The sequence below is a fragment of the Canis lupus genome, chromosome 10 (genome assembly GCF_011100685.1).
Source record: "Canis lupus familiaris isolate Mischka breed German Shepherd chromosome 10, alternate assembly UU_Cfam_GSD_1.0, whole genome shotgun sequence".
NCBI lineage: Eukaryota > Metazoa > Chordata > Mammalia > Carnivora > Canidae > Canis > Canis lupus.
This window is the reverse complement of record NC_049231.1, coordinates 33,838,216-33,903,217: the sequence shown is the minus strand read 5'-3', so window position 1 is coordinate 33,903,217 and position 65,002 is coordinate 33,838,216. Positions and strand designations below refer to the sequence as shown.

The 65,002-nt window shown below is 40.8% G+C and overlaps 1 long non-coding RNA gene across 4 annotated transcripts; it reads right to left on the bottom strand.

The window, feature by feature from the left end:
• Positions 1 to 17,057: 17,057 nt before the first annotated feature.
• LOC119873766 lies at positions 17,058 to 42,501 on the bottom strand. Of its 4 annotated transcripts, none has more exons than XR_005365187.1 (7): positions 42,393 to 42,501; positions 41,528 to 41,706; positions 38,812 to 39,152; positions 26,616 to 26,731; positions 20,668 to 20,817; positions 18,281 to 18,373; positions 17,058 to 17,874 (listed from the first exon to the last, which is right to left on the bottom strand). It is a non-coding gene; the product is annotated as an uncharacterized LOC119873766 (long non-coding RNA). The 4 variants fall into 4 exon arrangements; XR_005365190.1 differs by having other exon boundaries at positions 38,812 to 38,843; XR_005365189.1 differs by lacking the exon at positions 26,616 to 26,731.
• Positions 42,502 to 65,002: the final 22,501 nt, after the last annotated feature.

The window sequence follows — 65,002 nt, the reverse complement described above, 5'->3', positions numbered from 1 at the left end:
GGGTGTGGCAAATCCTGCTTGATCAGAATAGAAGATTGCCAGAATCTGTTCTTAGTTATTGCATATGCATGAGCTTCTTGGCTCAAGACTAGTTATTCTCTAACAGCTATTAGAGTGGGGAGAAGGAGGTGTGCAGCATTTTTTTAACTCAACTTTTTAAATTTTGCATAATTTTGGGTTTACAGAAAAGTTGCAGAAATAGTACAGAAAGTTCCCATATACCATCCATTACCCACTTTCTCCTAATATCATACAGTTCCATGATAATTTGTTAACACTAAGAAATTAGCATTGGCACATTACTATTAATCATACTCTAGATTTAATTTAATTTTATGTTTTTTCCAAAGGCCTCTTTTTCTATCCACATTGTACTTAAGTGGGGTGGTTTTAAAATGTGTTTGCAAATTTTTTGACACTCTTCCCATGGAAAATGAGGTCTATGTTCCCTGAAAACTGGACAGTCTTTGACAACTATTTTGGCCAGCAGAGTACAGTAGAAGTGACAATGCATGACTTTCCAAGTGTAGGACATAAGTGGTGATTCTTTTTTTTTTTAAAGATTTTATTTATTTATTCATGATAGACACAGAAAGAGAGAGAGGCAGAGACACAGGCAGAGGGAGAAGCAGGCTCCATGCAGGGAGCCTGATGCAGGATTTGATCCCGGGACTCCAGGATCACGTCCTGGGCCAAAGGCAGGCACTAAACCGCTAAGTCACCCAGGGATCCCATAAGCGGTGATTATTTTTGAAGACTTCAGTCTCCATGTAAGCAGGCCAACTGCTCTGAGCCACCATATTGAGAGGAAGCTCAAGGTAGCCCGTGCAGAGAGATAACAAGGAGGGTCCTTGAGACAACATGGGGAGAGATACCCAGTCATACTCCAGCCCGCCAACTCCAGCTTCTCCACACTGTTCCAGCTTTAACCACTGTCAGACTGCAGCTTAGTGAATGACCTTGAGTCAGAGCTTGCCACCAAGTATTCCCTGAATTCCTAACTCAGAGATATTGTAAGAGGTATTACAAACATTGCTGTTTTAAGCTACTCTATGTTGGGCTATGTTAAGCTACTTTGAATATCATTTTGTAGCACTAAGTAAATGGGCAAACGTGGCTTTACCAACAGGTCTTAAATGAGGTATGAAACTCATTCACACATAATAACCTCCCAGACATTCCGCTGTTTTATTTTTCAGACATTCACTGAGCACCTACTGTGTGACAAATACAGTACTAGGTGCTAGGAAATTAGGTGACTGAGATAGTTTCTGACCTTGAAGAAAGAAAAGCAGACAGTTAAACCAATGGCCACAGTAAGGTATGTTAGGGCACTGTCATGAGATGAGAGAAAAGGGACAAATTTCCTAGGAGATGTGCTGGAATACCCTTTGCATGGGCCAGGATTTGGAAGATGAATCAGAATTTCTGTTGGGGAAGTGGATGAAAGTGCATGGTGCATTTGGAGAACCCAGAATAGCTCTGTATAGCTGGAAACACAGGGTTTATTTGCATAAGTGTGTGTTTGGGGTTGAGGGTGGAGTCAGGCATGGACTAGGAAGTAAAAGTGGAAAAACCAAACAGGAACTCTAAGGTCAAATTTCTAGAGTGGAATTTGAGGTGGGCAGTGGAATGTCATATGTTTTAGGCTGGATCTAATTCTCCTTCTAGAACTCAAGAATACATATTTAAAGAAGACTTATTTATTTTAGAGAGAGAGAGAGAGAGAGAGAGTGCACGAGCAAGAGGAGGGGCAGAGGGAGAGAATCTTTAAGCACACTCCACACTCAGTCCAGAGCCCAATGCGGGGCTCTCAGTCCCAACCCTGAGACCATGACCTGAGCTGAAATCAGGAGTCGGCTGCTTATCCAACTGAGCCCCAAGAAGATGATATTTAAATGTTAGTCACTAGAGCCCTCAGGAATTTGGGCTCAAAATATATGTGCACTGTATGTAGTTTGACATTCTGGAAGAATAAACTTTGGAAATGACTAGAGGTTAGGTTCCAAATCTCTGAGCAAGTCTGTCAAAGTGCTGGTTTATGAGGTTTTTATGTCCATGGTTTGTGTTTTCCATGGAACCAAGTGTGTGTTTGTGTGGGGGGTGGGGATGAAACACGCACCTGTTACTTTTGAAAATGCTTTCAAAAGTAAACAGAGCTTAAGTGAAAGGAAATCAAACTCTGAAGGCAGCAACTGAGAACAGAACTGAGAAGAGTGGTAGGAGAGTGAACTCATGATGGCAAGGGAGAAGGGAGCAGTCAAGGGGGTGGAGAGAGCCTGAAGTTCTGAACTCTGACTCCTGCCTGAGCCATTGCAGTCCTTTCTTCTGTTTAATATAGTGTGAGTTTGTTTCTTACCCCTTTGAAACACAGGAGTCTTGACCAATTTTAGGCTTTTCTACACTTCCTCATTTGAATCCCCCCAAAATGTGGATTCACAATGAAATTAAATAATTTGCCTAAAATCACACTGCAGGTAAATGACAGAGCTGGATTTGAACCGACTGTCTGACTCCAACATTGGTGCCCTTTCCAGAAACTGAGGTAATGCTTCACACCCACCACCCCTATTTTACTGTCTCTCTGACAGCCACCCTCTTTCTCTTTTCCTGGCTTCTGGTGAAAACATGGTCAATGCCCTAGAAGCTTCCATGGGTTATGGTAAACTCCAAGTGATGAGAAGGAATATCACTGTAGGTCACATCACCTGCTCTCGACTCTCACTTTATTTCCTCAACTTAGAAAGAGAGAGGATATACCTCCCAGTTGCCACTCAAAGCAAGGCAAGTGTGTTAGTCGGCTCAGGCTGCCATAACAAAATATCACAGACCAGATGGCTTAAATGCCAGACATTGTCTCCCTGCAGCTTGCAGGCCAGAAGTCCCAGAGCAGTGTGCAGCTTGGCAGAGTTCTGGCAAAGGCCCGCTTCCTGGCTTGCAGACTGCAGCCTTCTTGCTGTGTCCATACCTGCCTTGTTCTCTGTGCAATCTCCCTCTTCATTTGGTTATAGGGCCACCAGTGTGATAGGATCAGAGCCCTCCCCTTACGACCTCATGTAACTTTAATTACCTCGTACCTTCCCCATCTCCAAATATATATTGAGAGTTAGGGGTTTAACGTAGGAATTTTGGGGAGGTACAATTTAGTCCCTAGTGATAAGGAAGGTAATATTGCTACAATTTCACAGATTAGGGAGCTGAGGTTCAAAGATGTCAATGGCTAGAAAGCAGCTGAAAGAGAACTTGAGACCAAGTCTCTGATTCTGAAATCCACAATCTGCAGAACTTTTGATGTATTTTTACCATTCCTGATGATAAAACAGTATAATTAGCTAATACACAATGCTTATTGTGCGACAGGAACTGTTCTAGTACTTCTTCTTACCCACTTATTTAATCTTGAAGGCAGTCCCATGCTGGACTCCGTAGGTGGTGAATACAAATATGGAAGTAACTAGAAATGAATCTTCAGATTCAGATTCAAGACCCTCCACTTTGGAATCTTACCTTGTTCTTTCTTTTGGCACCTTCGTGCATTCTGCTTGTGCTAGAGAGGGCACTTGTCTGGGCAAGAAGTTGGGATTTGGATGAGTCCAGCCGCTCAGATAAAGATCTGTGATTTGCTCTCTTGCACCTTTCTGGGATTGATGGCTTCTATGCATACCTCCCCATTTCTTAGAGTTTCTGGCTGGGGCAAGGAGGGAGGACTTTTCCATTTGGGTCTCATTTTTCCACCTTCCCTCCTGCCTCCTTCTGGCAAAGACTGATCCACCCAAAGACTGTGCACTTGGGTGACAGCTGGACACCTGCTGCCAGAAGAAATAGTCCCCATGTGTGCAGGGTGTTACAAAAGGAAAGAGGGTGGAGAGAGGAGGTAAGGGCTTCCTGCCAGCAGCCCAGTGGATAAGGGAGAGGAGTGGGAAGACCTCACTGGCCCTGGAGGGTGAGGCACTTGTTTGCAGGGAGAGAATCTGCCTGGGAAGGAGCAGGGTCCGGGGGCAGCTGGGAAATAACAAGGATGGGAGAAGCCAGGAGGCTAAGGGGAATAGGAGGCAGCTTCAACGGAAAGGGAGTGAGGGAGTGGCTGGAGGCTGAGGAAGCGTGTGGGGTGGGGAGGTACTGGTGGAGGAGGCAGGGGTGGATGGTGTCAGCAGCTCACTATTGTACAGCATTTCACTGCTTACATAGCATTTTGACCTACATTGTTATATGTGTATAGCATGTTAACCTTAGCGAGTCTCTGGATCTTCGTTTCCTTATTCGTCAAATGAGGATAGTAGCACCTTTCAGGCAGGCTTCCTGAGGCTACCCATTTTGCTGAAAAGTAAGATGAGGTTCACATCATATGTGGGTAATAATAATGCTTACTGGGTACCCACTATGTGCCATCCTGGGTGCTTTTACAACTATGAATTGAGACAATTCTTAAAGGCAGGTAGACAAAGCTGCTCTTTTAGAGACAAGGAAACAGCCTCAAGTTAATTCCTGCATTTTAGAAATACATACTAGCCAATACCAGTTTCCAGGTGGCTTACAAAGGCTGGAGGCAAAATAAGTGCAAACACATCCCTTGGGCTAGGACTGTTCCAAGGGCTTTGTTCACATGATTTCCTTACATTTTCACACCCAGGAGATAAGCATGCTATTATTATCATTCCCTTCTTATAGATGGAGAAACTGAGTCACAGATAGGCAAAGTGGTGGGGAAGTAGGTTATGAGTGAAATTTGAACTGAAGTAGTATGGTTCTAGAGTCTATGGGTTCATCTACCATGTTCTACAACAGTGAGTGAAAGAAATGTGGCTTTGTTCTGAATTTCAGGTAACTGACTCCAAATTATGTGTACTTCCTTCTAAACCAGACTGCCTTTTGGATTTCACTGAAGGGACAATATATACATCCTAAGTGTAGTGAAAGAAGATTGTCTTGCAACACATGCCAGGATGAACTGAATGGATGGCCCCCTTCCCTAACTGCCAGAGCACAACCTACCTCTAGAACCCCACACCAGGATCCTAACAAACAACTATGTCAATGAAGATGCGATGGTTTCTGGTTCCTTGCAAATCAAAGGTCTCGTGCACTTGGGTGACATTCAGCTGCAGAATAATCTCCATACACGGGGAAGTAGGATATTCAAGTGTTTTAAATGCCAGGCTCAAGTGATGGACCTGGCTTCAAATCTCCATTCTGCCATTTGCTGGCTTGGGACCTCCAGGTCATTGCTTTGCCCCCTTGAACCTTAGTTTTCTGCTGTAAAGTGGATGGAACAGAACTTGTTTTTTAGGGTCATTGTCAGGATTAAATGTGAGCATTCCTGTTAAGGGCTGTACCCTGTACTTGGTGCATGGTGAGAGGGTTAAGAGCTTAAGGCCTGTCTAAAAGCACCCAAGTGTAAGTTCAGGCTCTGATATTGGCTCTTGGCGTGGCCTCAGCAAGTCAGCAAAGGTCTATGGGTCTTGGTTCCTTTGGTAAACTGGAGATGACAGCATGTACCACACAGGATGGCTGGAAGTGTTGAGTGAGTGGCCTGAAGCAGGGGCAGCCCAACAGCCAAACGGTTTAATAGCTCTTACAAGTCCTACAAATTAGGAAGTGATAACTGGGCTGCTTCTCTCACCCTGACTTTGTCTTGCCCACTATTTCAGGGCTTTTTTCCATGCAGGCCAAAACCTTTGAGAAGTGGCCATCACTCATGCTGGCCTGGTTGCTCATGCAATTGGGAAGATTTCACAAGAGTATGGTTTTATAAGGCCTTTATCGTTGTGTGGAACATTTCTGTGCTAGGTGCTACAGGGTATGCAGAATGCTCAAGACAGGACCCTTTTGTATGGGCTTTGCATTCAGGCAAAAGGTTTCAGATTTAAGTAGGCTGTCTGCATTCCTGAATTGCCATTTCCTCTTCTGTAAAATGGAAACAATAATTTTTACCTGGCATGTATTACTGGGTGATGAAATAGAAGGGCATAGGACTTTATCCAGCACCTAACCAGCTTCAAGCAACTGATGATTGTTATTCTTGACCATAGGGGTCGAATTTTTTTAGGAGTAGGTAATAATTAATGGAAAGGTCCTGCTGTCTTTTGATAAGAAATGTCTTACAATATCACGTATATATTTTCAATAACTGATACTTTAGTCAAGGAAGAAAGGGAAGGAAGAAAGGAAAAAAGGAAGAAGGAAGGAAGGAAGGAAGGGGGGAGGGAGGGAGGAAAAAAAACTAGAGCTACCATAGGTCAGGCCACAATTTTATATCCCTTGCTCTGTACTATCTATCTGCCCTTTCTCTGCTCCCCTGACCCCTCCTTCAAAGCTATTTATACATTCCATTGGACACTTGCTTTGTGTAAAGAAGTGACTTAGTTACATAATTCCTGTACAGTGAGTAGGTTTAAGATCAAAATGTAATGATTACAAACATATAAATATAGCAACTCATATTTACAGAGAGAAAAGAGTGAGTTTCTACAGAAAAGCTAACTATAGGGTATGTTTACTTTCCCCTCCTAACCTTCTGAACTGGTTTTAACAAAGTCAACTTCTGAAGAGTTTCCATTTGTATGCTTCATCTAAGACGTCCTCTATGCATTCAGTGTCTTCCAGGATCCTGCATTCCAGGCAGAAGTCTGGAGACAGGAATGTTTGTCCTTATGTTTCAAAACCAATTGAAATTTTGTGCCTTCTTTTTTCCTACTCTGAAAGCTTACTGTCACTTCAGTTTCTTGAAATAATGTTCAGTAGTATAATTCCAAGGCTATCTCTTTCTCACTGTATTTCTTTTGTTTGCTAATATAAATCTGTACTAAGAAGTCAATGAACTTCTAGAAGGTTATGGCAGCTACAAAAGATATTAACCCGGACTTTATCTGGATTCTCTTCATCATTCATCCTCCTTTATCTGTATTGTCTTCTGAACCGCATTAACATCCATTAGTAGTGTCCACCCTAAATTATATTATAAAGCTATAGTAATCAAAATAGTATAGTACTGGCATGAAAACAGACACATAGATCAATAGAACAGAACAGAAAGTTCAGAAATAAACCCACTCATATATGGTCAACTAATTTTCAACAAAAGTGCCCAGAATATACAATGAGGAAAGGATTGCTTCTTCAATACATAATGCTGGGAAAATTATACATCCATATGTAAAAAAAATTAAATTGGATCCTTAGCTTACACCATATATAAAAATCAACTCAAAATAGACTCAAGACTTAAATGTAAGACCTGAAAACATAACACACCTACAAGAAAGCATGGAGAGAAGCTCCTTGGCATTGGTCTTTTTTTTGGAATGGCCACTGAAAACACAGGCAAAAAAAGTGAAAATAAAGAAGTGAGATGACATAAAACTAAAATATTTCTGCATAGCAAAGGAAACCATTATTAAAATGAAAGGACAACTTCCAGAATGGGAGAAAATATTTGCAAATTTTATGTCTGCTAAGAGGTTAATATCTAAAATATATAAGGAACTCATACAACTCAATAATAGCAAAAAAAAAATAATCAAATTTAAAAATGGGCAAAAGAGCTGAATAGACACTTTCTCAAAGAAGACATACAGATGGTTACAAGTGTATGAAAAGATGCTCAACATCACTGATCATCAGGGAAATGAAAAATCAAAACCACAGTGACATGGATATCACCTCACATCTGTTAGAATGGCTATTATTTCAAGTCAAAAGATAGCATGTGTTGGCAAAGACATGGAGAAAAAGAGAATTCCTGTCCACTGTTGGTGGGAATATAAATTGGTACAGCCATTATAGAAAACAGAATAAATATGGAGTTTCCTTTAAAAATTAAAAATAGAATTACTATGTGTCCAGCAATCCCACTTCTAGGTATATATCCAAAGGAAATAAAAATAACTATCTTGAAGAGATATCCACTCTCATGTTCATTGCAGCCTTACTTGATAGCCAATGCATGGAAACAACCTAATTTTCCATTGACAGATGAATAAATATAGAAAATGTGGTGTACATATATTCAATCAAAGAGAATATTATTCAGTCTTAAAAAGGAAGGAATTCCTGCCACTTGCAACAATGTGAATGAACCTGAAAAACCTAAGCTAAATGAAGTAATAAGCCAGAGATAGAAAAAAATACCACATGATTTCACTTAGATATGTGGGATCTAAGAAACTTAATAAAGACAAAAAGTTGAGCTCATAATAACAGAATAGAATGGTGGTTACCAGATAAGGGTCTTGCAGGAAAAGGAAAATACTGATCAAAGAACACAAACTTTCAGTTATAAGATGAATAAGCTCTGAAGATCTAATGGGCAGCTCAATGACTATCCTTAATAATAATCTATTCTTTCCTTGAAATTTGCTAAGAGAGTAGATGTCAAGTGTTCTTGTCCCCCACTCCCACACACAAGGTAGCTATGTGAGCTGATGGATATGTCTTTAAAAATTGCCCAGTAATTGCTCCTTATCAACTCCTGATGGTCCTCAGTAGTGCTTTTTTGCTGACACTATAATTAGGGAGTCAGTAAGTATAAATAGAAAATTTATAAAAGAAGAAGTTAATAGAGGAAAACTGCAATAAATTAACACATAAATGATGAATGCAAAAGAAGTAAAAAGGGGGAAATAAAGGAATTTTTTGTGTGGAGTACAATCGAGTGACTTAGGAATCACATTATATGTAAATAGACTATTCCAATGAAAATATAAAGATTGCCTGCGTGCAAGAAACAGAAAAATTGAAAATAAGGTATATATACCATCTAAACACTAACTAAAATAGACTTGAAGACAAACACTAACCTAAAATAGACTTGAAGACAAAAACATTACTAGAGATAAAAATGTACATTTCATAGTTACAAAAGGTTCATTTCACCTGAAATATGTAATAATTCTAACTTTGAGTGTATTTCATAAGAGTATCAAAAATGAAGCAAAAATCGTCAGAAATAGAAAATAAAAGAGATTAATTCACAATCATAGTTAAGATATTTTAACATATTTTTCATAATAATTGATGGAAGACCAAAGGAGAAATCTGTAAGATACAGAAGATATGAACACAATTAACAAACATATGCAGATTACTGTACTGTACTGTATATTTTATAGATATAATTCTATATCTATTAAAAATAGTAAAACCTTAACCTAAAAACTCAAAGAACATACTTCCTGTTCAGATGCACATGGAACATTTGCCATTTGCTGAACTATAAAGCACAGCTCACTAAATTTGAAACATTCTCTGTTTTCTGACCACAATAGAAGTAAGCTTGAAATTTAAAGTCACCCAGAAAAGCATCTCTATGTATACTTCTAAACAACCCATGGGTCAATTTTTTAAAAATGTTTGGAATTAGAGGATGTTTTGAATTTAATAATAATAATATGGGATGTCTACTTGCCCCTCATTTGTTCACTGGATATTTCCCCTAATAATTTACAAACTTGTAAACCTAAGAAAAGACTAGGCTAGCTGGATCCAGAAAACAGATCTGCAAGAAGCTCTTCTTCTCAGAAGGTGGGAAAGGGAACAGAGAGGATTGATTGGAACTCTGCAGGAGGGCCTCAGAGACCCTGTGACCTTAGGAAGCGGGGCACTGAGAATATTCTTACCATGGAAAGCACTCTTCCTTACCTTCTCTCTAAGGGGAAAAAAAAGTGGGATTTTGCTAAAGCAGAGGAGAAAACTAGAGCCTTCAATACATGTATCAGAAAAGAAGAAAGGCCAAAAATCAATAGTTAAATATCTGTCATGAAAGTTGGTGAAAGAACAGCAAATTAAATCCAAAGAAAGTAGAAGGAAGGAAATAATAAAGATAAGGGGGGAAATTGATGAAATAGAAAATAAATGCCCAAAAGAAAATAATCAACAAAACCGAAATTTGTTTTCTTGCAAAAACTAATAAAATTGATAACCCCTTGGAAAAAAATAATTAAAAGAAAAAGAAAAGTACAGAAAACCAGTATAAACAAGGGGAAAGACATTTAAAAAATGATTATAGGCTACTATAAAAATTTTTTTAAATAAAACTTGTCAACTGAGATAAAATGGATAAACACAAGATACAAACTTTTAAATAATTCTATATCTATTAAAAATAGTAAAACCTTAATTTAAATCTTCTTATGAATAAAAATCCAGGCCCAGATGATTTCACTGATGAATTCTTCCAAACATTTAAAGAAGAAAGATAGGAAAGAAAGGTAAGGTCTAAATAAAGAGAGAAATATAGTACATGGTTTCTCTCCAAATTGATCTATAGATTTAAGGCAATCTTAATCAAGATCTGGTAGCATTTTTTTGAACTTATCAAGTGGATGTCTAAAATTCATAAATAAATGGGAAAGTCTCCCAATATCAGAGGCAATTTCGAGAAGGAAGAACAAGTTTGGATGCATATATTACTGGATATTAAGAGTTATATAGCAATGGTATTTAAAACAGCAGGATATCATTGGCATAAGTATATACAAATAAAACAATGGAGCAAAATAAGTCTAGATAGAAACTCAAATATATATACACACTTGATTTATGACAAAGGGAACATAGTAAAACAGTGAAGTGAGGATGGTTTTGCCAATAAAATATTCTGGTAAAGTGAAAAAATGGTATTGATCCCGTCTTACACTATACTCAAAAAATTAATTTCAGATGGACTGTAGATTTTAATGTGAAAAAAAAATAAAGTTTCTGGGACATAGTACAGAGAATATCTTCATGATTTGAGGGTAAACAAAGATTTTTGAAACAGAATATAAAACTAGTAAATGTAATGAAATTTTTGATTGATCAACTAGAATATATTAAAATTAACAATTTATGTTCCTCAAAGGGCACCATTCAGGAAGTGAAAATGTAAATCACAGAGTGGGAGATGTTTTAAATATATTACCAACAAAGAATTCATATTCAATCTTACAAATCAATTTTTAAAGACAGATAAGCCAATTTAAAGATGGGCAAAACATTTAAGCATTTCATATCTAAATGGTGAATAAACATATGAAAAGATGCTCAAAATCATCAGGGGAAAGGAAAATAAAACCACAGTCCAATATCATTACAAAGGTACTAGAAAGACAATTTTAAATGTTGACAAAAATGTCAAGACATTGGAACTCATATACTGTTGGTCGGGGTATGAACGGGTGCAACCACTCAAGAAAGCTGGACATTTGTATACTCTAGGACTCAGCAATCCCACTCTTAAGTATGTACCCAACATAAGTGCTTTCACCTGTTCACCAAAAATACCTGCAGAAGATGCAATGTCATATGAAGTTCATAGCATCACAGTGAAGTCTGCCCAAAATATTTAACTGAATCTATTCAAGCTTTTAAGTTTAATTTCCAATTTATAGTCAATGCAGAGTAAAGGGAAACCACATTATCATGAGGCAACATTCAGATAAATCCAGAATATTAAGTACTGTTCAAAATAATCTGAAGTCTTTAGTAAGTCTCTATTAAAGAGAAAAAAAATAGCAAAACAAAACAAAGGTAAGACAAAAAAATAAAATTCCAAATGCAATACCTGGACTAAGACTGGATATTGGTTGATTAAAAACCAATCCATACACGGCGAGCTTGTGACAACTGGGGAAATTTGAAGGCCGGATATTAGATGTTATTGTGAATTTACCATTATTTTTCATTGTGTGAGATGATACAGAGGCATGTTATCATCAAGAGGTACATGCTATGTATGTAGGGGGAGGTATTATGCCATCTGCAACTTATTTCCAAATATTTAGCAAAAATAAGTATAGTTAGAAGATAGATGAGTGGTTGTAGTCGTAGATCTATACACATTGTGTGAAATAAGGCAGATATGGTCATAGATGAACAAGTTGTTTAATTTAGGCCATGGATATTTTGGTGTTATTATGCCACACTTTCAAGTCATCTGTTTATTTAAAATTTCAATAACAAATTCCTAGAGTATAGTGTTTCAATAGAATTTTGTGCCTAGACTTCTTTGGAAGGGCAATTAAGTTCTGCTCTACTTGGGGATCCCTGGGTGGCGCAGTGGTTTAGAGCCTGCCTTTGGCCCAGGGCGCGATCCTGGAGACCCGGGATCGAATCCCACATTGGGCTCCCGGTGCATGGAGCCTGCTTCTCCCTCTGCCTATGTCTCTGCCTCTCTCTCTCTCTCTGTGACTATCATAAATAAATAAAAATTAAAAAAAAAAAGTTCTGCTCTACTTTAAGAGAACAGACACTAGAAATCCTAATATATATATATAAAATGGATGTAGTTTATGTTAGAGATAATGTTGGAACTCCAATCAGAGAACTTAAGGTCAAAGAAAATGCCTTGGCTCTACATCAAAAGTTTGGTTCATGAATGTACATTGTTATGTTTTAGGTTAAAAGAAAATGCTTAATGTATGTATACATCACCTTTTAATGATTCCCAGCTTTAGCCATGCTTTTCCCAATAAGCCCACTAACCACAAGTGCCAAGTATGCCAGGTAAGAGGGCATCTCCTGTGATACTTCAGAAAGGAAAAAATGCAGCACCAAGCTCATAGCTGGTTTAGTGATTACGATTGGGATAACCATCTCTTAGTGCTGTTGGGACTTTCCAGAGAAAATAAGATGATCGAAGATGGTCCTGGTGTTCTAGGACCATCTGTAACACAATACTTCAAAAGCCGGACTCCTTGCCATTACTTTGCACACACTGCATGCATTAAATATACACATAGATCAAATCAGCAACTCATTGCTCTCTGACTCTTACACAGGAATAGAGATGTAGGACTGATTTCCGGGTTTCCCTGCATACCCCTTGGACAACAAGTTACCCTTTCCTCTCTTCTTTTTCCATTTGCCACTGCCCATAAGGCCATTATTACTTGGTTTTTCTGCAGGGAGTTGCTGTGGCCAGAAAAAGGTGGGGCTCTGGTCCTCTTGCTGCCTGAGTCATCCAGGCCAGTGAGCTAGCTTTATGCACATCAATTGTACTGTAACTTGGCTGCACTTTAGAATGACCTGAGGCTCAGCCCCTATCCTAAACAAATTAAATCAGAATCACGGGAATTGAGATCCAGATATTGGTATTTTTCAAAAGCTCCCCAAGTGATTCTGCTATGTTGTAAAGTTGAGAACCATTGGCAAACAGTGATATGGATAGTTCTAAAACTTTCAGTGTTTACTGCAAGAGGCAGAAAGGGATTAATGGCACAGTACCATTAAGGATATTAAAATTTAACACACACAACAAAGCTACATGTTTTTCAAAGACACAAAAATCTAGGACATATATCAAAACTCAAAAAGGGGGATAAGGGAGGTGAGTAGGAGTGGAATGGAGAATAAATGGGAATGGGAATAAATCAAAAGATAGACCTTGCACAGAACTTAAAGCTATACAGTAAGGGAGTATGGCTCCTTGTTTAAAATTAATATAAATAGAGCATTTACATGTATCATAAACAGTGGTAATTGCTTTACATGATTCATTTTTATTCATCCTCATAGCAATTATAAGGCCAATATTATTATTTAGAGTCATTTTACAGATGAGAAAACTGAGGCTGAATTTAAAGAATATTAACTAAGGTCATTCAATGAGTATTTGGCAGGGAATAAGCCCTATCTTATAGGGAATAAGCCCTATCTGTCTGACCAAAGTTAAGGTTCTCTTTACTCTATTCATGACCTGCCTTGGGTCTTCTTGAGCGTCTGCTGGAAGAAAAGCTTCCTTCTTCCAGGACCCTCCCCACTTCATCCCACCCCTTGCCAAGGATGGCACTTAGAATGGCTATTCAAAGCTCTGTACCTACATGCAATCTTCCTGACCTGGAAACATCCAGGATCAGTCTCCATTTCCTCATAAGGCCCTGCCGTGGTTGTTGGGTTCAAGGAACATAGAAAGAAGCTTCATATAGTAGAATAGAGGAGAAGGAATGGTGGGGGCTGCTATGATGGAGAGAGGAGCTCAGATCTCATTCAACATTTTTTATTTAATATATTTGACAACAGTAAGTATTTCCTTTTCCTTATGCAGACTCAGGTTGTGGAGTCTTGTGCAACTTCATATCCACTGTTCACAACACTGACCTCTGAGGACATCAATCTCAGAACCCTTAGAGATGAATTATATTAATAATCATAATGTATTTATCGAGGCAGACACAAATGTTAGTCCTCATTTTCTTCATAGAAAACTGAGGCACAGAGGGACGACTTGAACAAGATGTCCCAGCTAGAAAGTGATGACCGGGCAGAGACAGGAGGGGCACTTATTGTCTGGGTTGGTACTCCCTAGGGGGGGAGTTGAGTCTCTGATTGCCCTCCTCCCCTCCCAACTGGATGTCCAGGTCCTCTTAATCCCAGAAGCCAGCCCTCACCCCGCAGTCTGTGCTCTACCCCTGGGGCACCCTCGAGGAGCTGGAAAAGAGAAGGCCCACCTTTTGTTTGGGTGGCGTGTGCAGCTATTTCTGTGGGAAAAATCAGGGGGCACTGGAAACTCTTCTCCCGCTTATTTTTCATATCGCCACAGTAACAAAAGTCATCCCATTGGTTTATGGAATTAAAAGTTTTTGTTAAAATATTATCTGAAGGGTGTGCAAAAATAAGGGAAGTCGCTCAAATTTTACTGTAGTGCCTAAAACCCAACCTGAAAATTGACAATGCAGATGCTGGGTCCCGGTAGCAAAGATTGGATTCAGCAGCTACAGAGCAGGGCCTGCAAATCTGGTTTCCCTAACGCCGTCCCGCGGCCTGGCCAAGGCGCCCCCGAAGCTCGCTTGGACAAGCACCGAGCTGACACGCACTCTTACTTACCCTTTCACTGGTCACGGCGATTCTTGGGGGGCGTCTTCTCCGAGGAGGGCGAGGCGGGCCCTCCTGTCCCAGGTGCCCCGGCTCGGCGCAGGGCAGGCCCTTGGGCGCGGTGCCTCCCCGGGCCTGGCGCCCTAGTTCTCCGCCTCGTGCTCCGGCGAAGCCGTAGAGGTGGACAGAGGGGAGCGATGCTGCGAATCGTGGCGACCGTGTCACGGGAGGGCGCCCCCGCCGGGCCCCGGGAAAGGAGGCGCGTGTAGGGGGAAGAGTTCACCTTTCCCTTGGCCTCGAACCCCCTTAGCTCCTTACACGGAGCTTTCGAGTGTGTGTTCGTGCCCCCTGGTGCCCCGAGCACACGTGTGTGTGTGTGTGTGTGTGTGTGTTGCACACACGCAGGGGGTGGGGACTATGAGGAGTAGAAACTGACGGGGGACCTAAGGGAAAGCGATGTACAAGAATGAGCTTGAAGATGTGACGTCCTTTTGTGATTTGAGAGACAGTGTTCTGCACCTGCCGGGAAATGCCCCTTCCCTTTCTCCCCATGATGGGGAGAGATGCCAGATCCCACACAGAGCCCTTGAGAAGGAGGCAGCCCCGGGAAAAACGTGCCAGAAGAAAATGCACACCGAGGGAGGCCTGTCGGTACAGGTGCATCTCCTGGGATCTGCTTTCCCGGGACCGTGTCATCCCCCAGCCTGGCCATCAGCCCTCACAGGCTGACCGGGGGGCAGTGGGAGCTCCATCCGCAGCTGCCCATGGGAGGCTCATGCCCCAGAAAAAGGAGCTCTGGTTACACTGCAGTTACAAAAACAACAACGATCAAAGGCAGCAAAAGGCTTGAAAGGGCTTCATTTTCTCAATTTAATTACAGGACTGGAGGATCCATTTAGATCTGGAAGGAGCCTGATTTCAACTTGTTATAAAACAGTTGAATAAAGTACTGGATTATTTTTATTTCCTACTTTCCCAGCTTTTCCTCCCTTCACCTTCCCTCCCCCTTTCAATGTAAGTTCTTAATGGCCTCTTGGGTCCTTTTTAGTTCTTCCCCATAGACCCATGATAAGGAACATAAATGAAAAACCACATTTGCTCCCCTTTCACCTGGGAAAGTCTACTCCAGAGGCTGAAGCCAATTAGAACCTGCAGTGAAGGCCCTTGGACTATCCTGGGACACTGAAAGGAATGACAGCAGGTGAGTGATGAGGGGACCTCCCCCTCTGGGCAAATGCAGTGGTCTCATTGTGAAGGTATTTGGTTATCTGAAAAAAAAAGGGGCCCGTGGCTGCTGGATCAGATGACAGTGCTCCAAATGCTTTTGTGGTTACAAGTTGTTTTACTGGGCAGTGGAAGATGTGGATCAAAGCTTTGTTTCAGGTACACAGGACGGGCTCCCCCCTGGCCCTGCTCCCTTGAACACAAGCATGCACACATACACACATACTTGTACACATGCATGCATACAGACCCTCCTGCCCCAAAGCTGGGCCTTAAGATTTTTTTAAGAGGCTAGCTGAAAAAATAGATCAGGGGATGGGTTGTCATCTTAGAGGTTGGCTGGTTTTTATACTTAGGGAGTGACAAAGTATAATGAAGTTGTTGCCTCTTGAGAATAAGGCCACCATGTTTGAGGAACAATGATGAGAAAATCCATTCTGGGTCATTCATTGTACGTAAAGAACTCTGTAACCACCATGGAGAGGGCAAAATCATCAAAGCTTGGATTGGCAGCACAGAGGCAGGTAGGGGCTGAAAGTCTGGGGTGCAGCTTTTCCACCAGTTCTGGCACTTCTTACCTATGACTTGAGTTTGGGAAGGGCACCCCTCTGGGTTCTCTGAGCACCCCCAGGCCTCTCTCTGAGGCTCTATTATCTGTGTGCAGCATTTGTAGGAGACTTCTGCTCTTTTCATGTTCCTATTGACAATCTACATAGGACAAAGATCTCTAGGCGAGATCTAACTTGGTTTTTCCTCATTCAAAATTTGAGTGAGAGAAAAAATAAATAAATAAAATAAAATTTGAGTGAGCTCTTCCTTACAAAATGGATTCTCCTTTTTTAAAAAAAAAATAGTGAGACTAAGATGAAAAGCAGTAGGGACATAATCTGAAAGCACAATTTCATTGATATCTCCTCTTAACCAAAAGTGACAGGTGTCTTTACAAATTATACATGTACAGACGCCATATGGAAGCAAACTCCATGTGATTTCACACTGAGGTTGAAATGTACATACTCCAAGCTAGTAAGAAGCCACACATAAGAGTAATTTATACCTTATATTTTATGATAGATTTGGCAGCATAAATAATCACATCTGAAGGCTTGCGATTAGCATTGGCAAATAAGAGCCCAGACTATTTATGTGTAGGCAAGAGACGATGGAAATAATTTTCACCTTGGAATTCCCATTATTGACTATTTAAGGATTTTACCTTGAAGCTGGATTAACAAGGGGTTTTTTTTGGGGGGGGGGGAATGGTGGTGACATTTAATATTTACGCATTTTTCCAAGAAAGGTACAAAAAGTAGAAGACAAGTCTTAATTTTCTAATATTCAGATTCACTCTTGATTTAATTCAATGGTACTTTCAATGGGCATTAGAATCACTGGAGAACTTGTTTACAATGTTGATTCTCAGACCACACTCCTCAGGGTGTTTGATTCTATAGGTTGAGTTGGATGCAAAAAATATGTATTTTAGCAAGATTCCTCAGTGATTTATACGCTTCTAATCCAAGGAGATTGTGCTTTCAGACACACTGGTCTTGTATATATTGAATTTTGTCCAGTTAGAATTTTTCATTTTTATTTTAAGTACATACTCAAAGGCTTAACAGTATCATTAATATTGTATTTGAACTTATTTGGTAACATTTTACTTATTTGGTAACATTTTATAGATCACAAGAAATGCTAGGTAGATGCCATATCTTATCCATCTTTCTTGTTCCAGAACTTAGTACATGGCCTGTAAGACAGGAGACTCTCAAAATGTGTGGAGCATTTCACTCAACCAAAGGTTCCGCTGCTTTAACATAGCTGCTGCCTTCTCAGACCTTCAGCACATAGCCTCAAGCTCTGGAAGGCAAGATGGAAACATTATCTGACCTCCAAGAGGCCAGATCTTTGTATCTTTGTACTAACACACACCCTCCCTTAGATGTTTTATTATCATTTAAGCAGGATCAGTAACAAGCTTGCTTATCTTGTTTCCTAGCCTACAGGAAATAAATGGGAATTAGGAGAGGCACCTCAACAGCCAGTTCCTTCACTTGGTGTCACCCAGTCCCATGTTCTCCTGTCAGGGATGCTTTCTCTGACTCTGTTACTGTCGGAGATCTGCTGGTCCCACAAGACTTAGCTCAAGCCTCATTGGATGCCCACTCTAATTATTCTCACTTTCCCATCAGCTCTTCCGTGGCCTTTTGGGGTCCAGCTGCCCCTCTGAACGAGTCGTGACATTGGCCAAGCAAATCTTTATTACCTTGGTTGGCTGCTCTGCTCAGCTCTTGCAGATGCTGAGGGAGCTGAAATCCTAATTTCTGCTCCTCATCTTTTCTTCCCACAGTCTTGAGATCTGCAGTGGAAAAGATAAATGGTTTCTAATCCCACAGTGCAGGTGTTGAAAATCTTTACTTTGTATTGCTGAATACAACTCGAACATTTCCTGCCTAGAGTCTTGTCTGTCTTTTCATATAGATTGGATGTACTGCAAATCCTGTCACTTTCAACTCCTAAAAAGTCTCACAAATCTACGACCTTCTCCATCTCCACCACTGCTTCTCTAGCTAGTGCAAGTTAACATCTTCTTTCACTTTGGCTTTTGTCCTCATTTTCTGCTCAGTGTTCCCACAGCCCATGTGTCCTCCTCACTGATCTCAGAATGTAAAATAATCTTATCTCTCTCTGGCTTAAATGCCACAGTTTCCCATTGCTTTTAAGAGAGATAAAACTTTTTAATGGGAATTACAAAGCCCTGCTTGGTGTGGACCCTGACCACATCTCTAGCCTCATCTTCCAACAAGCTCACCTTGTTTTTGCTGCTCCAGCCACTGTAGCCTCCTTTCAGTTTTCTGTATTTTCTAGACTGCTTTCTGCCACAGGGCCTTTGCACACACTATTCCCCCTGCTTGATCTTCTCTCACCTCTTCATCTAAGTAACTGCATAACTCAGCTCAGATTTTTCCCTGATTTCCTTGACTAGGTCAAACCTCATCCTCATAATACCATAGATCTTGCTTCAGAATGGTTAGTGCAGCTTTAACTTTATAGATATTATGTTTGTTTGATATCTGTTTCTGCCATTGACTGCAATCTTCATGAGGACGGGGGTCATATATGGTTCTGTTCAATGTTGTGTAACAAATATTTAGTCCAATGCTTATCAAATGGCAGGTACTTTATAACTATTTGTTGGGTGATGAATGTTTGATATGTTTATTCAATAATGCTAAATGTGTTGTTCACTGTGGAGTGATATACATTAGATATTATCCTTTATATTCATAATCTCATCCTCTATTGAAGAAAACAGACTTGAAAGCTTTTAATTTCAAGAGAATAATAGAGGAATGACCACAGAGCTTGGGATCTAAAAGAGAGAGTATATTAATCTACCCAAAGGAATCTATAGAGACTTCACAGAGAATGAAAATTGGTCTGTGTCTTGAAAGATAAATATGAGTTAACCAAATAGAGAAACATCCCAAACAGAAGGAAACCATGTGCAAGTGCCTAGAGGTACACAATGGCTGGGTGGCAGGTATATAGAGTTCTGGAGTGGTGTTGGGTTGGGGTGATGGGCTTGGATGAGGAGTGGGTGTAGGTGGAGGTAAAAGGTCTTGCTGAGGACACTGAACTATAAGAGACAGAGTAAATGGGAGTATAGATAAAATAAACTTAAGGATGCTTGCATGTTGGGAAGGTCACTCAGACTGGAGTTTGGGATCCTGGAAGGGAAAGACAGAAAAGTTAGGGAGAATACAGAAGGAGCAACTTCAGTAGCTCATATGGGAAAAAAAAAAACTAGGCCAACGCAAGACAGTGATAGAAGAGAAGGTGAGAGGTAACTCTGAGAGCTGTTTCAGAAGAAAAATCAATGACCAACTAGATGTGGGGTTTGAGGGAGAGGGGAAAGCATAAGGTAGTTCAATTAGGTAGACTAGCAAGATGGTGGAATTGTTAGTTTGCATGAATAATGCTCCAGGAGGAATGGGTTTGGAAATGAGGGAGGAGATAAATTGCTCATTTTGAACCAGGCTGGGTTTTTAGGTGCCTGTGGAGTATCTGGGTGGAGATGTTCCGGAGAGGGTTGGACAATCCCAGTGGGGTTCCTATGACCACCTGTTACTTAGTTTTGTTTCTCACATTGGTGATGACCTATAAAAATACATCAGTACTGTGTGCCTTTAAAAAGACAATAGGCAGGATCTGTTGGGTGCCTGGAGCCAGGTACATCATCACCAGGGCAATGTATCACTTAAACAATAGCGTAATTGAGGATGGTCATCATATGCTGTCTGAATAATTGAAGAGGCACCTGTAGTATCCAAATGGAGCTTTGGTTTGGAATTAGCCATCAACAGATGGATGCCAGCTAAGCTGAGTGTATGGCTTGGAACTCTTTTAAGATTTAATATCTCCATGGTAGGGCACAAAACATACCAACAAAGGAGCACTATTTTCAGTTGTATCATCTTCATCTACAGAAGCCACATTGTGCCCTTTGGTTTGGCTTGGGGGAGGGTAGCCATCTCTCTTGGGCTCCCTTTTACTCTAAATCCTCATTTACTTCTTCATCCATGTCATGGTTTAGGTATCTGGGTTCAAAATAGTTTGGCAAAAGTTGAAGATATCAATTTTGATACTTACTCTTGAGCTAAATGTGTGGGATCCAGAAATGGAGAGCTTTGAACTCAAATTTTATCCCTTCACTTATTGACTGCATGATTATTTTTGTTTTCTGCCATGGGGCCTTTGCACACAAGGTGTGCAATATTTTCTGTGCCTCGGTTTTACTTTCTGTGAAAGAAAAATATTAGCAGTGGTTATTTTAGGAATGTTGTGATGATTAAGTGACTCAGTATAGGTGAACTTCTCAAAGGAGTGCCTGGCATGTAGGAAGTGCCCAATAAATGTTAGTCTTATTATTGGAGCTGAAAGTTCCAGGACTACAATGTGGGGTATTTTGTTTGATAATCAGTAGCTTAAAAAATAAATGCAAATTCATTTAAAGGAGCAGTTACTATCCAGTTCTTTGGACTCCACTAATCCCCATAGCTGTTCATCCCATTCACACGTTTTTGTTCACCTCCTGACCCCTGTATGTTTTGAATCTAGACACTCCAACATAGCCCAAAGTAAAAAAGCACTTTGAATTATGGTCTAATGATGGGAAAGAGGACAATTTTGCCTACTCTTACAAATAAGAACAGTTTGTCTTGTATGAGAGCAGAATAAGCATTTGTTACCTGGTGTGATTACAAAAGGCTAAGAAAATCTCATTGATTCTGAAATCCCAAAAATATTTCCTGTGGAGGAAATAGCATAGGGTTGGGGATACCCCTGAGAAACAGGAGCTGGTAAGGTCAGTTTCAGGTATGAGTGACACTTTGAAGCCTAGAGATAAAGTCCATGTGATTTTTTCCCCCAGATTAAAAAATTGCATTGATATTTGAGCCTGGTGGGAAATGAATCTTGATTATAATTAAGTGTGGTCCCCCAGTGGGCTCTTGGTTGGCTGGAGCTCTTTACTGGGAATCAGGCAGGGTACGTGGTGCTGTATCATAAGGACCTTTCTCTTTTTAAGCTATCTTGTGTTTGTCATGGTTGGTTTTGGAAAGCATCAGACTTGAGGGTAGACAGAAGTGACAAGGAAGGTGCTTATTCCTGCCTTTTCCCTTCTCCCCCATCATTTGCACATAGCTGAAGCTGGTTAATTTCCAGAAAGCAAGAAACAGAAAAAAATAAATTCATAAAAAAGGCTAATTACATTCAATGGCAAAGCTAACACCAAGCTGCTTTTAAGTCACTTAGGTCACACTACTGATTTCAGCAGCAAGAGCACAGGGAGTTCTCTGAAAGCCACTCACAGCTGTTACAGTTCATTCCAACCCCTCCCAGAAAATTCCAAACAGAGGACATATTCCCTGGATACTGCTGGACTCATATGGCCCTCATGTTCATCTCTGGAGAAAAAAACTTGATTGCATTCAATGACGAAACTGTCAACAAACTGCTTTAAATGGAACTTTCCTTGTTAAGAAACAGAGAATATCTGTTGTCCATGGCTTTTGAACTTGGACAAATTTATGTGGCCCATTAAAGATCAACCTCGTTCATCTTTTGTTTATTTGTTGCTTTGCCTTGTTTTGCTTTTGTTTCCTTAGATAGAGAGATAACCTGGAGCAAAATTGGGAGGAAGAGGAAGTGTACCTTTACCGTCCTTTTCTTTTTTCCTCCTCTTTTAATGGATCAACATCTAACAGACCAGATTCTTGATTAGTAATGGTTGAGCCACTAACTGACTGAGCTGGAGAATTCTAGAAAGTTACTTGTCCTCATGGGCCCATAGTTGTGTCATTGATAAAAAGGAGAGTTCTACTGTTGATCTAGCACCAATTTATATGCCATTAATCTCTCTGCTGAAGCCCTTGCCCTAGAACAGGGTATGCTAATGCATGGACCTTATTTATGTCCCCTTTCCTTATCTATGCCCAAGGCAGACATCACTAATCAATCACAATCCTCCTTCTCACTGAGCCCAGATTCAGCCACCTGGCTCCTTTACAAACATCACCTAAGCAGAAGGGCAGTGGGAGATACAGGCTTCCAAGTTATGGAAAGAATAAGTCACAGGGATGAAAGATACAGCATAAGGAATATAGTCAATAGTATTGCAAAGCATTATATGGTGACAGATGATAGCTACACTTGTGGTGAGCTTCTCAGAACATATAGAGATGTTGAATCACTATGTAATACACCTGAAACCAATGTAGCATTGTGTGTCAACTACATTTCAATAAAAACATTTTTTAAAATTAAAAAAAAATTTCCAAGAGTTAAGAATTCTAATCAATTTAATTAAGACTGCCGGAAGTAATAAGGGAAATGACTCCATGCAAGGAAAGTAAGATGTGTTTATGGTAAGAAAAAGCATAAGGAAAGCATTTTTGTTGTGGGGGGAGAATAAATTTGTCCTAAAGCGAGGCTGGTTATTTACAGAGGAAAAACTTAGGACAAAATCTGGACATAAAGAAAAAAAGCTGTGGAAGGCTTATGGAAAAGACAACTCTGGAAAGGAATTTCATATGTGGTCAGTACTGGCTAAGATTAGGATAAATGTAAGAAAATGAGTTTTAATGTCAAAAGTACACTGGTGCAAAATTAAAGTTTTGTTTTCTCCTTGTTAAACTAAAAAAATTTTTGAGCCATTTATTTGCTTGTAATAAGGCATTATAAACAAAAGCTTTCTTTTAAAGTTATCTGTCTAGGAAATGAAGACTCTGTGTTACCAAATCACTTCCTATGTTTAATCAGATATTTGATTACTTATGAAAATGGAGTCTTACTATTCAGAGAACTAAATTTTGCTCACTCACACACAAAAATCACCTAAGCAGCCAGTGTATTGGAATTGTACTCAAATAGAACACCATCCCTACTTTGTAACTGTTCTACTCCTCTTTCCCATGAAAGCATAATTGTTTGTGTTAAAGTGGCCATTTTTCCCCCTTATCTTTAAGATAGTGAGTGGGGAGCACTAATGTGCAATGCTTGTTTGAGCTTAGGCAGTCTGTGTACCTATCATTCTAAAGCTGACTTAAGGTAGTCTTATTGGAATAAGAATATTAATACTAAAGTTGACACACAATGTGATGCCTCCTACATATGTCATCCTCTTTGTCAGTTCTTCAATGTCTCAGAACATCTCTGTGCGCTGTCACTTCTTGGGCTAGGTGGGCCATACTGAACTAGCAGAGTCAAGATTTGGTTACTCAGAGTGGGAAAAATCAGGTAAGTTAACATATATTTGTCTGAATGAAACTTATTTCCATTTGTTGCTATAGGTACATAATGAGCTAATCAGAAAAATTATATTGGGAAAAGGATTTGGAGGAAAGCAGGAGGGAGGCATTGCATAGCATAAGAATTAAACAACCCTTAAGTTCAGTTTGTGATGTAAGCAAAGTAGTAATTATAAAGAGTGTTTTGAGACTATTGTCTGAGTAAGATAGTAAGACAGCAAGAGAAAAAAAAAAAAGAAATGTAATGAGTCTCCAAAGTCATTCATGTCAAAATGTGCTTTTAAATATAGACAGTAAGTAGGGTGACAACATAATTCATTGTCTAAACCGGAACATGTTTGAGAGTGAGAGGGGCTCTATTAATAATTACAGTGGGACAAAAGGTGAAAGCTAGCACATAAGATCACTGCAGCCACCATCCTATCCACTGCACAAACTTCTGAATGTGTGTCAATCAGAAGAGAGTAAATGAGCAAAATATATTTGACAGAGGAACAAAGTCTATGAGCACCGTTTTCCTTCCCACTGAAGGACATAAGGCATGATAAAGACAAAGTTCTGATAGAGACACAGGGAAGAATATTAAAAACATGTGGTTTTCCTATCAATATGTTGCTCATAATGTATTTTTATTTCAAAGTAAGGGTATATTAGAAGATTCCTTCCTAGGAAAACACATTCCTAGAAGAGAATGCCATTCTTAGAGAATAAGAAACCTCAATTGTATAGTCTTGGAGCCAGCCATGTAGCTTTAACAACCAGAAGATTCCATGCAGCCCACAGAGAAATCACATTTCTGTGACACATTTCAGACACTGCCAGGTCCTTGTCACAAGGATCACTTGACTGCATCAACTCAAATTTCCTAGCTGAAAAGACTAACATTTACCATATTATTTAGTCTCACAAAAATTCAGAGTATTTTACATATTTTCTATTTCTTTAAAAAGGGTTTTATTAGAGAGAGAGAGAGAGAAAGCACAAATAGGGGACGGGGCAGAGGGAGAGGGAGAAGCAGATTCCCTACTGATCAGGGAGCCTGACTTGGGGCTCCATCCCAGGGCCCTGGGATCATGACCTGAGCCAAAGGCAGCTGCTTCACTGACTGAGCCACCCAGACATCCCCAGATTTTCTATTTTATAAATGTAGAAACTGCCCTCAGAGGTGACTTGACCAAGGTTATCACTAAAGACAGATTGAGATTCAAATTCAACCAGGTCTAATTTTTCCCACATTCTTAAGGTAAGAGCATCAAACAGAAATAGCAGGGCATACAACTCATTCATTAGTTCGTCAAATATTTATTGAGTGCCTTCTTCCTGCTAGACAGTGTTCTGTGTGCTAGGAGCATAGAGATGAACGCAGGGCAGTGCCCTTATGATGCTTATGCTCTCGCAGAGAAGGCAGGTAGAGAATTCATGGCAGGGAGAACAGCACATGTAAATGTACTGAAAAGAAGCTTTCTGGACCTTGTTAAAGGTACGTCAAAGACAACAATCTGGCTGTAAAAGATTGAGTTAGAGGAGATTGGAGAGGGAAGCAGGGGACAATGTGTGTGGGGTCCTGTAGCCCTCATGTGAGCACTTCGGATTCCACAGAAGATGGGCATTCAGAGAAATAACATGATCTTCTTTACAGCTGGGTGAAAGGGTAAAAGAGGGAGCAGCAAGACAAGAGGAGGAACTATGGTGGTCTTCCAGGCTGGAGGTGAGGGTAGGTTAGACAGGGCAGCAGCAGCTGAAGAGATGAAAAGTAGAGTGAGGGTATGCTCTGAAGGCCATGTGGCAGACTTTGCTGATGGATTAGGAGCTGATCTTGGGAGCAAAAGAAGCAACTGTTAATGGAACTAGAAATATAAGGTTGGAAGCAAATATAGATTAGGCTGGGAAAGTGAGCAGGACTTCATTTCTTTTCAAATGGAAGAATTTGTGATGTTTACTGGAGCTTTAGGTCACAAAGGATCTCCTAGGGGATCCCTTAAGGATTTTTAAGCAAAGGAGAGAAATTATTCCACTTTCCTTTTGGAAAGATGCTCTGATAGCAGTGTTTGGAGTGGATTAGGGACCATGGAGAGAAGGAACAGGGAACATAATTGGAAAGTTAATTGCTGAGTTAGGTTAGGGATTGTGAAGCCTTGGATCATAACAAAGACCTAGGGGATAAAGAGGGGAGGCTACATATGGGAAAAATTTAGGGGTAAGGGAGTTGATAAAAAATATAGTCACTTATTAGATGTAAAGGAGGAGCATATTAGAATAGTTCCTCTTTTCTAGGTATTCTGAAGTCTGGGAGAGACTACCAGTTGCCTACTCACACTCAAGCTCTTCCTTACTGATAGACCCTTACATTATTGAGATAATGATGTCTATAATTCCCAGTCTTCCTTGGCTTGGGTGTGACCACGTGACTCAGCCAATGATCCAAAATGAAAATGTTGGGAAAGACTTCCAGAGGGCTTAAAAAAAAAAAAAAAAAAAAAAAGACTTATTTTTTTTTGAGAGAGACAGAGAGAGACAGAGAGGAGAGAGAGAGAGAGAGAGAGAGAGAGAACAGGAGGGAGGAGCAGAAGGAGAGACAGAGAATCTCAAGCAGACTCATACTGAGCACTGAGCCCAGTCTCACAACCCCTGAGATCATGGCCTGAGCCAAAATCAAGAGTCTGATGCTTAGCCAACTGAGGCACCCAGAGCCCCCCACCCCCACCCCACCGCCTGAGGGCTTCTTAAAAGGTGAACAAACATTTGAGGAAAGTCTTTTACCCCATTCCTGGTGCTTGACATGGAGATTACCTTGAAGACATCATCTCTTTCTAAGATGACAGAGCTAAAGATAGGCTCCTCACTCCCTGTGATGACGTGGTACCTGAGTTATCAGCTATAGTCTGCTCTCTCCCAACATCTTGGACCTGTGAAAATGAATCCCTGGCAGTTAAGGTGTTCTTATTTTGGATTTTCTGCTACAGGCAGTTAAAACTGATGAGTGTAGATTTTTAACGGAGACTATTTTAATTAACCTTCATAATGTCCCCATGAGTTAGATATTAGAGACCCCACTTTACAGACGAGGAAATTGAGGTAGCAGAATTGGCTTTGAACCTGTGGACTGTCTGGCTCCAGATTCTGCTAAAATTACAAAGCTAATCCTCTGTTTCATGCTTTTCACCAACTTGGGAGTTAGTGGATTTTATACTTTTCTAGACACTTCTTTAGATAATTTTTTTCTTCTTTTACACATTTTTTTATGTGATCAAAATTTATAGTTGGACAAGAAACCAGTAAGACCTTGTCCCCAAAGATTTCAGACCAGAGAAAAAGCCCTAATGTTATTCCTCTCCTGTTATCTGTACAGCAGGAGTTTTGCTTCAGAGAAATGCCAACCCTTCCTTTGTCCCCTTTCATTCTCAGGATGCCTCTGAGAGGAGGCAGGAGTGCTGATGTTTCCATTAGTTAATGAATACTAAGACTGAGGCTCTCAAGATTAGCTCAGCATGGGGCCATTCGGAGGCTACTGACCCCTCTTCATTCTGTACTCAGAATTTGATATTCCTGGGTCACTCTTTTCTGCCTGGGAAGTTTGAGGGACCAGTGCAATAAATAATACACCCTGGGAGGATTTCAGAGTCCTTGAAGGGGGAACCTATAATAGCACTCAATATATTTCTTTTAATTCAATTCTAATTTTCAAATGTACCTAAGTTTTACACGAAGAATTCTAAACACTCTCAAAAACAAAACAAAACAAAACAAAACAAAACAAAACCCAAAAACAAACCAGAAAGAAAATCACAGGTATTTGTGCCTCTGCTTTCCTGAGATGTAAAAGAGTCATCATGCAAACATGCTTTATCTGCCACATGTTATGTATTCATAAAAAGATAATTCAATTTTAATAAATATCTCTTGGATTCCTCTATAAATATTAAGCTTCACCATGTCCTTGCCTTTCATCTTAATGAAACTCATTCTAACCCTTAAGAGGATCATGTCATTTTGCACATCAGTGAATAAGCCTCACGGCTCCCATTTCAACCCACAGCAAACGCCCTTGAGGTTAGAGCTTGATGGTTAAACACAAAAGGTCCCAATGCCCTAAAATTCCACAGATGCCTGTTGAATTACCAGGATGCCCACAGACTGCAAATACTTAACAAAAGAGGTTTCTCCTCCTGACATCCCCCACACTCCCACCCTCACCACAACTAAAAGAGAAAAAAAAAACCCCAAAACTTCAAACAGTGCACCTGGCTGTAATCTTTTCTACTTGAACTAATTGCTATTTGCAGTGGCATAAGGTTGGGGTCTGGAAGGGGGGAGGTGGAGACTCCTTTGGCTAATAATGAAGTATCAAACCACAAAATGATTTCATACGGTCGGTTGTTCCATTCCAGGGCAGCCAACATCTTACATTAATTTTCAGTTGCAGGAAATATAGTTCTCATACAAAGAAATACATTCCTAACAAGGTACAGGAATTAATTTTCAAAATGCCCTTAATGCAAATGCAGGCAAAGTTTCAAGTTGCTGCAGAGTTTCAGAGTAGTGACTTTTAGAATTGTCTGAAAATTATGCAACTTCTGGACTTTTTAAAAGCATTAATGTTCTTAAAAGAGGAAAACCCCAGTGTTTATAATTACCCACATTCTTAATTATCCATTCGTGTTTATGATGATTTATTTATCATGTTTCTCACCCATTAGATTGTAGATGTTATGTGGACAGGACAGGGACTCTGTCTATTTTTGGTCACCACTGTACCTTCAGTATTCAGAAGAGTGCCTGGCGCGTGGCAGGTGTTCAATAAATCATTGGTGATCAAGTGAATGAATGAAATCCCAAGGCTACAGACAATTCTTTACATGTTTGCAATAGTAGCCTGTCGCCAAATGGTTTAAAGGGTGGAGATAGAAGGAAGGGGATTTATAAAACTCTATACATTTTATTGTTTAGAGTGCCTTATCTTAGTGGGAATATTTTCACATATAGCAATATGATGACAACCAGTATTGTTAGTAGTAGGATGACTAGTGGTGAGGTGGTGGTAGTGGCCTTCAGTGGCTATGATGTGTCAGGTGTTTGGCTTAGCTCTTTGCATAAATCATCTTTTTTATTTTCACAGCTTCTCTAAGGGATAGCTATTATGATTCTCTCCACTTCACAGATGAGCAAACTGAGACATAAATACATTAAATAGCTTTTCCCAAAGTCCCAGTATTCCCAGAGCTGGAAGTGACTGAGCTGGGAATGAACTTCAGCCCATCTGTGCCATCCTCCTCTCCTCTCCTCTCCTCTCCTCTCCTCTCCTCTCCTCTCCTCTCCTCTCCTCTCCTCTCCTCTCCTCTCCTCTCCTCTCCTCTCCTCTTCTTAGAACAGCTGCTTTAGAGGCAAACTGGGGAAGCTGACTTTTGGTAATGAAACAAAACTAACCTCTTCACTTGTGTTGAGGTTGAACTTTGCAGGGTGAGGATATGGAAATCCCAAATCAAATGGAATGCACTAGATTGTGAAATTAGGTATAAATATTTATATATGCCATTGTCTCTCCAGATAATCATAGACCATGAGTGTTGCTAATAAAAAAGGGTAAATCAGTATTTTGCAAACTGTAATCAGATTAATAGAAGAAACTCAGAGACATGAAGGAAACCTGATATTCCCACAAATAGATGACATACATTTGAAAGGACTCAGCATCATTGTTCAAAACATCCAGTAGATTTTGTAATCGGACATCAAGAATCCACAGGGACCATCATCAGTCACTTAAGGTAAGAAGGATATATATGTTCCAGCCCAAGTACCATTCCTTTCACTGTTTTATTCTATCTTTAAGAACGATCTGGAGAGCTTCTTAACACCTGCCTAAATACAAAGCCGAGAATAAGGAGTTTCTCATTTCTCACATTTTTATCCTTGCTGGTAGCTCTCTACTGGTACGTGTTGGCCTTTGTCACTTTGAAGTAGTGTCCTCTATTTGGATAAGAAGTTCTTAGTCTTTGATAGAGAGAGATTAGGTGTATTCACTGGAACTATTGGGTGAGTTAACCTGGTGACTTATTTCCCCAAATCCTTCAGCTCAGTTTATTCATTTGTTAATTTGTTCTACATGATGGTAGACACTTCAAAGCTGTATTTCTTTAAGTGCTTTTTTGTTGGCAGTTAGAAATGACTTGCTGGTTACCAAGGAAAAGTCTGATCAAAATTTACTCATATTTTTTCAACAACTTGAACTGTAAAAATAATTGTGGTTTTCACAGAGATTCTATTATATTTTTTAAGGTTGTTTTGGCTACCGTTCACTTAACTTGACTAGTTTGTTTTCACTTCATTAGTGTTTACATTTGCTTAAATCTCATTTTCCATCATCACTATGTTGTTCAATATCTACAATTCTTATAAATAGATCAGTGGCTCAAAAGTGATTTGCTGAGTGCAAAATTAGTGATAAAAATAGGTGTACATGAATCACTGAATTCTACCCCTGAAACTAACAATAAAAAATAAAAATAAAATATAGAGAACAGAAAAAAATAGGTGTACAATTACTACAGCTCAAAATAATGTTATAAACAAGGAATAGGACTTGGGTGTAAATGTAAATATGTATATATTGAGACAAATGGCTATGTGTGCTAATGTGATATATTTCCTATCTCCCAAATGTGTGCACAGGAAGAATCAAAATAAATATCTGAGAGTATATCCTACTATAAGCAAATTATACCTAAAGAATCTTGACTTTCAAAATGAATGAATGAATGAGTACATATTTGAATGTTAGATTGCATTACTCTCTAACACCCAGGGTAGTATTTATTTTGAAAATTTGTACAGTAGGAACATAAAGTCAACAACATATTCACTTAATTTTCAATAGTGGTATCACTATTAAATACTTGAGTTTCTCCAGAATAAGGACAAAATAATGCTTTCCAATACAAAATTGGTGAATTAAGTTAAGACAGTGAAGAGACCAAAGATCTTGAAGTATCATCCAAATTCAAACTCCTCGAAGCAAAACAACTTAGTCATACTGTGGCCAAGACTGTTACAAATCTGGCCTCAAGTTAAATAAAAAATATTATGCCCTGGAAGAACTTGGGATGAGGCTTTGGCAAGATTCTCTCATCCAGTGACACTTTTGGACTTTTTATTTGTGGTAGTGCACAATGGAGAGAAGTTGCTATCACTTTATTATAGAATGAATTATTTAGATGCAGAATATGGATCAATTCTTAGCTTTTATGCAGGGTGTATATTAGGGTAAAGTTCAAGACAATGTCTTGTTCCATTTACTGGCTCTAAGCCCCTGCAACAGGAGAAGACATTTTTCATGCAGTTAGCTGTTATTTTGCGATTCCTGTGCAGGCTGCATAAGGTCACTAGAATCAGGGTAATGGCCTTTCCATGTAAATAAAAGGCCTTGCCCCCAATACCTGTTCACACACTGCTTGAGTCAAAGAGATTCGACAGAAACAACTCCAAGAAACGGTATGGACACTGCTTGAGGAAGACAATGGCAGTATTAACCCCCCAAATTATGCAACGAGGTGTCCCTGATGCTCTGCCCCTTACTCCTGAGTCAGAGTTGGAAGAAATGGGGAGCATTCCAAGTCCCAGCAAACCACTCTAATGAGCGAATGTCTTTTCTAGTCTTTGTTATTAACTGAGCAAGCAAGTAGAACATTTGCTTTTTGGCCCTGGAGTATGCTGGTTCTTGAGGGAGAATGTGCTCTTACGATTTTTTTTCCAGTGAAAGATGAGAAAAATTTTTTTCCATGACACTGAAATACTCTTTTTAAATATCATTTCAAGTGGCTTGCTCAAGTGGACCATCTCAACAGTATACAGTCTGTGTTGGTTCCAAAATGCCGTGACTTTCAATGTCAAGCACTAGATGATATATTAGGGGCTACTTAAGAAAGTCAAACTGGTACAAACCCTTTCATTGCTGGGAGTTTAACTCCTTTCCAGTGCTTAATGATTTTCTTTACTTGTTGAGGATAATTACTAATGATATGTTACCAGGCATATTTTAAAACCACATCCAAAGGCTCCAATTCACTAAGAAGAAATACTTTTGAGAGCAGAAGGCAACAAAATGGGTGCATTAGGAATTCACTGACCAATAAATATCCGCCAAGTTGAAAAAAGGTAATTTTCAGCATTAGATAAGATACCCTTACCTACTAGATATCCAAAACCATTAAACGCTTGCTGCCAGTTCCAGTCACTTTCCTCTATGCTAAACTAACGTGTAAACTGATATACGAATAAGCAAACATATGTTCTTTTCTTTTTCATTCTTTTTATTAACAAAAGGGCAATATTTTACTCTACGTGTTACTCTGCAACTTGCTTTTTATTACCAAAAAATATGTCATAGGTAACTCTCCAAGTCAGCAGGCACAAAAAATTTATTTAAAATATTCTAATTTTGTAAGTTAAGTAATAAAAAGAAATTAACTGAATGTGGAACTTAGATGAACAATTGCAAATGAATCCCGCATAAAGATGAGAAAACTCTATTATTAATTTTGAAATTTCATGTAACAGTTGACCATTAAAAAACACACTTTAATAGTTATTGACATGTAATTGACATACAATAATTCCCAAATATTTGAAGTGTAAAGCTTGATATTTGGACATATGAATATATCTGTGAAACCATCACCACAGTCAAAACAATATCTCTCACCCTCAAAAGTTTTCTCATGCACCTGTGTCATCTCTTCCTCTAGCCCCACCTGGCTCCAAGCTGCAGGAAAGTTTCAAGTCTGCTGCAGATGTCATATCTGGGACCAGCAGCCATATGAGTTATATTCCTATCCTGGTGATGGTAGAAGAACATATAAAACTTGTTTTATGGCCGCTAACATTCCCATGTCCAAAATGAGTCACATGGTAAAGCCTTACATCGAAGTGGTGAGAAAATGTACTCTACTCATTCTAGTGTGATATCCTGTATCATTACCTGGCAAAAATATCGATGGATTCATCTTTAACTGAGCGGAAGTAAAGGACTGAAAAGAATAAGAATAGCTCAGTTACAATAAATAAGCAGCTGAAAATACAGAATTAATATTGAAAGGCTGGGAATTGAGATTTGGTCATTGAAGCCATTGATGTGTTTGACAGCATACAGAAGGGAGGGTGTTGAACAATAAGGCTAATGCTGGAACTTCAGTCTATGCCACATTTAGAGAGTAAATACAGATAAAGAGAACCAGAAGAGCAATTGGGAGGTTGGAGGAGCCTCAGAAGTACAAAGGGAAATGTTGTTAGGAGTCATTTTTCAAGCATTCAAAGGTCCTACAAATGTTTTAATGGCTCTAACCATAGGCATTTTATGATTTATTCCCTCTGCTCTCGAACTTTTACTCTCCTTCTTAGCCAGATAAGGGAACTGAAAGATTTGTTGGAGTCTCTGATCCCGCTTTTTTTAATTGTTAGATTCCTATGATAACCAAAACAAGTATCATAAAGGGGTAGGGTAATTTCAACTTTCTTTTAAGCCTTTAGAACATAAACAAGGAGAGGTTATTCGCTATTCCACAAAACCTTCTATGTACAAATATATACATATATGTCTAAATTTAAAATGTGTTTACTATGAAGGGTCTTAAATATCACATATAAATATATTGTATGGTCAGTCTTCTGAAATGATGCACGCTAGCTCGTTTTCTGTGACTCATCATTTCATGAGCACTGGGAGGACACTGACCGCAGTGTACAGAAACTTCCATAATAAAACCATAATGGGCACTGCACAAATTGCCTTTTTTAGATTTGGGGTTTCAATGCAATTGAGAATGTTGGATGAATTTCCCTGAGGCTTGGCTTGAGGAACTTCCAATTGCTCTTTGCCCGGTCCTGAATCTGGAATATAGCTTTAGGTGGAAAATATGTCTTAAACCCAGTGCTAGGTGTGGTGGTGGTATTTTTGCTGTTGTGCATGTAGCAAACTAGAGAAAATTGAAATAAAAATGTAATTGTCCATGGAAAGAGCTACTTTTCCTTCTGGATTTCCTTCTGGGCATGGATTGAGAAGAGAAAGTGACAGTTCATTTAAAATTTCCTGACATGATATGTTAGTTATCAATTTATGGCCTCTAATTTCCCCTGTTTGATCTACCATGTGGTTTCCATCTCCTGATTGGATCGAAACTGCTTCCCATGGTACTTAGGAATCTTCATAGACTGACCGCAGCTTTTCCTCAGCTTCATCTCCTGTCCCTCCTTTCCCCATATTTGACTCTTGAGTCAAACCTCCTCTCTTGTCTCTGGCCTGGGTTACCATTCTCCTTTCCTTGCTTCTGTCTTCCTACACCTTTTGTCTTTAAATTTCACTCATCCTTCACATGTCAGAAAGGAATCTTTTCTTCTGGGAACTGTGTTATGAACCAGCCAATATTGTGTTGGTTATCTTTCCCAACTGGTCTTATAACTAGCCATTAGTACTGATCACTTTGTATTGTAGTTACCAGTTTGTCTTTCTCCCCCATGAAATTAGTTTCTGGAAAGTCTAGAGCTTCCATCTTTCCCCACTGCAACCATAGCTCCCAGCTAGGTCCAGGCACATGGACCCAGCTAGGATCTTAAATGTGTTTATGAAATAAACAAGATACCTGAAAGACAGATTATCTATCTATCTTCAGGGAGATCAGATTCTACCACAGAGATTAGTGCAAAGAACACTAGATGAACTTAAACAATTAATTCTCTAGAGATGCAAAAAAGCTTGATGGAGAAAGCAGTATTTAAGCCAGTCTTTGAAGGATTTCATGAGGCAGAGTTGAGGAGCTAAGAGTGAAGGGAACAGAGTAAACAAATACAGAGGAGAATCCATTTGTGTTCTAGGTATGTGAAAAATAACAAGTCAGCTTTCTAGAACAGTCAAGTGCATGATGGGAAACACAATATGGCAAGGAGGTGTGAACAAGAGACTTGGGGCCAGATCCTGAAAAGCCTCACAGTATATGGAGGAAGAGTGGTTATGAACACATGGTCTAGCAATATCAGCACCACCTGGGAACTTGTAATAAATGCAAATTCTTGGCCTTGACTCTAGATCGCTCCCTAACTCAGAGGCTCAGGAAGGGGGGGCTCAGAAACCTGTGTTTGTATAGGCTCTCCTGGTGATTCTGGTGTGTGCCAGGGTTTGAGAACAACTCTAAGATATTTGGCTTTTCCTGTGAATGCAAGTCACTGCTGCTGTGTTTGTGTTGACTGTAGCACATCTTCCCCAAACCTCTCAAGGGACACTGTACTTTGAGGTTAATTCACCCAGATAAATAAAGTGTGGTGGATTCTGCTGGCTTCTGGATCACATGTCAGACATTCTCTGAGAAGTCTGACCTCAAACATCAGCCCCAGTCCATAATTTCTGCATTAGTATATCACATCCTCTCTCCAGCTCCCAAATTTATCAATGGGTCACTCTTCCCCTCCCTACAGAGATTGTTTGTGGGATTCCTCTGCTTGGATTTCTCCAAGAGAAAAGACCAGACTCTCAGGAATGGTTTGTGTTTGTCTGTTTGAGGGGAGTCGTGGAAGAGAGGTCTTCATAAATCTGTTCTCTTACCATTCAGTAGTTCTCACACTGATGCTCACACTGTCATTTAGAGAAACAAGGTCATCTGTCCATAAATTACATACTGAGGCCAATTCTCTCCCTGCCCATTCCAGCGGAGACTTAATATCTGGGATTAGCAAGAAGATGGTGTATAAATCTCTCTCTTTTGAGCCACCATCTTCCTTTGAAGACTTCTGATTTGTTTTTGCTGTGGACATTTGGTTTCCTAACTAATTCAAACCTAGTTTCCTCTCTCACACTCCCCTTTCCTTCCTCCCTCTTCCATCACAAGAATCTCTTAACTGCTGAAACCAGGTATGTTCTCCCAGTTAGAAGCACTCCTGAGACTGGGCACTTAAATATTGATGTACTCATTATTCTTGTAATTATTCAATACGTTTTTGGATTGTAAATTCCATGAAGTTGGGCACCATTTCTGACTTGTTCTCCACTATATCCTCATGTCTTATAGTAGAGCCTGGATCATGGTTAAGTGCTCAATAACTATTTTTTAAATTCTATGACTAAAGGAATGATCCGGTTTTATAATTCAGGTCACAAGAATTTACCTCTTCCTAACACCAGGGCCTAGAGTCTTGTCAACAGTAGGCACTAACTAAATGATAGTTGATACTTTTACACATACTATTTTTCTCTACCTGGACTGCCTTCCTACTAGAATCTCAGTCCTTTAAGGCTCAAGTCATGGTTACCACGTAAGACTCCACGAGTTGTCTATTTGACCTATCCAGGGCTGCCACTGATACAGGAGGACGTGAATGGTGGCCCCTGGAGGTGTGCAATATAAAGGCCCCTCTCAGCTCAAATGTCTCATCTACGAGGAAGTTTTTCTCTGGTTATAGGCTGTGGTCTTCATGAGGGCAGTGGTTTTTGTCTCATCTAGCACCTGGCACAGTGCCTACCTAGCTCAGAGCAAGCAGTAAATAAATATTTGCTGAATACATGAATGACCTCCTCCATCCTAACGAGCTGTTTCTCTTCTAAGTCTTACACCTTGTCCTTGCTTTCAGATTGGGAATTCTTTCTGTGTGGGGTTGATGTTCGTAAGTTCCTTACAATTATGACCAAGTCCATAGTGATTCTGAACCTTGTTCTTTTTTATATTGAGTGTGAGTGTTTCAGAGAGTCTGTAATTATAAGATTGAAGGACTTACACCACATCCATATACAGGTGGATCAACTCTCCATAGAAATTTCTGGAAACTGTGCACACCCATGTTTTAATGTGGTCTGGAAGTTTTACCTCAGGGTGTGGTTATATGCCCTTTAGGCCACAAACCATGGTTTCTGAGAAGTACTGTTTTGAGAGTGAAGCCTCTGGAAACTTGGATAAGAAGCATGAATAAGCCTTAATGGAGGACAGTTATCCTCAGAGGCTGCCAGTCCAGCCCCAAACATTAGGTACAACCACCAGGCACTGCTGGCTTGGATTGTATGAAAGGGTGGTGTCCCATGTTCTGAAGAGCTGAGGGAAGGGAGGGACTATCATAAGCTCCGGTGACCAGACATCACGTTTTTGGCAGAGCCATCTGGGATATGTTCTTTCATATACTGTGTTTTTCAGGATCTTAGATCATATAGGACCATTCGTTCTCTTGCATACACTGCAAAGCCCAAGGATCTATCTGTGCTTTACTAGACACACCTAGTGAGGTGCAGGACACATACCAAAGCTGTCCTGTGTTGAGCTGAAAAACATGGTCAAGCTGGTGTCAGACTCAGAATTGGTGCCAGCAAACAGTGGTGCTGTGTCAAATCTGGTCTGCACCCTGTTTTTATAAATAAAGTTGTATTGGAACGCAGCTGGGCTTCTGTTTACATGTTGTCTACTGCTGCTTTCACTCTACAAGTTGAGTAGTTGAGAGAGATGCACACAAAGCTGTAACAATGTACTCTCTGGCCCTTTATAGCTTGCTCACCTCTGACTTAGGAGATGAAGCTTCCCTGTGCCACTAGGAGACTGTAATTACCTGTTATTTTAACTCTTTCCCTCAATAGATTTAAATTCCATGATAGCAGAGAGGCATCCGTCTCACTCACTGTCACATCTCTAGGAAACAGACTAAGTGCTTTTTAAATATTAGATTAATAATTAAGGACTAAATAGGTGAATACTGAACAAGGGAAATGAAACAGACCCTTGAGTAGCACAGACATTTTTAGTTCTTTGATATTCTCATTGATTTCTTTAAGATCTATACATTAATTTTTGTTGCTTAATTTTTAAGATGAAGCATTCAAGAAACAGTTGCATGTAAAGCAAATGTTTGACCCTTGGTTCATATGTACCTAATGACTTCTGTTTTCACTTCAGAAGTGTTTGCACAGAAAATTTTGACCTTTGATATGCAATAAAAATTATAATTAGGAAGCCCCAATATCTTTTTAGGGACATTTTAAGATCACTGCCTTTGTCTAGTATATTAATTATCTAGGGCTGTCATTTCTAGCAAAATGCCACGACTGGGTGGCTCAACCAGTGGAAATTTATTTTCCCACAGTTCTAGAGACTGGAAGTCCAAGACTAAGGCATCAGCAGGTTTGGTTCCTTTTGAGGGCTTTCTCCTTGGTTTGCGTCCCCATGTGATCTTCCTTTTTTGTGTGTTTCTTTTTGTGTGTGAATTTCCTCTTGTTATAAGGACACCAGTCAGATTGGATTAGAGCCCATCCTAATGACCTCATGACCTCATTTTACCTTAATTGCTTCTCTAAAGACCCTATCTTCAACCACAGTCACATTCCGAGGTACTTTGGGTAAGGGCTTCACCAGGTGAGTTTTGAAGGGACACGATTCAGCCCATCGCACCCACATATTTCTATGTACTTTCTTCTTTTCCTACAATCTGTAAGTATTCATGTAAAACCACATGTGAGGAAACCAGGTCACATCGGCCTCGGTACTCAGAGTACCAAGGCCGATGTGACCCATCCTGCTGGTTAGGCATGTGTCCTCCTCTTCCTCAACTTTTCTATTAGAGAAATTTAAGCTCCTTCTTTGATCAAAGGCTTACTAACCTGCAACTAAATTTCAAGTTTTTACCAGTGTAGAGAAATCATTTAAAAGCTTTCAATTCCCTACATATATTTAAACATTGGGGGAGGAGTAGCCCAGAGTGGGGAACCACTTAACCTAAATGTTCACCCACGGGACTGATTAACTAGGTTACAATGGAGCCATAATGTGGAATGTGATGTAGTCTTAAAAAATGGGTTGCTGAGGAATGCTTAGTGACCTAAAAGGTCTGTACCATATTATTACAGAAAAAGAAAGCAAGTTACAAAACAAAACTTATTCACTCATTTAATGCTATTTTTTGAGCACTTACTATGAACTAGTCACTGCTTTAGATTATGGACATTCAGTGATGAACTAAACAAAACACTTACCTTCTTGGTGCTTGAATTTCAGTAGAGAACACCTGCAAGAAACAGACAACTCTGTGATACAGCGGGTGGTGTTGTGCACTGAAAGAAAATATAACAGCAAGGGAATAAAAAAATGAAAAATGAAGCAATTATTTCAGCTTGTTGGGTCAGGAAGTCTTCTTGGAGGAGGTGACATCTGAGCTGTGAGTTGGAGAAGATGAGGGAGCAAGTCACTGGTGTATCCAAGGGAAGAACATTCTATGAAGAGGGAACAGCTGGTGCAAAGGGCTAGGAGAATCTCCAGAGGGCCGGCCATGGAACAAAACAAAGGCTTTTATACCAGGAGTGGCATAATGTCAACTCTGTGGAAATAAAAAGCAAATGTCAAGAAAAAAGCTTGGAAAGACATATATTAGGATTGTGACATTCTGGGTAAACTTTATTACCTTCCCTTTGATTATTATAGTATTTTAGATCTCTTACATACATGTGTTACGTCAAAAAGAAAAACACAAATGTTTCTGGTATGAAGTTTGCCATGAGGCTCCTTTTGCCTGGAAGCTCTCACTGAGTTCTCAGAGCCTGGGTCTCCAGACAACCACTCAGGCTGTGCATCATTCCAGAATCAGAGAAGAACTCCTAGCTGGAAAAGCCAGGAGGAGGTGTTTTGCAGATACTCGCAGACAACCAGAGCAGCCCTGATTTACAGTTAGTGGTAAAGGTGTTAATGTCTCTTCTCAATGGCATCTCTGCTATCGATAAGTGTTGGCTGAGTCTAATGACAACCTAATTGGCAACAGAGATTGGAACAGATGTCTCACCTAATAAAAAGCCCTGGTGTCCACAGGCTGACCCCTTTTGGTCTTAGCTGAGCCTTGGTTCTGTGCGTGATCCTTTCTGGCAATTGTCGTTAATCACACATGCTCACTGATTGTGGCTTGCTATGTACCAAGTGTCCTGTAGACCTAGGCCAGCTGAGCATGTGCACTCTGGCTTTTCCTGAACGCTGACCTAGGCCATGTCTTCTGTCACCTCATTTAATACACACACAAGTTAGACTCTTTGCCCATCCATTTGCCCTGTGAGTCCTTGGTGGTTTTACAAAGGAGTTTCCATTCTCCAGATGTAGGTAAGTGAAGAGATAGTTACTGCTTCTTAGTGCCCCTCTTTAAGGAAGAGGGGTTGTGTGTGGTATGAGGTGAATTGGCCAGAGGTCCCATCCTGTGGTAGAAAAGGGACCGAGGACTTCCTGCGTATGAAGGGAAGAAAAGGAAGTACTTTGGAGCACAGATATCTCCTTTCCCTCCTTCTGAATGTATACCAGATGGGTTAGGTCAAGACAATGGTCACCAGCTTGCAAAGGCAAAGGCATTTTACCTTCTAAATTCCTGGTTGAATTAGTATATTGTTGAACAAAGTATACTATTGGTAAGAGAATAACCTCTTTGCTTATGGAGGCCTAAACACCCAGCTAGCACAATTAAGGAATCTTATATTAAGACCAAATGCCCAGGAAGCAGCTTTCAGAACGTAAGCAGAACATTCCCTTTAGAACTAAAACCTTGAAAGGTGTATATCCTGTAATCCTAATTCCAAAGTTCTTAAATCATCAATGAAAAAGGAAAAAAAAGTTCCATGGTCAAATAGATTTGAACCTTGTTAAGTTAGATAAATTTAGCCAGGTTGCTTTTCTATAGGACTGATCAGAGCCTTCAATGTAGAACATAATTAATGGAAATATATTACTTTGACTCAACCTATTTTTTTTATTGAGAGACAGAGAGAGAGAGAGAGAGAGAGAGCAGGAGAGAGGCAGAGGCAGAAGGAAAGAGAGAGAATCTCAAACAGACTCCAGGCTGAGCACAGAGCCCAACACGGGGCTCGATCTCATGACTGAGTTGAAATCAAGATTTGGATGCTTAACTGACTGAGCCACCAGGTGCCCCTTGATTCAACCTTTTTTAATAAAAGAGTTGTATTAGGCACAATACAGGTCAATCTTCATACAGAATTTGACAGCATATTCTTTTTCTAATTTCTGGTATTTGATGTTTCACGAATTGCTGCTATAAGAAGAAAGACTGGTTTGTTCATCCTCCCTATTAGGTTCACCAGTTATAAGCATACTTTTCTGAATCAATTCATAGTTTTCTGAATCAGTAAATGGACAGATAGATGGATGAAATAGGGTGGGAAGGGATGGAATAGAATGGAAAAATATGGCAGCAAAATGTTCTCAAGAGTCCTGTTGCTTCCCCTCCAGCTCTATTTTTATTGTTGTGTGATTCTGGGCCATTTCCTGTTATTATTACACTTATTGTTGTCAGAGGAAGCCAATTCATTTTAATATTAGCCTGAGCAAAACATAATGAGGAAGAGAATCTGCTACCAAAAAGGAAACATGTATGTGCTGCTTTGCATTCCAAAGCCTAGTACTCAGATAAAGAAAACATCCAGAGTGCTCTCCACACAGTCTCAAAACATCCTGCCAGGCCAATGAAAAATTCAGTCACATCAAGGAAAAGCCGCCTGAGAACCAGATGATTTACCAGGCTCTTCACTACTCCTATTTTTATTCTGGAAGGGGAAAGAGGTGACGATGGAGAAGGGGAGAGTTAAGAAGGGGGCCGGAGCAGGAAGAGCATGGAGCACCGACGTCGCCAGACCCCCAAGCTGTAGGGTGAACTGCTGGCCTTCTTCCCTTAGATCTTACAGCACATCCAGAGCCGCTACTGACCTTTATCTCCTGTGAATGGAGAGCCTCTGAGAACTTGAAAGTCTGCCCTATCCATGAGCCAAGGCTTCTTTTTCTCGTCTTTCTCCTTTCCTTCCCAAATATATCCTCCGAATTGTGTGTGATGTCCTCTCTTCTTGGAAGGGTCACTATTTTCTGGGCATGCGCAGGAGATGTGAAAGCTGGAGAGAAGAGGAGGGACAGGGACCCAGCAGGTGAGGAGCCCAACCCTGGGCCAGGCTGGGTTAGATCTCATCATATACTGTATTCAGTGCTCACAGTAATAGTCTGGTAGGTATTGTTTTATCCCCATGCTACCATTGAGGAAATCAAGGCTTAGTGAGGCTAGGGAGCTGGCCTGCCCAAGGGTCCCAGACTACAAGGTGCTGGAGCCCTGGTTTAAACAGGAGCAGGTTTGCTGGCTTTACAAACCAGTGCCTTTAACCACAGCTTTTTCACTTAATTTTGCCAAGCCTCAACATTCTTATTCATGAAATAAACATTATTCTTATTTTTGCCCTTGTCTTCCTTCTTGTTTATTCTCTACACAGTGACCAGAAAGATGGTACCGGGTAGGACTAGGCTTGGCGGCCAGGAACAGGAACACCAAATAAATGGAGGTGACGTGTCTGTGCAGGTATGGACCTGCTCCATAAAGCCCTTGGGGACTTCGGATCCTTCCAAGTCACCACTATCCCATCCAGTGGGGTGGCCCCTCATGGTCCAATGTAGCATGTGGCTCTAACCATCACACCTGCATTCCAGGCAGAGAATAAAGGACAGAGTGAAGAAGAAAAGGGTAAACCCATACAAATTGCCTATTTTTTAGGCATGATTTTCTGAAGCACCACACCACACTTCCACTTACCGCTCCTTGGCCAGACTTGAGTCCTCTGCCTCTAACTATCTGCAAAAGATACTGGAAAATATGGTCTTTATTTTTATTCTGGGATGCCACGTGTCCAGTGAAAAACTTGGGTTTTCCATTATTATGCAAGAAAGAGGAAATGGGTACGGGGGACAGTACAGTCTCTGCCAGAGTAACCCTTCTGAGATGTAAGTTGGGTCACATTGCTCCCTCTGCTTAACGCGTTGTGGAGAGATGGCCCACTCACTGGGCTAGAAGTGGAAGCCTTTGCAGCCCACGACAGGGCCTTACATGTCTTGTCTCCCTTATCTCTGACCTCATTCCTACCACTCTCTGCCTTGCTTACTCTGCTTCAGCCACGCTGGCCTCCTCTCTGGTTTTCTAACAAGCTAAACACATTCCAGCCTAAATGTTCCCTCTGAGCCTCTGAAAACCTCTTCCCTGAGGGAGTCTGCTCATCTCAGTTCCTTAAGTTTCTGCTCAGATATCACCTCATCAGAGACTACCCTATAGAAAAGCACATCCCCCATGACCCTCTAGCCCCCTTATCTTGCTTTATTTATGTTTTCTGCTTTTATCCCCATCTTACCCCATCTGACATACTCTATATTTGCTCACATTTGCTCATTGTCTTTTTCTTCTATTACAACAGAAGCACAAGGATTTCGGGGGCTTTGTCTGTTGTATTCTACACCTTATACATCCTGCGCCTAGAATAGTGCCTGGTGTCTACTGTGGCATCTAATAAACATGAGTAGAATAGATGAATGCTTGACTGAATAAATCCCATTTTATCTATCTACCACAATGTAGGAAAGGATGATTTGTGATAGCCAATCTAAAAGGGTGTGGAAAATAGAAAGTCAAATATAAACTTTGCTTTTCTTTGATGTCTTCCCATTTGAAAAAGCCCTCTGTTGCCTGTGAAGGATAATGCAGATGCTGTTGGCCTTTGTTATTTTGAAGTCAGGCATAGTGGGATAGAATTTCCAGTCTTTTCTTCCCAAAGCACCGGGACTACTTATTCTAAATCCATTTCTTCCCTGCCTTTAGTTTTGAATGAACCTGGCTTTGCTGCACATAGTTCCCTAATATATCACTTTGATGGCTTATTTCACCCTAAGTAGCATGGAATTGAAGTCTGAGACTGTATCGGGAGAATTTCAGGGCTCCTTGTCTTCCCTTTGTGCCATCACAGTGGGGGACAGTTGTCAAGCTGCGCTTGGCCAAGTTAAATGGGGAGACCAGATGGTTAGAAAGAAAGGAATTTTGGTTCAGGTTTAGGAGGAAGGAAGGTGGAAGCCAAAAACTCCTGCATAGTTTTTGACCAAGAGATCAGAGTACACAGCACTGGGGTGCATTACTGAGCAGTGGGGTCCACCAGCAAATGTCTGCAAGACTGGAGTTCCTTTTCATGTTAATCCCCTGTGACTTTCTGCCAAAACTTTAAAACCATCTCACAGTGCTGGGGTTTGGGTTGTATGTTGCTTTTCGTTTCTAGAGACAAAGAAATGGATTTATGTTAAACACAATGAAAAGAAAAAAACAAAACAAGAGGTAAGGAAGTCACTTTGAGCTTTTGCTGGTAGGGGGTCATTTTAGGAAGAAAAGCAAACTGAAAGTCCAAAATCAGGAAAGAAAGATTTGATGGGGAAACTAGAGCAATGGGAAAGGCAAGTTTTAGGAGGATCTTTATTGCTCTAAATGGAAAAGGCAGGAGGCGCAGAGACCCAGAGGCCACTCCAAATGGCAGTCTGAACCATCTGGCACTGAAGTGGGGTCAGGAGACAAGAGATAGTCAGGCAGTAGGAGGTGGCGGGGATCCAGGCAGGAAACAGGCCGAGTGTGAACAAGTGTCTTCATGGTAGGGACAGATGGAAGAAGAGATGTTAGGGACATACTGCTGACAAAGTCTGACTCCTTCATGTTCTCTGATAAAGAATTTCATTGCTGCTGGCATTCAGCAGGTCTTGTTTTTCATTGTGCTTATTGCTGTGCCAGAAATAGAATGGCAGGGCCTCTGCTCCGTGGCCTCAGAGCTTACATGTCAAAGGCAGAAGCCTGAGACACTGACTTGAGAGAACTGGGGTGGCAGCATGGCCAGTGCTGGCTGAGTATCTCTGGTTTTCACTGGATCGTCTCTGAAGCCAGGGTGACCTAATAACCACATGCCACGTCTCTAGCTGAGGTTTAAGCCACTTTCCCATCAGTGCTCTGATTTGAGCACAACACTTGTATGGCATAAACACAGAATGAATCACCGCCACCTCTGCATTCAGGAACGGGCTGGGGTTCAGTGTGTTGGAGTGGCTTGCTCATGGTCTCTTGGCTACAAGATTGTAAAACTCGGACTAAAATGCGGAGCTCCATCTCCTACCTTGCTGTGTCTCCACCACCTTATTCCAGTGAGTTAGTTACGAATGCTGACTCTGTGTGCACTTCGCTGAATGCCGTGGGGAGAGGGAGAAGAGCAACCCAGATGTGACCCTTCTCCTTGGGAGGCTCCTGCTCTAAAATGAGAGACAGGACAAAGGCAGATAAATGAATCTGTGTACAAATGCTCCCGCAAGTGTACACTTAACGAGATGTTTGGATATGTTCATACATCCCAAGGGTGTCTGGAAGTAAATCTCTGGGGATTTGAAGAGACGCAGAAAACTGACCCATTGGCTTGGCTGTGAGGCTATTCCAGATATTAGGGAGCTATCTGAGTAGGGGCCCGAATGGGGCCAAAAGGTGCATTTTTACCTAGAGGGAAGGGATTTGCAATTGAGAGTTGAGCAGTTGTCGGGCAGCAAAGAAATGAAATAGCCTAACTTGTCTGGGGTGATTCCTCTGCTGAGATAATGGAATGTTTCAGATTCCTTGTAACTGGGATTTAGATATAGAGAGATGTCTGGGAAAAATTTGTCCCAATAGTCATCTGGCTTCCCTTTCGTGATTTTCTAGTGTGGCGTATGTCAGACTTTGAACCGCCAGGGCTCTTAGAAATACGAATACCATCTGGGTCTGGAGAGTCCCCAAATCCAGGCATGCTACATGGGGAAAGAGGAGAGGAAAGCCTAACAGTGAGTTGAGGGTTTGTCCTTGGGCTGCACTGCCTTTTGCTGGACATATTCAGATTCCCTGGTCTGGGCAAACACCACAAAACTCATCTTTTCATGACATGGTGATCTCATTATCTGATTAAAAAAAAAAAATCCTGATTTCTCCTTGGGAAACCCTAACTCTCCAACATGAACAGCTTTAAGAGTCAAGATCCCCACTTGTGTCTGGTACAGGGAGCCTGAAACTAAAGCACGGCCAATCCCTTCTCCCTTGTTCTGATCGGCTGCAGCTCAGTCAAAAAGACAGTGGTTTTCTGAAGAGACTGAACATCCATGCTATTCCCTAAATGTCCCAATTCCTACAACTCTACCTTCTGTTCTCCAATCTGTTTCCTATTCTTCCTCCAGTTCCTTTTTTTTTTTTTGCTTTGGACAAAATCTGTTTCTGTTGCCTGCAATCAAACAACTTCAAAGGATAAACAAGTAAAATCATAAACATATTTTCAGATGTTCAGAATGCATCTACCTTTGCCTAAGCTCCAGCCTACTTGCCTCAGAACCCTCATAGGGGGTAAGAGCCCTTTCCATGAGCCAAGATCACCAAAAATGGGATGTGTAACACCAAAGGGTTGAAGTAATCACTGAAATACTGTATGGTGCAGGCTTCTATTTCAGAATAATTACCAATTAATAACTGCCCCTTGACTTCAGTGTCTATCCACAAGAATAGCACTAATCATAGGGCTGGTTTAAGTCTCAGCAGTAAATTCGTATGCCATGTGCTCAAAACTATTTCCAGCTATCCATAGAATTTCTATTTCCTTATGTTAAAAGCCAGAGCAGAAAAATGTTTTCTGAATGTCATCATAATAACATTTATACCCTGAAAACTTAAATGATCAATACAGTGATGGAATGCCTGGAAACCTATAAAGTCCTTTGCAAAAGAGCTGGCTTTTTATTTCTATCATGTGGAGCCCAAATTCTTTGGCAGTGATTGGTAGAACACAAAAATTTGAGAATGTTTTACTACAGAATTAAAAGGTGGCCAGAAAGGAAGGAGGACTTTTCAGGTCTAGAATCACATGAAAATCTACTGCAAACAAGACAAAGTGGTATCTGAGTGGCATCTTTGAGTGCTGGAAGGGCTGCACTGGGAGTGACAGGGAAAGGCTTCAGTTCAGGTGAACTGAGTTCACCCTCCATTTGCATGTTTCCTTTGGGTCTAATTCCAGGAGGCCTGGCTTTGAAGTCCACAGCTTAACACACCAAATCATGTCTCTGTCTGTATAGGCTGGGCATGATTGGCATGTCTTAGTATACCAAAATATACCTGTGGAAAGGTGAGAGATAAACAGTAATGGAAAACTTCCGGGAAAATAATAATTCAGTCTATTTCTAGCTACCTTTATCCACCCCATTTTTGCTTGCACTTTCATGGCTGACTCCTAGCATCCTGTACTGGTAACCTGGAAACCTCACTATTCTCCTGTATTGAGAGACAACTGTTTGCATGGAGATAACTTTTATAATTCCATCTAGACTGTGGGTTGTATCAGTCAGGGTTCAATCAGGGATGCATAGTAACAATGAATATGATGGGAAGAAGAAGTTTATTCTGAGACTCAGACCCTCACAAGTGTGAGAAAAGCTGGAAGACTGAAGGTAAGAAAAGAGAATAGAAGTATCAGGGAAAGAGCCCCCGGTCAGCTCTCCGGAAGCACAGGTGTGTGTGAACAAGGAGCACTTGTAGGGAGCTATGAGAAGCCAAGTACGTCCAGCCCTTGCAGTGGACAGCAAAGGGAGAGCTCTCTAGGAGACTATGGGGAGCTGGTGCCTTTGTGCTACTGAATCTCTGAGCTGATAGCTGAGAATTGGTTAGCAGGTCAGCAGTCAAGAATATGAGCTAAAAGCAGAGCAAGAAAGAGCAAGGGTAAGGCAGGGCTCACTGAGGAGCTCTGAATCTCTCCAGCAACATATCTGAATCCATATTGTATGTCTGCTGAGAGTAATAGCCAATGATTTAATTCCACCTTCAAAATATTGAATGGATTCCTCTTTTGGCCAAAGCTAACCTGGAACCATACAAATGAGAGAGAAGCAAAAAATGGAATTTTGAGAAAGTTTCTAGCTTAACCAAGTTGACAACACTTCAGAACTCATATCAATTTAGTATATCTTTTTTTCTATATTTAACTTCTGGATAAAGACCATGTGAAATCATATGTTCACTTAATATGATGTAACTATTCTTCATACAAATGAAAACAGGCTAACTGTCTCCAAGATAGTATATATAGCTGGATGCATCTTTGGGTTACACTCACTTTCGTCACTAGCTGAATCATACTCCTCCCTTAATATCTTGTAATGTAAATATCAAGATTTAAGGCTTACCACTTTTATCACATCTTATGTTGCATAGTAAATGAATAGGATAAGAGGGAAAAGAAAAAAAAAACATGTAAAGGTATACACACATACATATCCATATAGATACATACAAGTATATCAAAGAAAAGAAGAACTTCTGATAAATATTAGGGTCACTGTTTCTGCAACTGGTCATAGTATCATAGCTGATATTTATAATTTCTTTCTTCCATGATCATTTCTGTATTTTCTTTGCCCTCAGGAAGCTCCACAGCTGGTCCTAGTCCTTGGTCTAATGGAATAGTCTAAGCTCTGATTCTACTAGAGGTCTTGTCTTTACTGATTTGTAGCTTCCCATTAATTTTTATCACAGGGTGTGGTATTACTAAGAGAGGTCCCAAAGTTGCCTGCTTTCCAGACATATTCTTCCCAGCCCTTAAGGTATAGTAGTGACTCAGTTTCCCCTTGATAGGGTTAGTCACCTTGACCTGTACAGTAACTCCCTTCATTGCTTGCTGGTTTCCTAGCATGAGGACTTGGAGTGGCCAGGTAACAGGGTCAATTTATAGTTAATAGAACTATTCTGAGTCCTTGTTGGATATCCCCTGATAGAAGCACTCCAAACATGCTCATGTTATAGCAAAGCCACAGCTATTTTCTTAGATTCTCCTTTGGAGCAACTTCTAAATTCTCTCTGCGATGTGGACTTGGAATTCAAGGCATCTTAGATTTTTCACACAATAAAAGTTCCATTTGGAAACTAAATAAGAAAAAAGAAAAAGGGAGAAGAGGAGGAGGAAGATGATGGAAGGAAGATGTTGTCTCCCTCAGGGAAGGTAGCCTTTTCTAGATAGACTTATGTCATAATTGTTTCATGGCATTGACCTTAGAGCCACTACAGTATGTTTTGCTTATGGATCTGCATCTCTATTTTCTGATTTGATATATCATGAAAAACATGAATATGAGAAACGTATGCTTGAAAGCAGTAAGATCATGTGATTCTTGGTAGCTAGAGCTCTGTAAATTGAAATGTGAAATGATTCTGGAAACAAAAGCAGAAAAACCACTTTCCAATCTTGGGCAGGGCTTTTAAAATTTTAATTATTTTTGTGAGGTTAAAAATAACAAAAATTATAGTTTGACAAAATATTTAACACGTAGTTCAAGAAGAAATTGGTAGGGTAAGGAAAAGACTTGCATTGGCTGGATCTTAACCTATCGATCAAGAGAAATCAACAGAGAATTTAATCCAAATGCGCTCACATAGTTTCCACTGGCCTTGTGTTACCAAGGTTAAAATTATGGTTGGGTTCACTAGCAACAAAGTGAAAAACTGATGACATCTGCCCTCTGAGGTCTTTTTGCTTTCCTGATAGTTACTACAGAAGCTTTGACATTCTGTGATGTAGACTGCAGATATATGATGGAAACTATCACATAGGGGTTGAACAATGTGAAACCAGAACTCTGTCCATGCTCCTAGGACTCTTGTAAAGAGTCTCTGTCCCTTGCTACTGACCAGATCAGACACCCTGGGTATTCCGTGGGAGAGGGTCCTGAATGGTGGAAAATCACTAAAATGGCAGAAAGTCTTAAGAGTCATGACAAAGGAAGGAAAATTAAGGCATCTTTGCCTCCCATCACCACCATCATCTCCTTCATTTACTCTTTCATTTACTCAACAAGTATCTATTGAACACTGTAGCAAATGCTGGTGCTGCCTGCCCACATCCTTTGGACCTTTATCACTTTGGTGCGCTGCAGCCAACTTCCTCTGCCAGTCCTTGTGTCTCTTTACCTGCTGAATTTCTCCAAAGCCACTGTGCCACTCACTGACAGATGAATTGATAAAGACTTGATGTCCACTGGGACGATTCCTCTACCAATGACTGATGAGAGTTTAATAAATACCCCCAAAATCCTTACTCTTGGGGTGGGATAAAACTAAAACACATTTTCTACACCATTCAGCAGTGTTCCCCCATGGGAATGGGCTCTAGGGGTCCACAATTTTGGCTAGTCTGAAAAGACACCCTTTTATAGGTTTCCTTTCCTTTTCTTCCTTGTCCACCTCCCAAGCCACTACCAGGGGTTCCTGTATCTCCCTCCCAAATGAACCACATCCACTTAAATCCTTGTCTGCTTCTGGTGAACCTGCACACTTACTGGGTAGCAGGCATGGCTCAGGGGTTTATTGATTGAAGAACCACCAGATTATAAAATTTCAGACACCAATGACAATTTGGTAGGAAGACATTTGATAGAAGTTTGAGAGCATATCCTAAAAATTTACTCTATAGCATTGGTGTGAGATTTAAACTCACAAAGCATTCAAAATGCAGCCTGGCATAGAGTAGAAACAAAGTGATTATTAGTTATCATATTTATCATTCTGCAGAGCTAAGGCATTGGATGTTTATCAAAACCTTGTTACAATAAAAATTCCTATGGGAGATTCAGGAGTGCATCTGTCATGATGAGTACAGGGTGATAAAGGGAAGTGTTGAATCACTATATTGTACTCCTTAAACTAATGTAGCACTGTATGTTGACTAAATGGAATTAAAATAAATACTTAAATAAAAAATAAGTGAGGAGTAAAAAAATAAATTCCCATGCAAAGGTGGTGTATTGGCTTTTGGCTGCCATCAACACTTTAGAAAGAATAGATCTTTCAGAGAAGCTTCAGTCACTTGTCTACATAAAAGGTTGAGGAAACTTGAAAGGTAGCAGTGGGAGAAAGGAGAGCTGGTGACAGGGCTGCGGGATGGAGAAGGCATGGGACATGCAGCATCCTGAGGCTCTTTCTATACGGCTTTGGTGGTGGGGCACATTCCAGGGACTGATCAAGGCTTTTGTTTTAGGGAGCTTTGTGTTTTGACTCACTGGCTGCAGACATTGGCAATGCCCTACCCACAGGCCTTAGACATTCTCCACACGCTCTGACAGCTATTTACTGACCATACCTGCAACTCTCCGCCCAAGAGGATGGAGCTTGTTCTGGATTCCTGGCAGACTGAATGTGACCTCAGCCCATGACAAAGGAGAGCTGATGATAGATAAACATGCCAGCTTCCTTGCCCTCTTATTGGGGTGTGACCATGGGACATTTCCACAATGAACTCAATAGTCACCTAGAAGGTTCTAGTCACCTAGAGTTCTACTTGCCCACAGTGGTAACTAGCTGAACAACACACCACTTTATTAGCTTCTTTGACTTCTCGCTCCTTTACTTCCCTACCAGTATACTCGAGGATCATTTCCTTTGGAAATTCACTGCACTATAAGCCTTCATTCTGAGTCTGTTTTGGGGCGAACCTAAACCAAGACACTCATTGATAGGCACCTTTAAGGAAGTTCAGCACAGGCCAGATGAAGTGCAAGGTCATACCTGTGTGCAATCATGACTGTCTAGACAGCCAGCTCAGGTCCAAGCAAATTTTTGCTTGCCTGAATTATTTGGGTTGGCTAGCCCAGGCAGCCCTGGACTCCCTCCAAAATTCTTCCAGCCCCCGCTTCCCTTTAGCTTTAGACTTAACCTCTGAAGCTGGCAGGCCTCAGATGGGAACTGCGTACTATTCTGTGAAGGGCAAATGTGGGCTGTTCCTCCGAACAAGCACAGGATAGAGACACAGCTTTTCTCTTGTTCTTAAGCTGGAACACCAAGGCCCTTCCATCTCTTATGAGCCAGAGTTGAGACCCAAACTTATTTCTCTGTAATCAATGCTATTATCAAAGGTTAGATGATAACAAAGCATGGAAATATGCATGGAAATGGGGGCAAGTTGTCACCATTTGGAAGCACTCACAGCAGGCTCACCCTTGATTTGTAATTCATATCTGAGTTTCTGAATTATGCTTATAGCTCTACTCAGCACAGCTGATGTGATTCATGCATTTATAAAGGTGCCCAGGCTCTCAAGAGAAAGCTTCCAGCTAAGCAGATGGGGAACACCTAACCTCAAGTTCAGAAGAGGGGACTCAATCCCAAGTTCAATACCCTGCAGACCTCTTGGGGTAAAAGGGAAGAGAGAGGAGCTGAGAATTCAGTATTGCAGATCTGGAAAAGAGAGGGCAGTGATTTCAAACAGGGACAGAAGCCAATAAGACAATAAATAAAGGTTAAGCGTTTTTTGAGGATTTCACATGGGCCAAGCATTGAGCTAAGGAAGCACATTATATACTTAATGGTATTTAGTCCCCGTCTCTCTTTTCCTATCTCTGTCCCTCTCCTTCTTTTATTATCCCTAGTTTAGTGATGAGGAAGTTGAAGTTTGGAGAAAATAACTTTCTGCCCAAGATCACCTGCCTATTAAGTAAGGAAGATAAGACTTGATCCAGGTGTATCTGACCCCAAATTTGTGTTCTCACCCACTACATCCAGAGGGTTTGACTCAGAGCAGCCATAGATTGTGATTTTTCCAGTCATCCTTGCTATTGTGACTGGCAATAAATATTTGTGGTATACCCACTATATGCTAGGTATGGTTAGAGAAGATATAAAGGTTAAAAAAGACATGGGCCTACCTTCCTTAAAATCACTTTGAGTTTTTCCTTTTGACCCTTTAAACACCACATTCAATTATTCAATAAGCTTCTTTCGCAAAGTATCTTAGACTTTGCCTTTCCTCTCGACTTTCCCAGTCACTAGGGAGACAGGTCCTCATCACCTCCCTCCTGGTGGTACCACAGCTTCAGCCTCTTGGCTGGTCTCTTTACCTTCAGTTTTTTGGGTAATCTTTTTATTAGGCAGAGGCTGGCATCCATTCCTTTCATGTATGGAGGAGAGGCCAGGCCTGGGAAATGAAAGACCCCAAATCTTGCTGGATGACCTTCAGGAAGTTACTTCTCTCTTATTTTGGGCCTCGGGTCAAAATAAAATGGAAGAACTGGGAGTTGGGTTTTTTGGAAGTGCTTTGTGGGCCTCTTCATAGGATTCATTCATTCATTCTTTATGAAGCTTCTGCTATGTGCCAGGCATTGTTCTAAGCTCGGACAGAATGTCAAACAAAAGGAGACAAAGTTCCTGCTCTGGCTGAGCTGACTTTCCAATAAGAGAGAAGGATGGTAAACAAGTACTATATGTTGGATAATGGTAAATACTAAGGAAAAAAAATAAATGGTAAGGACACAGGAAGACAGTGACTCCATGCTAGATACAGTGGCCAGGGAAGGACTCAAAATGGGGTGATAAATAAAAAGGGGTCTGAAGGAATTGGGGAAGAGAGGCCTGTGGATATTTGGAATAGAGTTCTACAGGCAGAAGGCAGAGCCAGTCAGAGACTGATGTGGGAGTAAGCTTGACATATTTAAGTAATAAGACAGAAGGCTGGGATGGAGGATCAGTTGTAGAAGTGGTAAGAAATGAGAGAGTTGGCTGGACACACGATCATGGATGGCTTGCAAACCTAGGTGAGCTATCAGATCTGACTTACCTTTGTAAGTATGGCAAGCAGATGAAAAGACATCAAGGAAAAAGTAGGGAGTCCAGTGAGGAGACTCATGCAGAACCCAGGTTTGAGCTGGTGTTGATCTGGACCAGAGTGGGAATGGCAATAAAGAAACGACCAGATATGACTGGTGACAGGATTTGCTGACAGATTCAATGTGGAGTGAGAGAAAAGGAGGCTAGGGCTTGTGGCCTGAGAAACTGGAAAAATTAATTGCCATTTATGAGGATGTGAAATCCCAGGAAGAGGAGCAGGTTTGGATGGGGAGGTAAAGAGTTTGGTTCTGAACGTGTAAAGTTCAATATCTAGCAGAGATGTGGGGTCAGACATCTGGCTTATGGGTCTTAGAGTCAAGAAAGCAGTCTGGGCCGGAAATACACATCAGTGAGTTATAAGCATGCTGTTTAAAGTTGTGACATTGAATGGGCTCAAGCAGGACACAAGTATACACATAGGACAAGGATATGGCCCTGGGCATGTCAACCTGAGAAGAGAAGAGAGAAAGAGAAGAGAAGCAGAGAGGAGAGGAGAGGAGAGGAGAGGAGAGGAGAGAGAGAGAGAAGAGAAGAGAAGAGAAGAGAAGAGAAGAGAAGAGAAGAGAAGAGAAGAGGAAAAGGAAAATCTTAGAAAGAAAGCTTAAAGGAGCAAACCACAAAATAGGAGGACCAGAAAGTGGCATGCTGAAACCTTAGGAGAGATTAGCTGCTGACAGGGCAAGAGAGGAGGACTGACTACTGATTGACCACCAAACAGAATGGCCCCTGAATTTGGTGACATGAGGTGACCTTTGTAGGAGTGGTTTCAGTATACTGGGTGGGTAGTAGAGAAGGCTAGGTATGCAGGGCTCTGGACCCCTTGGTTCCTTCCAACCAGAACTTGTACCCACATATGCACACATAAAAGCCTCCCCCACCCACATGCCATTCCAAAGAAATATACAGAAAAAATACCTTAAAGTAGTTATCTTTGTTTTTTGTTTCAACACTTCTTTGTATAAATCCATGATATTTTTCTAACTAATCAAAAACACCTAAATTGCCTCTTGGAGTATTGAGAATGAAGTAAAAAGTTAAAGAAATTGTCAATTTTCAGTTTAATTTTAGGATGTCAAATCGCACACCAGAAATATTAGTTTAGAAAGCCAAAGCCTTGCTTCGTGAAGTCAAGTTTTATCAAAAGAAAAAAAAATAAAAGATTCTTGATAATCAGAATATTGGGAGCAGAATGGAGACTTTGTATAAGAACATGCATTGCAGAGGAAGAATGAAGTCCCAGAGCATTTGCTCCACCATCCCCAGGGGACTACCTGAGGCTCAATTGGGCCAGAGTAGGGCTGAAGGGAGAGGATGGGGCATGACCTTGAAGGATATCTTTAAAGTGTTGGATAAGAGGACCAAACTTTGACTGCTAGGGTAAAAGGCACATAGAGAGGACCAAAGATCAATACTGAGAGAATGGCCAGCACCAAGGAGCTTCATGGGGGCCATACCATAGCCTGAGAGCATCTGCCTCCCTTTCATGGGCAATGTGAACCACCATCACATGGAAGAAACCACATGAGCCCTTCTTCCCAATGTTGTCTGGTGGGGTTTTTCCACCAGCTCTCTACAGACCATTTCTATTGGATTTTCCTGCTAAAAAGATTCCTGCCCATGCCCAAAGATTTTGCTGAGTCCCATCCTTACTTCCCCATATGGGCACTCTACTTTTAAATGGCCTATGACGTTTGTAAATCTCCTGAAAAACAGTTTAAGTCAGGAGGGAGTGCCCTAGATACTCAACGGAACTGTGCAAATGTAGGTGGGAAATATTCCAGTGCTAGGACTTGGATTAGGCTAGGAAGTGATGAGACTCATGCAGTTACATAAGATTTCATTGGAAAGAGCTTTTTCCTCTTAAAAATGTTTCAGCTCTGGGCAGCCTGGGTGGCTCAGTGGTTTAGCACCACCTTTGGCCCAGGGCATGATCCTGGAGACCCGGAATTGAGTCTCACATCGGGCTCCCTCTGCCTGTGCCTCTGCCTTTCTCTCTCTCTCTCTGTGTGTCTCTCATGAATAAATAAATAAAATCTTAAAAAAAAAAAAAGAAAAAATGTTTCAGCTCCTGCATGTAAAGGGCCAGAAGTCATCACTTCCAATGTTACAGCAAAAAAAAGTTTGAACAAACTAAACAAACTGAAAAATCAATAACACTTCTTGGACCCATCAGAAAGCTGAGGTTACTGGGGTAACCAACACCTTGAAATCTGGAGTGTTCTGAGAGAAGCCCAAATGGGGCTTTAACGGGGGACACAAAACAAGGACAGCAGACGAACCTGAAGCCTGTGGCCCCTACAGCAGCCGCAAACATGAAACACAGCCCAACTTGCTGCCAGATTAGCAAGAATCTTCTCACTAAAGGCCTGTTTACCTCAGTTCCCACTTCCCTATGCAACATATCCAGCTCCCTGAAAAAAAACTACAAGTCAAGTTAAAAGGCAAGGAAAAACATAGCTTGAAGAGTCAAAGTCAGCATCAGAACTTAGATATAACACGTGTTTTGGGATTATCAACCAGCGGATCAAGGCCGACATTACGGTGATGAGTTATGTTGATAGTAAGTACCCTTGACATGATGTGATGGGAATGGCACTTTACTTCTGTGATCTTCTTCCCCAAAGCATATAGCACCAGTTGAATCTGAGAAAAACATCACATTTCACCATACTGCAAGCCATTCTACAAAGTGTCTGACCAGTACTCTTCAAAACTGATCAGGTTACCAAAAACAAGAAGAGCATGGAAACTCTCAGTCAAGAGGAATCTAAGGAGATTTGACTATGAAACATCATGTGGTGTCCTGGTTGGGGTCCTGGAACAGAAAAGTGACATTAGGTTAAAAGTAAGGAAATATGAATAAAGAATGAACTTTCATTCATACTAACTTATGAATATTGGTTCATTCATTGTGTCATATGAACTGTACTGATATAAGATGTTGAAAATAGAGGGAACTGGATGTTGGGTACATAGAAACTCTCTGTACTAGTTTACAATCCTAAAAGTGTTCTAAAAGCAAGGATTAGTGAAAGAAAAAATGTATGGCAATGCCTGGGCTAATAATGATCACTGAGGTATCTTCAGCTCTAATAAGCTATGTTTTTTGGTCCTATCTAGGGAACCCAGAGGCCCAACTCATCTCGGTCTACCATAGAAAACCCCTGGGTGTAAAAGGATTGCAGAAGGTGAGTGGTGGTACCAGAGATTAAAAGGCTCCCAAAGGTGAATTTCAAAAGGCAAAGAACTGTGGTGGTTAAGAGCACAACTCTTACTATTATCTGAGTGACCTTAGACAAATTATTTAATATCTCTAGGCCCCCACTTTTCTCATCTGTTAAACAGAGAATATAAATAAGAATACCTAGCTCATAAGATTAATTTCAGGATTAAATGAATTAGCATTTGAACCTTGCTTGCAATAGGATCTGGGACTGTCTACATCTATGTACTATCTACATATGTGTTGACTAAATACAACTGATCATTTGATATTAGCAACTATGTGGAAGCAGTAGGATCTGTGGTGGTTTATGTACTGTTTTTTCATTAAAAAACAAAGACAGAAAACAACAACAAATGGCCATGATTTACCTGAGCTCTTATTTAATACTAACAGAGCAAATTTTGTTTGGCACTGTGCTACTCACTTCACATGCATTAAATGCATTTCCTTATTAATAGCTTAATAGAGTTTTGATACTTTCTCGTCTTTTATTTTTAAACAATTATAAATGTCTGTTCAGCTCTGAGCATACCTGGTCTTCCCCTGAACCTGGACTGCTCTAAAATGCCTACCTTCCGCTGGTACAAATGATTCTGGAGTTGAGTAATGAGTTTATTAAGGGAAAATATGTTTTCAGGCTCATTCTGTTGAAAACTAGGGAGGGCCACTTTTTGAGGAAAGCTCATTTCCGGCCTTCTGTGTCCTTCTCCATTTTCTTTGAGTCTCCTTTGCTTGTTGCATCCCAGGAATGAAGTGTCACACCCGGAGAAGTTGCTGAATTACATTCTGATGATGTGTGGGGCTCAGGAAGTTGGAATTGAAGAGGCAGGCAGGAATGGCTCTGCATCCCTTCCTGATGAGCCTGTTGGCTGTGGTTGTGTTCCCAACCAGGAGCCTCAGCTGAGGCTCTTCCATCCTCATGTCTCAATTTATTTCCCTAAGCTAAAAGCTTCAGCTTAATGTCTGGAAAGCAACTTGGATGTTCAAGGTGGCTAAAGCTATCCAGAGGAAAAATAAAAAGTCACCATCAAGTAATGAGGCCAGACTATTCGGTGTCTCATATCCTGGTTCCAAACGCAGATGCCAAAGAGGAGTTCAGAATGGACTTCAACAATGGCCACATTGTTGGAGTAAGTGACGCTTGCCCATGGTGACTTAGAGGCCAGTGCCTATTTGGATGTGTGAGATCTGGTATTTTCAAAAATCAGTTTCATAACATACTGTCATACCTGATACTTCCAATATGGCTGATGCAGGAAGTTGAGAGGACCGCCATAAGATCTTAGTTAATTTCCTATCCACTGTTACTTCTCTTCCTACCTCTGGCACAGTGAATAGTCCCAAATCCTAACAAATCCTACTCTACTCGAGGGAATAATGTTGCTATCTTTAGTGAATGTAAGGGCTGGATTAAGCCCACTTGATTCTACCTTCTAATTGCTATCTTGTCTGCCCGACCTACCTCCATTTAAATGGCCCCTGTCTCAGGCTTTCCACGTATTTCTCCTATGTCAATATAATCCCTTATTGGTCTCTCTGTGTTTAGTCCTACTCTGTTCACAATCAATCCATTTCACATATTGTTTCCAAAGTGAGATTTTAAAGATGCATCAGAAACATACACACGGATGTTTTATTTATGTAATTAATACTCCCTGATGCCTTTCAAGGTGTTTGAAGATATTGATATTGGCAGGTCTTTGTTTGCTGAGTGAGGTCATGGGAAAGGAAGCATGGGAATCACATTCCATGAGATAGAAAGAGATGGAGAGATGGGAGGGGATGAGAGCGTGATTCCTGAATAAAGACGTAGGGTTAGAAAAATGAAAGGTTTTACAGAGGAAGAGTTCAGAGAGAGATAGGAACCCTGCTGGTGTCAAGGATGGACTGGAGAGAATGGGGATTTGCGGGAGGGAGACTTTGTCCACCCTGAAACGTGACTTCCACCACAGTCTCCCACATGAAAACTTCCGTTTCCGTGGAGATGTAGAAATCTCCACGTTGTACATATGAAGAGAAAATCTACATTTCTCACTCATGTTTTGTGGAGGAGATTGTTAGGGGAATGTCTGAAAGTACTGAGTCAAGCATGGCACAGAGCAAATGAAAACCCCAGCAGGATGCAGATTTAGTCAATCTGCAAAATGCACAAATCCAATCTCCCTGCCTCTCTGATGAAGTCTTTTATGGATCTCCATCCTGCAGCAGGTGGTCACGGGGGCATGGAACAGTTTAGCCTGGAACATGAGATCCTTTCTGATCTGGTCTCCACATACCTGTCCAATCGTATCTTCTAAGCAACAATTCTGTCTCTGTCTCTGTCTCTGTCTCTCTCTTTCTGTCACACACACACACACACACACACACTTTACACACCAGAGCACTGAAATGTAATTTTAGCAAAGACTGCCAATGATGGTATGTGCTATTTCATTTTACCTAGATGGTTCTTCCCCTGCCCATGTTTGGCTAAGAAATGCCTCCTCTTTTCCCTGAAGCACACTGTGGAGCTCCCTCCTCTGGGCTCCCATTTTGCCCTGAAGATATGCACTTTCACTATACCATCACACTGTTTTGTAGTTGCATATTTGCATACCTGTTTCCCTGGAATGACCATAATCTTCTTAAAGCCAGGTTTAATCTTCCCTCTGTAAAATATTTCTAACACATAAGGGCCAGACATTTAGTCTGACATTTATAAATACATTTACCTTCTATAGCTTGTAAGAATTCTACAGAGTAGGTACCAAACTAATTAGCTGGTCAGGGAGGAAGAAAAATTCTCATTGGTTCTCTAAAAATTTGCTCAATATCAGTCATTTTTCTCATTATGAAGCATGCTACCTTGGTAGTCCTCAGTAAACCATGACTTCAGCATTCAAGTCAGCCTTTCTAACACTGACCCTGGGCTTTGAACAGCTTTGGCTAATAAGAAATTGGCAAGCATGATGCAACAGTGGCTGCTTGATAAGTGCTTGCACACTAGGTTTGTCAACTTAGAATGCTCTTTCTTGGAACCCAGGTGCCATATTAAGAGGAAGGTCAAGTGGCCACAAGGAGAGGCCCATGTGGATAAGAACTGAAGCCCCTAGATGATTTTTCCAGCTAAGCACTCAGGCAGTGAGCACCACTGACTTCTAGCCATGTGAACAAGAACATTTAGAACTTCCAGTCCTCTAAGTACCCTGGGCCATGACCACCTAAGGCAGAAGAATCATGTGGTCAGTCTGTGGAATTGTGAGAAATAGGTAACTGCTATTGTTTTAAGACACTAAATTTTCAGTGCTAGACATTTTGCATAATTTGAATCATTACTATGTAGTCTTTTGTGACTCACTTCATTCTTGCTGTAGCATGTTTTCAAAGTTTATTCATGCTGTAGTATATATTGATACCTCATGTCTCTTTAGGACTGAATAATACTCTGTTGTATTGATATACCACATTTTGTTTATCCGTTCATCAGTTGATGGGCATTTGTGTAGTTTCTACCTTTCCACTGTTAGGAATCATGTTGCTATGAACATCTGTATTTCAGTTTGTGTGTTCACATGTTTTTCTATTTCCCTTGGGTGTATGGAGATATACCCAGGAATAGACAGGCTGGTTCAAAAGCTAACTCTATTTTTTTTTTTTTTTTTTTACCTTTCTAGGAACCGCCAGACTATTTTCCAAAGTGGCTATCCCATTTCACATTCCTACGAGCAACACCACCCTCTTTTTACAGATACTCTATATTATAGAAAAGTGATGGGATTGTGTAAAGAGCCATTAAAGAAGAACTAACAGTAAACACTGAACAAGAACAATTGAAAATGGCAGGAGAAGGAGAAGCCATCATCATACAACTGGTAGAAAGAAAGAAGGTCAGAAACATCAGTGTGAAAATAATCCCAGGCAGCAGAAACGTAAATTATAACAATTACAGAAAAGAGGATTTTAGGATGTGGCCAGTAGATGGTATGCGGTAATTCTTACCAATTTCAGGGACAGTGGTAGGAGAAGCCAGACTGCAGCAGGTGACAGGTAAACAGTGTATCACCAGCACATTTTTTAAATCAGCTGTGATGAAAAGGAAAAAGAAGAAACCCTCCATCTATAGAATAGAAGAAGCTTGAGCATGTCTGTAGGGATGAGGATCTGGAGTGATTAAGATTAAGATCACTCCAGTATGATAGGGAAGCACTGTTTTGGAAAAGCCCAGGAGGGTGTGTAGCTTCAGACAGGAAGGAAACCTAGTTCTCTGTGGCCAGGGATGGAAGGAGACAGGGTGGGTACAGGTGAGAGTGGTCTGAGGACATGCTCATGTCTGATGACCTCTTCTAGAGTTTTCTATGTTGATAGGCACAAAAGTCCTAAGAAGATGCTATGACACAAACTGTTTGCTTTCCCTTCCCCTCCTCTCCTGTTCCCAGAAAGTCATCTGTGGGAGGGGGTAGGGCCCTTGGCAGGCCTGTCCCCAGGCCTTCAGGGCTGTTTTCAATGTAAATGATAAGAAGACAATGGAGGGCATTCATGTCTTTTAGCCTACTTGACCATTCATGGAGGATTTAAACCTTGAGCCAAATCCAAAGAGTTTGAAATGAGTTATTTTGTGTTTTCTGGAATTCTGAGTATTCACTATAGCATCTGCGGAAGGTAGATTTACAGAGGATGCCAGTAAATGCAGATTCCTGTGCTACAAGGCATCAGCTCAGATGATCCTTCTGAATTGCTATTAATCATGCTTGTTCCTTAGTATATTTATGATATGTTACATATTTTCCTTCATAGCCCAAGAAAGCCTTCCTAATTGAAAAGCCAGGAAATAGTTCATTGTTTCTTAAAAGCGGAAGGGATAGTGCTTACAGTAAGTCTCTGCCATTTCAGTTAAGAGTACTGATTTATAAAGCCTGCAGGGGCTTTCTTCACGGGGAAAGGAAAAGCCCCACTGCATGTACTAACGGCACACTTACCACAGCCCCTGGCTGATATCAGAAGCATTTTAATAAAATCCAGCACAGAAACGCAGGTTTTGTTACACTGACTCCAACTGATAATTAGCTGCAAAAGTTTGACAATCTCAGAAAAAAATGATCAGCATGACCACGTGTGGTTTCAAATCTAGATTACAAATTCTGGGGGTGGTGAGGGGTGGAGAAGTCTGTGCTTTCAAGTGAAATGAGAATCTTTGCTGTGGAACGCTGGGACACCTCCTGGGCCCCAGCAAGCATCACTTCCGAGCAGCTGGAACCACTTACTTGGGCCTGTGTCTTCCTCTGCAGAAAACAATGGCCCATCCCGGGAGCCCTTCTCCTGAATGTGGGCTCACCGAGTGCAGGGACAAGAAAATGGACCTTTGCATGAAGAGCTTCCTCGGTGTCTATGGCTCTTTCGCGTTTTCCAAGTATGTTTGTACCCAAGGACGATTTTTGTTATGTTGCTTCGCTTTGTTTTAATCACAACTGGTGAGGAAGGCGGGACAGGTGTTTTTACCTGGGGGTCAGGGAGGTCAAAGGATTTTTTCCTAAAGTCACATAACAAGCTTGGATGGGAGAAGATGACTTCAAATTTCTTGGCAACGTTGTCTTAAAATTTCCCATCAGAACAGATCTAGTAGGTAGAGTTTAAATGCCAGTAGTCCCATGTGTGTGTGTGAGTGAGTGTGTGTGTGTGAGTGAATGTGTGTGTCTGTGTGTGAGGATGAAGGACTAACAGAATAGCTTGAGTTTCTGTGCAGCAGAAGGGGATTTCATTTGAAAGACACATCTCACAGGGTTAGTACCAGTAACACAGATGTTGACTGTTTAGAGATCCTGATCCTCCAGCCTGCTGGGGTTACTCTGTCCTATATGATGTTTAAATAAAACTCCTTGTACAGCCATCTCACAAATAGCAGAAAAGGCACCGCACCTCTCCCAACCCCTCACGCCCACAGTGATTGTCCAGGTACCCACGACTTTCCTGGTGACTTCCCGGCTTCTGCTGAGTTCCCAATCTTTTACCAAAGCCTCCCCGCACAGCTCTCCCCTTCTCCCATTCCTTTCTGATCCTTTCCCTTGAATTTTTCAAAGATCCCACCTATACCTGGAAATCCTGTATTGGACAATTTATGTGAATTGCCCAGGAGCCACGGAGCCCAGGAGCCACGAGCTGGGAGGGCTCCATGGCCAGCAGTCATGTAAAAATGAAGAGTGATTTTCAAAACTCCCTTGGCCAGCATAGTCCTGCTGGTCCCAATGATGACTGCTCCATGGCCAGCAGTCATGTAAAAATGAAGAGTGATTTTCTTTCTTTTTTTTTTTTTTAATTTTTTTAAACTTTTATCTATTTATGATAGGCACACAGTGAGAGAGAGAGAGAGAGACAGAGACACAGGCAGAGGGAGAAGCAGGCTCCATGCACCGGGAGCCCGACGTGGGATTCGATCCCGGGTCTCCAGGACCGCGCCCTGGGCCAAAGGCAGGCGCCAAACCGCTGCGCCACCCAGGGATCCCGAAGAGTGATTTTCAAAACTCCCTTGGCCAGCATAGTCCTGCTGGTCCCAATGATGACTTTGTGTGAATAAGAAGAAAGTTCATCTTCCTGGAGACCTTTATTACCATCTGCTAAGAAACTGTTGTAATCACTACAATGAACCAAGAGGTTGATACCTCTCCCTGGAGTTGTACGAGATGCAGTTGACTCAGCTGGAAGCAGCAAGGTGCTCTGGCCACCGGGAGCCTCTCACTGGCTGCTGAGCCTTCTCAGGGTTCAATCCTTCTGTGTCTTCCGTTTGGTTCTCTCTCTTTCTCTCTCTCCAACCCCCTTCTCCTCCTTTAACCTCCCTCAGGCCCCCTCTATTCTAGCTCCTTCACACTCTTCCTTTTGAAGTTCCTTGCATAAATGTATTATTCTTAACTCTGTTATGCATGACCAGCAAATACATTCTTATTTTGTTCAAATATTTGATTTTCTATTTCTCCCTCCTGTTCATCCCACCTCTGGCCCAAGGGTTAACCCTTCTTAACTGAAATGTCCCATTTTGGTATTTTGCTATTAATTCCCTGAGGATTTCTGTTTCTACCTTTTTACATTAACTTTCCTTCCCCACCTTGTCACATTATTAAAAAAAATAATAAAGGACTTGGGACTTAGTCTCTCTATTACAACTCCCATAGCACCTCCTACCTCTCCTTTAAAAATCTTCATATTATGGCATACAGTGGGTGCCCACTAAATACTTGCCAATGGAATGTTTATGATGGAATGTATAATGCTATACAGTTTTGTTTTTGAAGACATATTAAGTGTGACCTAATAGCAATTCTTGGTATGCTTAGCAAAGTGCTTGACTAACAGTGGATGCTCAAAAGATGTTTGTTAAATGAACATCCTCCAACAAAATAATCTATTTCCTATCTCATCCAGTGCAATCTGTGCGGCTAACCACCATGATGTTAAAGAAAAATAGTGAAGTATGGGGTCATACTAGTTTTCTAGTTATCACAGTTGATTAATTCATTAATGGGACCAAATTATTTAGAATGAAAACAACTATGTAGCATGATAATCCTTTCTATGGATGACACACCACACCTTAAAAGTAGTCTTCTCCTCAGAGATAGATGCTAGAAGCCCCTCCCCCACCACTCCACTTTACAGGTGAGGAAACTAAGATCCACAGAAATTTAAGCAACTTAGATAGGTTCACACATCCAGTACATGATGAATCAAGGCGTCGAACATAAACCTACTAATGCCAAGTCTTCAACATTTTCTGCTAGGTTATAGCTTCCCTAGTTCAGAAGCAGAATACCATGAGTCCAAAGTTCCTTTTCCAGTGTGGATGTTTAAAAAATATGTTCTTTTGCAAAAGCATAAAACACATTGCTCAATACTAAGACCAGATTCAGTCTACAGTCCAGACCATCAAGTGTACAGCCCGGCAGACTTTGAAAGAGGCCTCATAAAAACACAAAGTTGAAATTGTCTCTAAGGACCTTAGCTAAGTAGACTGAATCTAGTGGGGAAAATAAAATCTTTTCCCAGAGCTTCACAGGAGTGGAAACTGAAAGATTAAGAGCTTGTGAGAAATAACAGATACTTAAAAAAATGTTTGATTAGCAACGAAAGAATGGCAGAAGTGTTTTAAAAAACAATAAAAATGGTATAATATTTGGAATTTTTTTTAGAATTATATAATTTTAGGGCTGAAAGGGACCAGAAAGAATATCTGAAACTCTCTGTCTTTGACAAAGAATAGCAGTATTCTTTTTTTAAGTGGCAGCATTTTGAGACACAACCAGCATCAACGACATCATTTTTGAGACCCAGTGCAAAATGAGAATGTGGAGCCCCTTGTTTAGAAATGACTAAGAACTTCAAGATGGCAACCACAGATCAATAAATCAAGTGTGAGGCCACCTAAGTGTGTATGATTACTGCACAGGTACACACCTGTGAAGCCAGCCCCAGTCACAGTGTTTTTAATACCAATACTTTGCATTTGTATGGC